At 45.0% G+C, this 60,948-nt stretch overlaps 2 protein-coding genes and 3 long non-coding RNA genes across 11 annotated transcripts; all 5 read left to right on the forward strand.

Moving 5' to 3' along the window:
* The first annotated feature begins 15,609 nt into the window (after nt 1–15,609).
* On the forward strand, nt 15,610–26,770 carry LOC127305176 (uncharacterized). Of its 6 annotated transcripts, none has more exons than XR_011746177.1 (9): nt 15,610–16,259; nt 16,531–16,793; nt 18,701–18,980; nt 19,113–19,259; nt 19,798–20,103; nt 20,214–20,400; nt 26,094–26,217; nt 26,315–26,496; nt 26,585–26,770. It is a non-coding gene; the product is annotated as an uncharacterized lncRNA (long non-coding RNA). The 6 variants fall into 6 exon arrangements; XR_007853719.2 differs by having other exon boundaries at nt 18,791–19,032; XR_007853721.2 differs by having other exon boundaries at nt 18,791–18,980; nt 19,113–19,320.
* Nucleotides 26,771–33,970: 7,200 nt separating this feature from the next.
* On the forward strand, nt 33,971–36,745 carry LOC127305178 (uncharacterized). Of its 2 annotated transcripts, XR_007853725.1 has the most exons (3): nt 33,971–34,516; nt 34,766–34,897; nt 35,153–36,745. It is a non-coding gene; the product is annotated as an uncharacterized lncRNA (long non-coding RNA). The 2 variants fall into 2 exon arrangements; XR_007853726.1 differs by having other exon boundaries at nt 34,766–36,745.
* Nucleotides 36,746–39,295: 2,550 nt separating this feature from the next.
* On the forward strand, nt 39,296–55,535 carry LOC127305179 (DEAD-box ATP-dependent RNA helicase 52A-like). Its single transcript, XM_051335560.2, has 2 exons — nt 39,296–40,027; nt 54,975–55,535. The coding sequence occupies exons 1-2, from the start codon at nt 39,524–39,526 to the stop codon at nt 55,110–55,112; spliced, it is 642 nt and encodes a 213-aa protein (XP_051191520.1). The 5' UTR covers nt 39,296–39,523; the 3' UTR covers nt 55,113–55,535.
* Nucleotides 55,536–56,331: 796 nt separating this feature from the next.
* LOC139831875 (uncharacterized) lies at nt 56,332–57,520 on the forward strand. Its single transcript, XR_011746178.1, has 3 exons — nt 56,332–56,595; nt 56,689–56,829; nt 56,925–57,520. It is a non-coding gene; the product is annotated as an uncharacterized lncRNA (long non-coding RNA).
* A 101-nt stretch (nt 57,521–57,621) lies between these two features.
* Nucleotides 57,622–58,955, forward strand: LOC127305180 (uncharacterized). The gene is made up of 4 exons (XM_071822515.1): nt 57,622–57,641; nt 58,032–58,206; nt 58,321–58,519; nt 58,593–58,955. Exons 1-4 carry the CDS (start codon nt 57,622–57,624, stop codon nt 58,760–58,762), a joined length of 564 nt encoding a protein of 187 aa, XP_071678616.1. The 3' UTR covers nt 58,763–58,955.
* Nucleotides 58,956–60,948: the final 1,993 nt, after the last annotated feature.

Below are 60,948 nucleotides of genomic sequence, written 5' to 3' on the forward strand. Positions count from 1 at the left end.
CTCGGTACTGGGGTTTTCGCAACGGAGGCTTTAAGTAGGCGGAAGGGCAACGCGGGGCTGCTTCTGGCGTGTAGTTGACGTGGGAGTTAGAAATCTTTGTGGTGTAATTTTCTTCAGTTCCCCGGCAACGGCGCCAGAAAATATGCTTGATGGCGTGTAACTCACACATTCGTTGGGAACCCCAAGAGGAAGGTATGATGCGCACAGTAGCAAGTTTTCCCTCAGAAAGAAACCAAGGTTTATCGAACCAGGAGGAGCCAAGAAGCACGTTGAAGGTTGATGGCGGCGGGATGTAGTGCGGCGCAACACCAGAGATTCCGGCGCCAACGTGGAACCTGCACAACACAACCAAAGTACTTTGCCCCAACGAAACAATGAGGTTGTCAATCTCACCGGCTTGCTGTAACAAAGGATTAGATGTATAGTGTCGATGATGACTGTTTGCAGAAAACAGTAAAACAGTATTGCAGTAGATTGTATTTCAGTATAGAGAATTGGACCGGGGTCCACAGTTCACTAGAGGTGTCTCTCCCATAAGATAAACAGCATGTTGGGTGAACAAATTACAGTTGGGCAATTGACAAATAGAGAGGGCATGACCATGCACATACATATTATGATGAGTATTGTGAGATTTAATTGGGCATTACGACAAAGTACATAGACCGCCATCCAGCATGCATCTATGCCTAAAAAGTCCACCTTCAGGTTATCATCCGAACCCCCTCCAGTATTAAGTTGCTAACAACAGACAATTGCATTAAGTATTGCGCGTAATGTAATCAGTGACTACATCCTTGAACATAGCACCAATGTTTTATCCCTAGTGGCAACAACACATCCATAACCTTAGAGGTTCTTGTCACCCCTCCAGATTCACTGAGACATGAACCCACTATCGAGCATAAATACTCCCTCTTGGAGTTACTAGCATCAACTTGGCCAGAGCATCTACTAATAACGGAGAGCATGCAAGATCATAAACAACACATAGACATAGCTTTGATAATCAACATAACAAGTATTCTCTATTCATCGGATCCCAACAAACGCAACATATAGAATTACAGATAGATGATCTTGATCATGTTAGGCAGCTCACAAGACCCGACAATGAAGCACAATGGGGAGAAGACAACCATCTAGCTACAGCTATGGACCCATAGTCCAGGGGTAGACTACTCACACATCACTCCGGAGGCGACCATGGCGGCGTAGAGTCCTCCGGGAGATGAATCCCCTCTTCGGCAGGGTGCCGAAGGCGATCTCCTGAATCCCCCGAGATGGGATTGGCGGCGGCGGCGTCTCAGTAAGGTTTTCCGTATCGTGGCTCTCGGTACTGGGGGTTTCCCGACGGAGGCTTTAAGTAGGCGGAAGGGCAAGTCAGGAGGGGGCACGAGGGCCCCACACCACAGGTCGGCGCGGCCAAGGCCTTGGCCGCGCAGCCCTAGGGTTTGGGCGCCTCGTGGCCCCACTTCGTCTCCTCTTCGGTCTTCTGGAAGCTTCGTGGCAAAATAGGACCCTGGGCGTTGATTTCGTCCAATTCCGAGAATATTTCGTTACTAGGATTTCTGAAACCAAAAACAATGAAAACAAGAATCGGCACTTCGGCATCTTGTTAATAGGTTAGATCCAGAAAATGCACGAATATGACATAAAGTGTGCATAAAACATGTAGATAACATCAATAATGTGGCATGGAACATAAGAAATTATCGATACGTTGGAGACGTATCAGCATCCCCAAGCTTAGTTCTGCTCGTCCCGAGCAGGTAAAACGATAACAAAGATAATTTCTGGAGTGACATGCCATCATAACCTTGATCATACTATTTGTAAAGCATATGTAGCGAATGCAGCGATCAAAACAATGGTAATGACATGAGTAAACAAGTGAATCATATAGCAAAGACTTTTCATGAATAGTACTTCAAGACAAGCATCAATAAGTCTTGCATAAGAGTTAACTCATAAAGCAATAACTCAAAGTAAAGGCATTGAAGCAACACAAAGGAAGATTAAGTTTCAGTGGTTGCTTTCAACTTGTAACATGTATATCTCATGGATATTGTCAACATAGAGTAATATAATAAGTGCAATATGCAAGTATGTAGGAATCAATGCACAGTTCACACAAGTGTTTGCTTCTTGAGGTGGAGAGAAATAGGTGAACTGACTCAACAATGAAAGTAAAAGAATGGTCCTCCATAGAGGAAAAGCATCGATTGCTATATTTGTGCTAGAGCTTTTATTTTGAAAACATGAAACAATTTTGTCAACGGTAGTAATAAAGCATATGTATCATGTAAATTATATCTTACAAGTTGCAAGCCTCATGCATAGTATACTAATAGTGCCCGCACCTTGTCCTAATTAGCTTGGACTACCGGATCATCACAATGCACATGTTTTAACCAAGTGTCACAAAGGGGTACCTCTATGCCGCCTGTACAAAGGTCTAAGGAGAAAGCTCGCATTGGATTTCTCGCTATTGATTATTCTCAACTTAGACATCCATACCGGGACAACATAGACAACAGATAATGGACTCCTCTTTTATGCATAAGCATGTAACAACAATTAATTTTCTCATTTGAGATTGAGGATATTGTCCAAAACTGAAACTTCCACCATGGATCATGGTTTTAGTTAGCGGCCCAATGTTCTTCTCTAACAATATGCATGCTTAACCATAAGGTGGTAGATCTCTCTTACTTCAGACAAGACGAACATGCATAGCAACTCACATGAAATTCAACAAAGAATAGTTGATGGCGTCCCCAGAAACATGGTTATCGCACAACAAGCAACTTAATAAGAGATAAAGTGCATAAGTACATATTCAATACCACAATAGTTTTTAAGCTATTTGTCCCATGAGCTATATATTGCAAAGGCAAATGATGGAATTTTAAAGGTAGCACTCAAGCAATTTACTTTGGAATGGCGGAGAAATACCATGTAGTAGGTAGGTATGGTGGACACAAATGGCATAGTGGTTGGCTCAAGGATTTTGGATGCGTGAGAAATATTCCCTCTCGATACAAGGTTTAGGCTAGCAAGGTTATTTGAAACAAACACAAGGATGAACGGCGCAGCAAAACTCACATAAAAGACATATTGTAAACATTATAAGAATCTACACCGTCTTCCTTGTTGTTCAAACTCAATACTAGAAATTATCTAGACCTTAGAGAGACCAAATATGCAAACCAAATTTTAGCATGCTCTATGTATTTCTTCATTAATGGGTGCAAAGTATATGATGCAAGAGCTTAAACATGAGCACAACAATTGCCAAGTATCACATTACCCAAGACATTTTAGCAATTACTACATGTATCATTTTCCAATTCCAACCATATAACAATTTAACGAAGAAGAAACTTCGCCATGAATACTATGAGTAGAGCCTAAGGACATACTTGTCCATATGCTACAGCGGAGAGTGTCTCTCTCCCATAAAGTGAATGCTAGGATCCATTTTATTCAAACAAAAACAAAAACAAAAACAAACCGACGCTCCAAGCAAAGCACATAAGATGTGATGGAATAAAAATATAGTTTCAGGGGAGGAACCTGATAATGTTGTCGATGAAGAAGGGGATGCCTTGGGCATCCCCAAGCTTAGACGCTTGAGTCTTCTTAATATATGCAGGGGTGAACCACCGGGGCATCCCCAAGCTTAGAGCTTTCACTCTCCTTGATCATGTTGCATCATACTCCTCTCTTGATCCTTGAAAACTTCCTCCACACCAAACTCGAAACAACTCATTAGAGGGTTAGTGCACAATAAAAATTAACATGTTCAGAGGTGACATAATCATTCTTAACACTTCTGGACATTGCATAAAGCTACTGGACATTAATGGATCAAAGAAATTCATCCAACATAGCAAAAGAGGCAATGCGAAATAAAAGACAGAATCTGTCAAAACAGAACAGTTTGTATTGACGAATTTTAAAATGGCACCAGACTTACTCAAATGAAAATGCCCAAATTGGATGAAAGTTGCGTACATATCTGAGGATCACGCACGTAAATTGGCATATTTTTCTGAGCTACCTACAGAGAGGCAGGTCGGAATTCGTGACAGCAAAGAAATCTGAAACTGCGCAGTAATCCAAATCTAGTATGAACTTTACTATCAAAGACTTTACTTGGCACAACAAAACACAAAACTAAGATAAGGAGAGGTTGCTATAGTAGTAAACAACTTCCAAGACACAAAATAAAAACAAAGTACTGTAGGTAAAAACATGGGTTGTCTCCCATAAGCGCTTTTCTTTAACGCCTTTCAGCTAGGCGCAGAAAGTGTGTATCAAGTATTATCGAAGGGTGGTACTTCCACAGCGGGGTGTGGATTTTTCTCAACCAAGCATAGTATATTGGATACATAAGTTTTAGCGTCTCCCTTTTCATTAGTCTTGGGCTTGCTACTCTCATCAAATAAATTTTCGGGAACAAGCCAAGCATAGTTGCTTTCTAGTGTATCATTCATAGCTAGGAGTTTACATGGTATTGGTGCTTTGATCTCCCCTCCATCATCAATATTATTAGTGTATCTTATTCTATCCATGTCCATCTTTTCAAGGAGACTAACAAAATTAGTATGAGAACCAAGCATATTAAATTTAGCAAAGACCTTTCTAGCTTCTCTTGCTAGACCACCAAATTCTCTAAGAAGGGTTTCTAAAACAAAATCTTTCTTTTCCCCCTCTTCCATATCACCAAGTGTAAGGAACATGTGTTGGATTATAGGATTGAGATTTACAAATTTAGTTTCCAACAGGCGAACTAAATGCGCAGCAGCAATTTCATAAGTAGGTGCAAGTTCTACCAAGTGTCTATCTTCAAATTCTTCAATGGTACTAACATGATTGAAAAATTCTTCTATATTATTTCTCCCAACTATAGACCCACGTCCTACCGGTATGTCTTTTGTGGTAAAATTAAAAGGAAACATGATGAATCAAGTAAAGTAAATGCAAATAACTAATTTTTTTGTGTTTTTGATATAGCAAACAAGATAGCAAATAAAGTAAAACTAGCAACTAATTTTTTTGTATTTTGATTTAGTGCAGCAAACAAAGTAGTAAATAAAACTAAGCAAGACAAAAACAAAGTAAAGAGATTGGGAAGTGGAGACTCCCCTTGCAGCGTGTCTTGATCTCCCCGGCAACGGCGCCAGAAAATATGCTTCTGGCGTGTAGTTGACGTGGGAGTTAGAAATCTTTGTGGTGTAATTTTCTTCAGTTCCCCGGCAACGGCGCCAGAAAATATGCTTGATGGCGTGTAACTCACACGTTCGTTGGGAACCCCAAGAGGAAGGTATGATGCGCACAGTAGCAAGTTTTCCCTCAGAAAGAAACCAAGGTTTATCGAACCAGGAGGAGCCAAGAAGCACGTTGAAGGTTGATGGCGGCGGGATGTAGTGCGGCGCAACACCAGAGATTCCGGCGCCAACGTGGAACCTGCACAACACAACCAAAGTACTTTGCCCCAACGAAACAGTGAGGTTGTCAATCTCACCGGCTTGCTGTAACAAAGGATTAGATGTATAGTGTGGATGATGATTGTTTGCAAACAAGTAAAACAGTATTGCGATGAGATTGCATTTCAGTATAGAGAATTGGACCGGGGTCCACAGTTCACTAGAGGTGTCTCTCCCATAAGATAAACAGCATGTTGGGTGAACAAATTACAGTTGGGCAATTGACAAATAGAGAGGGCATGACCATGCACATACATATTATGATGAGTATTGTGAGATTTAATTGGGCATTACGACAAAGTACATAGACCGCCATCCAGCATGCATCTATGCCTAAAAAGTCCACCTTCAGGTTATCATCCGAACCCCCTCCAGTATTAAGTTGCTAACAACAGACAATTGCATTAAGTATTGCGCGTAATGTAATCAGTGACTACATCCTTGAACATAGCACCAATGTTTTATCCCTAGTGGCAACAGCACATCCATAACCTTAGAGGTTCTTGTCACCCCTCCCGATTCACTGAGACATGAACCCACTATCGAGCATAAATACTCCCTCTTGGAGTTACTAGCTTCAACTTGGCCAGAGCATCTACTAATAACGGAGAGCATGCAAGATCATAAACAACACATAGATATAGCTTTGATAATCAATATAACAAGTATTCTCTATTCATCGGATCCCAACAAACGCAACATATAGAATTACAGATAGATGATCTTGATCATGTTAGGCAGCTCACAAGACCCGACAATGAAGCACAATGGGGAGAAGACAACCATCTAGCTACAGCTATGGACCCATAGTCCAGGGGTAGACTACTCACACATCACTCCGGAGGCGACCATGGCGGCGTAGAGTCCTCCGGGAGATGAATCCCCTCTCCGGCAGGGTGCCGGAGGCGATCTCCTGAATCCCCCGAGATGGGATTGGCGGTGGCGGCGTCTCAGTAAGGTTTTCCGTATCGTGGCTCTCGGTACTGGGGGTTTCGCGACAAAGGCTTTAAGTAGGCGGAAGGGCAAGTCAGGAGGGGGCACGAGGGCCCCACACCACAGGTCGGCGCGGCCAAGGCCTGGGCCGCGCCGCCCTAGGGTTTGGGTGCCTCGTGGCCCCACTTCGTCTCCTCTTCGGTCTTCTGGAAGCTTCGTGGCAAAATAGGACTCTGGGCGTTGATTTTGTCCAATTCCGAGAATATTTCGTTACTAGGATTTCTGAAACCAAAAACAATGAGAAACAAAGAATCGGCACTTCGGCATCTTGTTAATAGGTTAGTTCCAGAAAATGCACGAATATGACATAAAGTGTGCATAAAACATGTAGATAACATCAATAATGTGGCATGGAACATAAGAAATTATCGATACATTGGAGACGTATCAGGGGCCTCGTGGCCCCACTTCCTTTCCCCCTCGGTCTTCTGGAAGCTTCGTGCAAAAATAGGACCCTGGGCGTTGATTTCGTCCAATTCCGAGAATATTTCCTTTGTAGGATTTCTGAAACCAAAAACAGTAGAAAACAGCAACTGGCTCTTCGGCATCTTGTTAATAGGTTAGTGCCGGAAAATGCATAAATACGACATATAATGTGTATAAAACATGTAGATATCATCAATAATGTGGCATGGAACATAAGAAATTATCGATACGTCGGAGACGTATCAGCATCCCCAAGCTTAGTTCCTGCTCGTCCCGAGCAGGTAAACGATAACAAAGATAATTTCTGGAGTGACATGCCATCATAACCTTGATCATACTATTGTAAGCATATGTAATGAATGCAGCGATAAAAACAATGGTAATGACATGAGTAAACAAATGAATCATAAAGCAAAGACTTTTCATGAATAGTACTTCAAGACAAGCATCAATAAGTCTTGCATAAGAGTTAACTAATAAAGCAATAAATCAAAGTAAAGGTATTGAAGCAACACAAAGGAAGATTAAGTTTCAACGGTTGCTTTCAACTTATAACATGTATATCTCATGGATATTGTCAATGTAAAGTAATATAACAAGTGCAATATGCAAGTATGTAGGAATCAATGCACAGTTCACACAAGTGTTTGCTTCTTGAGGTGGAGAGAGATAGGTGAACTGACTCAACATAAAAGTAAAAGAAAGGCCCTTCGCAGAGGGAAGCATTGATTGCTATATTTGTGCTAGAGCTTTGGTTTTGAAAACATGAAACAATTTTGTCAACGGTAGTAATAAAGCATATGTATCATGTAAATTATATCTTACAAGTTGCAAGCCTCATGCATAGTGTACTAATAGTGCCCGCACCTTGTCCTAATTAGCTTGGGTTAACACTGATCATCATTGCATAACATATGTTTCAACCAAGTGTCACAAAGGGGTACCTCTATGCCGCCTGTACAAGGGTCTAAGGAGAAAGTTCGCATTGGATTTCTCGCTTTTGATCATTCTTCAACTTAGACACCCATACCGGGACAACACAGACAACAGATAATGGACTCCTCTTTTAATGCTTAAGCATTCAACAACAGTTAATATTCTCATAAGAGATTGAGGTTTTATGTCCAAACTGAAACTTCCACCATGATTCATGGCTTTAGTTAGCGGCCCAATGTTCTTCTCTAACAGTATGCATACTCAAACCATTTGATTGTGAAAACCGCCCTTACTTCAGACAAGACGAACATGCATAGCAACTCACATGATATTCAACAAAGAGTTGATGGCGTCCCCAGGAACATGGTTATCGCACAACAAACAACTTAATAAGAGATAAAGTGCATAAGTACATATTCAATACCACAATAGTTTTTAAGGCTATTTTGTCCCATGAGCTATATATTGCAAAGGCGAATGATGGAAATTTAAAGGTAGCACTCAAGCAATTTACTTTGGAATGGCGGAGAAATACCATGTAGTAGGTAGGTATGGTGGACACAAATGGCATAGTGGTTGGCTCAAGGATTTTGGATGCATGAGAAGTATTCCCTCTCGATACAAGGTTTAGGCTAGCAAGGTTATTTGAAACAAACACAAGGATGAACCGGTGCAGCAAAACTCACATAAAAGACATATTGTAAACATTATAAGACTCTACACCGTCTTCCTTGTTGTTCAAACTCTTTACTAGAAATTATCTAGACTTTAGAGAGACCAAATATGCAAACCAAATTTTAGCAAGCTCTATGTATTTCTTCATTAATGGGTGCAAAGTATATGATGCAAGAGCTTAAACATGAGCACAACAATTGCCAAGTATCAAATTATTCAAGACATTTTAGAATTACTACATGTAGCATTTCCCGATTCCAACCATATAACAATTTAACGAAGAAGATTCAACCTTCACCATGAATACTATGAGTAAAGCCTAAGGACATATTTGTCCATATGCAACAGCGGAGCGTGTCTCTCTCCCACACAATGCTAGGATCCATTTTATTCAAACAAAAACAAAAACAAAAACAAACAGACGCTCCAAGCAAAGCACATAAGATGTGACTGAATAAAAATATAGTTTCAGGGGAGGAACCTGATGATGTTGTCGATGAAGAAGGGGATGCCTTGGGCATCCCCAAGCTTAGACGCTTGAGTCTTATTAAAATATGCAGGGGTGAACCACCGGGGCATCCCCAAGCTTAGAGCTTTCACTCCTCTTGATCATAGTATATCATACTCCTCTCTTGACCCTTGAAAACTTCCTTCACACCAAACTTCAAGCAAACTCATTAGAGGGATAGTGCACAATCAAAAATTCACATGTTCAGAGGTGACACAATCATTCTTAACACTTCTGGACATTGCACAAAGCTACTGGACATTAATGGATCAAAGAAATTCATCCAACATAGCAAAAGAGGCAATGCGAAATAAAAAGCAGAATCTGTCAAAAACAGAACAGTCCGTAAAGACGAACCTGGAAGGGGCACTTAACTTGCTCAAACGGAAAAACTCAAAACTAATGAAAGTTGCGTACATATCTGAGGATCACGCATGTAAATTTGCAGATTTTTTTGGTTTTTTTACAGAGACTTCTGCGCGAATTCGTGACAGACAGCAATGCTGTTTCTATGCAGCAATCCAAATCTAGCATCAACTTTACCATAGAGACTTTACTTGGCACAAAAACATGATAAGGAGAGGTTGCTACAGTAGTAAACAACTTCCAAGACTCAAATATAAAACAAAGTACTTTAGTAAAAACATGGGTTGTCTCCCATAAGCGCTTTTCTTTAACGCCTTTCAGCTAGGCGCAGAAAGTGTGAATCAAGTATTATCAAGAGATGAAGCATCGAAATTACCTTGGGCTTTACCCTTACCTTTCTTGTTCTTTTTCTTACTCTTTGATTTAGGGAATATATGTCTACCCCTAGGTGTAGAGGTGAATTTTAGGGTGCCTTCTCCCATATCTATGACTGCTCCCAATAGTTTCAGCAGGGATCTTCCGAGTGTGATTTGTCCTGTTCCTGCACATTCAATGACAAGATAATCAATGGATATTGTTCTCCAAGAATGGTTGTATGCACACCCGCTGCTATTCCTTTAGGAATTATAACAGAGTTATCAATAAGAGTTATTCCTTCTCCCCCTTCAACGAATCCCCAAAGTTGCAAAGATTCATGAATACTCTTAGGCATTAAGCAAAATTCAGACATAATATCACAATTGGCATGAAGAGTTTGGTCACCGATAACAATTTTAATAGTAGGATCCCATAATGAAGGTTCAGAGTTCACTAAAACTTGATCAAGACGGTTACAAACATATCTATAATTTTCATTCAAGCGAGATGCACTTGTCTCAAGAGTGTTTAATCTATTATAAATGCTAATAAGGGCTGAATCAAAGTTATTAGCTGAATCATGTGATGCAACCAATTTTTTTATGGCATTAAAAGCTTGATCCCCATTGCAATGAAGGAAATCTCCTCCCACTACAGCATCCAAGGCATATCTATAGCGAATCATAAGACCAAAATAAAAATTACTAAGGAGCAAACTTAGCGTCATTGGAGGTTCAGCTTTACGATAAGAAGTAAAAAATTCTCGACCAAGCATCTTTAAAACTCTCCTCATCCCCTTGTTTAAAAGTAAAAACTAATTCCTCAGGTGAAGAAGTAACAGGTGCAGAGCTAGACATGATAACAAAAGTAGACTAAATGCAAGTAACTAATTTTGTGTGTGTTTTTGATATAAAGAGCAAGACAGTAAATAAAGTAAAACTAGCAACTAATTTTTTTGTGTTTTGTTTAAGTGCAGCAAACAAATAGTAATAAAATAAAGCAAGACAAAAACAAAGTAAAGAGATTGGATTGTGGAGACTCCCCTTGCAGCGTGTCTTGATCTCCCCGGCAACGGCGCCAGAAAAAATGCTTGATGGCGTGTACATCACACGTCCGTTGGGAACCCCAAGAGGAAGGTATGATGCATACAGTAGCAAGTTTTCCCTCAGAAAGAAACCAAGGTTTATCGAACCAGGAGGAGCCAAGAAGCACGTTGAAGGTTGATGGCGGCGGATGTAGTGCGGCGCAACACCAGGGATTTCGGCGCCAACGTGGAACCTGCACAACACAACCAAAGTACTTTGCCCCAACGAAACAGTGAGGTTGTCAATCTCACCGGCTTGCTGTAACAAAGGATTAGATGTATAGTGTGGATGATGATTGTTTGCAGAAAATAGTAAAACAAGTATTGCAGTAGATTGTATTCGATGTAAAAGAATGGACCGGGGTCCACAGTTCACTAGAGGTGTCTCTCCCATAAGATAAATAGCATGTTGGGTGAACAAATTACAGTCGGGCAATTGACAAATAGAGAGGGCATGACAATGCACATACATGATATGATAAGTATTGTGAGATTTAATTGGGCATTACGACAAAGTACATAGACCGCTATCCAGCATGCATCTATGCCTAAAAAGTCCACCTTCAGGTTATCATCCGAACCCCTTCCGGTATTAAGTTGCAAACAACAGACAATTGCATTAAGTATGGTGCGTAATGTAATCAATAACTACATCCTCAGACATAGCATCAATGTTTTATCCCTAGTGGCAACGGACATCCACAACCTTAGAACTTTCTCACATCGTCCTGCATTTAATGGAGGCATGAACCCACTATCGAGCATAAATACTCCCTCTTGGAGTTAAGAGCAAAAACTTGGCCAGAGCCTCTACTAATAACGGAGAGCATGCAAGATCATAAACAACACATAGGTAATAGATTGATAATCACCATAACATAGTATTCTCTATCCATCGGATCCCGATAAACACAACATATAGAATTACAGATAGATGATCTTGATCATGTTAGGCAGCTCACAAGATCCAACAATGAAGCACATAAGGAGAAGACGACCATCTAGCTACTGCTATGGACCCATGGTCCAGGGGTGAACTACTCACTCATCACTCCGGAGGCGATCATGGTGGTGAAGAGTCCTCCGGGAGATGATTACCCTCTCCGGCAGGGTGCCGGAGGCGATCTCCTGAATCCCCCGAGATGGGATTGGCGGCGGCGGCGTCTCTGGAAGGTTTTCCGTATCGTGGCTCTCGATACTGGGGTTTTCGCAACGGAGGCCTTAAGTAGGCGGAAGGGCAACGCGGGGGGCCACACGAGGGCCCCACACACCAGGGCCGCGCGGCCAAGACCTAGGCCGCGCCGCCCTGTTGTGGCGGCGCCTCGTGGCCCCACTTCCTTTCCCCCTCGGTCTTCTGGAAGCTTTGTGCAAAAATAGGACCCTGGGCGTTGATTTCGTCCAATTCCGAGAATATTTCCTTTGTAGGATTTCTGAAACAAAAAACAGTAGAAAACAACAACTGGCTCTTCGGCATCTTGTTAATAGGTTAGTGCCGGAAAATGCATAAATACGACATATAATGTGTATAAAACATGTAGATATCATCAATAATGTGGAATGGAACATAAGAAATTATCGATACGTCGGAGACGTATCACTGCGTGACGGTTCAGACTTAACACACTCATTGCACCTGGCAGTCCTCCACCTCGGAGGCCGCCGAAGAGTTTTCTGGTTTGTCCTTCTTTGCTCCTACATGCTTTTTGGGACGCTTCAGCTCCCTGGCAGACGACGGTGGGGGAGGAGTGCCCTCCCTACTAGCATAGATCTTCCCCGCCTTCTCATCAGCGAAATCCAACTGTTTCTTCGCCGCACTCTCCTGCTCCATCACTATCACTCCCGGCTCTTTCCACTAGAGCATCAGAACCTCGCCGACAACCTTGGTTCCTTCCCCGCCTCCTTCGCCGGGCTTTCTAAGCGTGCCACAACTGATGTTCTCTTGCGAATCCCAAAGGACCCGTCTCCACGCCCTCGCCCGCCTTGAGGGCTACGACCTCCTCTACGGCCGGCACGTCGAGCACCACGACCGGACATATTTACTTTTTCTCTCAGCCCATCGCTCCCCACTGGGCGATGATACGTCTCCAACGTATCTATAATTTCTGATGTTCCATGCTAGTTTTATGACAATACCTACATGTTTTATATGCACTTTATATCATATTATGGCATTTATTGGACTAACCTATTAACAAGATGCCACAGTGTCAGTTTCTGTTTATTATGTCTGTTTATTGCAGAAAAGGCCCAAAAACCAAAGTGCTCGGAAAAATCAAGAAAAATCACATAAATTCTATTCCGCCAGAAGACTCACGGAGCCAGAAGGGCCAGGCCAGAGGAGGCCCAGGGCCTCCTCCCCATCAGCCGGCGCAGCCAGGAGGGGGGCCGCCCCACCCTATGGTGTGGGCCCCTCGGGACTCCACCGACATCGCCCTTTCGCCTATAAATTCCCTCGCGACGGAAAACCCTCAAAAAATCTATCATACTCCAGAAAGACTCCAGGGGCGCCGCCGCCATCGCGAAACTCCGTTTCGGGGGACAGAAGTCTGTGTTCCGGCACGCCGCCGGGACGGGGAATTTCCCCCGGAGCCATCTCCATAGACACCACCGCCATCTTCATCGCCGTTGCTGTCTCCCATGATGAGGAAGGAGTAGTTCTCTCCCGAGGCTGAGAGCTCTATCGGTAGCTATGTGGTTAATCTCTCTCTCATGTACCTCAATACAATGATCTCATGAGCTGCCTTACATGATTGAGATCCATATGATGAGCTTTGTAATCTAGATGTCGTTATGCTATTCAAGTGGATTTTACTTATGTGATCTCCGGAGACTCCTTGTCCCACGTGTGTAAAGGTGACAGTGTGTGCATCGTGTGGGTCTCTTAGGCTATATTTCACAGAATACTTGTTCACTGGGTTATGATTTGAGTTGGATGTCTCTATGAAATTGTGGTGTGTTAGTACCTCCTATGAATGCTCAAAGTGACAGCGTGGGGTGTTTATTAGTACTTGGGAATACATCTTTAAGGTTTGCTTTTGCAGCCCTACACGGTGAATTAGTGTTCGTTATCCAGCCAGAGAGTAATTCAGAATAGCATAGTGAAGTGCTTATATTTATATTCAATTATGATTGCAATGTTGAGAGTGTCCACTAGTGAAAGTATGATCCCTAGGCCTTGTTTCTAAGCATTCAAACACCGTTTCCAACAAGTTCTGCTACATGTTTGCTTGCTGCCATTTTTATTTCAGATTGCAATTACTACTTACAATCATCCATATTACTTGTATTTCACTATCTCTTCGCCGAACTAGTGCACCTATACATCTGACAAGTATATTAGGTGTGTTGGGGACACAAGAGACTTCTTGTATCTTAATTGCAGGGTTGCTTGAGAGGAATATCTTTGACCTCTACCTTCCTGAGTTTGATAAACCTTGGGTGATCCACTTAAGGGAAACTTGCTGCTGTTCTACAAACCTCTGCTCTTGGAGGCCCAACACTGTCTACGAGAATAGAAGCACACGTAGACATCAGGCGACCAGAGGATCTCCCATATAGCTGCGATCTATTCCAGGGTGTATCGGCTAAGAGCCACTTCCCAAAAACCACCTTCTCCGGTGTATGTTCACCGGTACCACATTCTTCCAGCACATGCCCAAGCAGGCCACACACCCCGCAGAAACACGATATCTTCTCGTATTTCACTTTCATGATAACCGGAGCTCCTCCTTCCGGCTTAAGAGAAACAAAGCGCGTTAGTCATCGCCTTACATCGAGCCAAACCCGCACTCCCACATAATCTCCAGAGTCTTGCCCAGGTCCATTCATATCAACCTGCACCACATCGCCAATATTCCTAGCCAGGCCCGTGATCAGCTTCTTCTGACGGTACAGCTCCGGGATATCGTGGATGCGAACCCACACATGGATCCTGTTAAGCTCCACTGCCGCTGCACTACAACTTCCATCAAACTTCCCAATCAGCAAGCCGTAATCCCGGAAGATCCAAGGACCTTGCTCCGTGATCCGCTTCCAGTCTCCAAGGCAGTTTGCCTGAACCAGGAATCTATTTTCCTCCACGTCCCTGAAATTCACCTCTTGTGCCGGCGCCCATGCAAACTGTAGCGTCTGCTTCAGAGATGCAGCACTGAACGGCTTCAACGTCAACACACGTATCACCGACATCCACTTCTTCTCCTCCTTCAAGATCTCCACCTCGCTCTTTGCGACGAACAGACCCTCGATGTCCTCCCCTCGCAGGTTGAGACTACGTAGCAGTTCATCCAGCGATGGTTCCCTGCTAGCGTCGTGCACTGTCTAGCTCGGTCCTCCTCCATCTTTTTCCACCGCCATGATCCGATCTCCAAACCTTGCCCAAAAGCGCAGACCACTACCAAGGCCGAGAAGCCGAACCAGGTCGGCCCCTTGGTCAGCCCGAGTAGGGAACGCGTAGGGAAGGAGGTAGATCGGGTGATGGCTAGAAACTGACTCCCCTCTCGCCGGAGATCGTGAGATCACCGGAGTGGTAGGAGCAAACCCTAATCGCCTGAGAGCGCGTTAGGTATCATCAGAGTATGAAGATTAACTGCCATGTAGTACGTGCTCTTCTTTACTATTAAATGGGAGTTGGTCGTTTGACACTCAACGCACTTTGATGGTCGTCATTGAAAGCATCTTGTCCGTCCAATCGTCCCCCCTGAGCCCGCACGCACCCAGTTCGTCCGATCGGCCTTGCACATCGCGCTGTGACGGAACGCTCTCACCTATCCCCTCTCTGTCATTTCTCCCTTGCCCCATCTACGGTATTTTTCTCTCGCCTTAGGGTTCCCGTCGATGTCGCCGATTCTCCCCCTGAGTCCATCCTTTCTCTCAAATGATCCAGGCGAGCGAGTCCGAAGACGGCGGCGGCACGCGAGATCTCCTGCGACGAGTGCGGCCCGGTGCTCGGGGTTCACTATGGAGGCGGTGCTGGGTGCGCGGTCTTTCCTACTCCATCCACCATCGCCCTAGCCCCTCCTCCTCTGCCGGAACCCAACCGCCCTTCAATCCTCCTCCCATTGAAGACTGCCGGAACAACCATCCTGACGCCGCCCCTGCCGGCTCGTTCGCGTTCTAGATGGGGCTCGACCATCACATTTCCCACGCGCATGGGAAGGGCTCCAAAACGAGATCTTGCAGCCCATGCCCGAGCATCAGCATCGCTCTGTCTCCGGCGCAAAAGGGGAAATAGGAGCCACGAGGACCTGGCCATGAAGAGGCGGGGGAGGCCCTGCAGGTACAAGCCAGACGGGTTGCGCCCCTCGCCATCGCTGTCTCAGCCCTCCACCGCCCTCGTCGTGGTGCCAGCCCCTGGCCCCGAGAAGCGGCGGGGAAGGCTACCCAGGTCTGGCAAGATGCGGCAGTTGGCCTCCCTCGCTCGGTAAGGCCCCGCTCTTCTCTTATGCTCTGTTCCGTGCTGACGATGAATGAATGTGTTGTTCATCTGGCTCTGCTCTGCCTTGCATTAGTTAATTTTGTTAGTTAATCGACATGGAAAATTTGTCTTATTTAGATTACCCGCAGAAATCTCTACTTCCCGAATGATGTAACTTGGGAATCATTGCGTCCATTCATTCATTTATTTTCAAAATGAAAATAAAACACAGATTCATTCCTTTCAAGTTGCTTAATGTCGTTGTGGTTCTGCTCAGGCTCGTCGTTTGGTGCCCCGCCGCGGAGATGGAGCACAAGAAGGTCAAGACCTAATGCGTTGATATGTTCAAAAAGCAAAAAAAAAGGGGAGGGGGAAGCCGTGGAGAGATTGACGGATCTGAGCGCCATCCCTTGCCGTGGGTCGCGAACCTCAATGCTTCCCGAGGTCGACGCCATCTCACTCCATCTTCGACGCAACGGGCTGCAGCGGCGCAAACTGACCATCAGGTGCGGCGTCCTCCACAGCTTCCGCCTTAATGAGGTAGTTCCCATGCTTCTCGACAATCCCCTTCTTCCCCTCTCATGGACCTCTGCCACCCTCTCCTGATATGCGTTACCATGCTTTTCTACTTTGACCACGACACGCAAACCGGGTAGGAAGGATTACAAGGAACGGGAGAGCCATCGCCTCGACTCTGTCCTGGATAGACTCGACTGGGGTTGCTACAGAAAACAACAAAGTTGGGTAAACTGAGTAGAATTACAGGTAGATTGTGTGAAATGGGAATCGAGTCAGGTGGCGTGCTTGCCCGCAAAAACAACAGTGACATTGAAGAAGAGGTCCAAGGAGAGGATCCTTAGAGCATCTCCAGCTGTCTCCCCGACGAGGCCCCCAGGACGGCGATTTGTCATCCGGATGGACGAAAACGGTCCAGTCGCGCCCCCGGTTCCTCGTTTTCGTCCGGATTAGGCCTTTCATCCGTCCGGAGAGCCCAGGCCATCCCCGGCCCCCCGGGGAGCGCTCGGGGACTCCGGATGAGAGAAAATCGCGGGAACCGTTTGGTGGCCCCGACCTGTCGGCGACAATGGCATGGGTTTCTACGGCAATACCCTCGTCTTCCCGATCTACGGCACTACCCTCGTCTTCCCGATCTACGGCAATACCATCGTCGAACGAAAGCTTTGAACTCTCAAGTGGTGCAACATAGACAAATTATATATAATTCGAACAAACATAAAAATACATATAAAAACTTTAAAACAAACTTTAACTATTTCTTCTTCCTAGATGGCCCCGCCTCATCGTCGTGGCGGCGACGCTTCCGGCTCGTCACCTCCTCGTCGGAGGAAGTTGAGTCCTCCTCGTCGTCATCCTCATCAGCCTCTTCGTCCTCCTCCTCCTCCTCCTGCTTCTCCTCCTCTTCCTCGGTCTCTTCCTCGGCCTGCTCCTCGGTCTGCTCCTCGGCCTCTTCGTCCTCCTCCTCGTCGTCATCCCATTCGTCCTCGCTGGCCGGCGGGGGGGGGGGGGGGGGGAATCGTCGCTGCTGGACGATGCAGCTGGATCCCACCAATGGCGCCATCCAGGCGCCTTCCCCTCGCTGTCGGTGTCCGATGGCCAAGAGCGATCGCTCATGGTTGACAGAAGATGGTGAGGAGAGAATAGATGAATGGCGTCGGCCGTTGGAAACCGTATATGTAGGTCTCTCGACGAAGAGAGCGGCGGTTGCTCTTCCGCGGAGTTCATGCTCCATTACGGCGGTTCTCGCGTCGAGGCTACTTCGACCGTTCCCGACGAGTCGTTTGGGCTCTCCAGACCACTTTGCGGACCATTATTACGGCGGTTCAAAGCGACGAGGGCACTCCGACGGTTGCCCTTCCCGGCGACACCGTCGCTATGCACGCGGTGGGTGAAGGCGACCATGGGCTCGCCACTGGGAAAATGGGCCTCCCAGGCCAAAAAATACATCCATCCGGCGCTAAATAGCGCCGGATTTCGGCCTGGGGAGCCCCAACGGCTGGGGATGCTCTTAGCACACTCTGGATCCAGAGTCTCTCGGGTGGATGAAGAGGTAAGCTTGTTATTGTCATGTACTCCTATTTAGAATCGCTCAATGCTGAAATATTTCTTTCCCCTAACCTGTTGTAAAAAAATTGGGTTGTGCCATATGGATGCTGACCCACTATGGCTAGAGTAGTATACGAGACTGCTCTTTCTTCATGAGGTCTTCAAAATGTTGCTCTTCATATTATTGTAGTTTTTACTGATTTTTTTATGGAACTATGTGTAGACTCCAGACTGCCATCACTGTATTCTGCCGTTTAGAGAAATCAATCTGTTGCTGAACGCAGAACAGAAAATGTGGTGGATCTAGAAATTAGTTCTACATTTGACTTCATTTAGTGATGCAGCAATTTGATGGAAACTGAATATCTTTTTGTCTGGTGCAGGATGTTGTTGTGCCGAAAGAAAACATGGCAATTGCAAGGCATGGAAGCCGGGCTATGTTTCAATAATTTGAACCATAATTGTATGGGCAGGCACATACGGGAAGTGCTCGGTTTGGATTACTTTTGTTTCCATGCTGGAGTCAGCAGGAGGGGAATTGGAGGTTCTTGGTCCTCTGCAAAATCAGTCCGCCAGCTTGCCCCAAGAGAAGAGTTGGATCAAAACAACATCAATCTGATCAAGCACACATGGCTAGAGTAGCATACGAGGAAGAATTTGACTGTAAGTGGCGATGGTTTTCACATATGATCTGTTGTGCTTCCACACACTACAGGTGGAATTATGACCTACAAATTTCCACTTGATTTATTGTCCAAGAGGGCTATTGGTGCTAAAAGTATCATACTCATGCAGGTCATGGATCATGTTGGTATAGAAGCACATGTTTGCTCTTCTGTCGCATATAGACATTGGAACATATACATTCATGTGCTAGAGCTTGTTTGGTCAGGAGATGCCAGCCCAAAAGTTAGAAAATCATGCAACAAATTTATTTTAAAGGTAAAAATAATCATTGGAGTAATAATAATCTACAAAAGGCAGCACATTTTTAGTTTCTGAGGTAGGTGGTGCATGAGAAATGGAATCATGTGGTGATTTGTCATTTGGTTTCTTTTTCTGTTTTTATTTCAGTACACCTAATGACATAAGTTATAAAAGGTTGCATTTATTTCAGCATTGATGCGTCTCCACTAGACATATTGTGCGCAATTAGCTGGGATGTTTTTTTTTCTGTCCATTATCATTTTTTCACAGTGAAAATATACAATACAGTCGTAGGACAAATACGCGCGCTAACCAAATACAGATAGCTCAACAAAATTATAATCAAATGGTGCTTGCCTGCTTATGCTAATCATCCAACACAAAGCCTGCTAAAATGTTCCTTCTCTGTAGAGGCTAGAATTTAAATATCAAATCCACATGCTTAATTTGAATGGTATGTATTCATTAAAATACTCACAACTTCTCTATAATATATATTTGCATGCATTTATATCTTAGTCAGTGTGCATGATGATGTTTAATTTCTTTGCAGGACCAGCCAGCTATTTACGGATGTGTCTACCATTAGCCAGTGCTCATATATAAGCGATGTGTTTGTTTGTATTCCCGGGTACACACCGGCGTAGACCGCCTTCCTGCACTAGGAACTCTCCATATTGCCCGCTTGGCTGCACTAGGGACTTGCCGCCGTCGACACCTGTCTGCCGAGACTTACTACCGACCACGACGCAAGCCGCTAATGACGCCTGTCTTGCAGCTGACCCCGACGCACCCTACCTAGACCAGGAGGTTGTCGCCACCGCATTGTTTTTCTCCACCGGGAGGTCATCTCTCGAAGGTAGAAAGGACCATATGCGAACGTGGCTGCCCATACCAATCATCTCCCATGGGGCCTCTCTCTCTCTCTCTCTCTCTCTCTCTCATCGAATCCATTTTCTCATATTGCAGGTTAATTCTGTTCCGGTTTAGGAAATCTGCAGCAATCAAACCATTTACCGCGTGGTCTGATTTTTTGTGCAATTGATTTTTTTCACTAGATGCAGACGAGTTGAAACATGGTATCTGAAGTTTTGCCCTATTCGTACCACATTATTTTGCACTGTCGACGTTCTGTACTCTGAACTTCATAGAAAAGGTAAGCATCTACAAGATGGTTTACCCTGCTAAGGCATTTTTTCTACATATTACACTAAAGCATTCAAGATCTTTAGTCATGTATGTTGGTCACAATTGTGGTGCTTATGCGAAGAACAACTTTGGAAATATGCGCGTTCTGATTTTTTGTCAGCACTTGTTCATGAGTTATTAGTAAATAGTAAAACTCACCTAGCTAGGGCCTCTCTCAGCGATTTAGAGTCCTGAACCGTCAGATCTGTTCATCCGACACTCCAAATCAGCTTCCTAATCCCGCGGCATCGCTAATCTTGTTTCGTTCGTCGAATCTCGCTAGATGGGCCAGCCCATCATTTCTGGGCTGCTACTCCGCAGGTCGAGTTAAGCTACTTCTGGGCCGGGAATCATTACATGGGCCGTGGCTGCTTGACTGGTCATTCTGTTCTTTTGTTCCTCAACGTAGCATCCGGTAAAAAGGAATAAATCCTTTGCTCTCTCCTGACTCCTGACTTCACCGTCGTTCCCCGTCCCTCACGCCTCATCAACGCTATACCTCCGCAATCGATTCGCTCCGACGGAGAAACCGGCAAGGCCACGCTAGCAACGTTGTACGTCTGCTGGTTGCCGTTCTCGCTACGTTTTCCGTGGCTTTAGATTTGTGCCGTTCTTCTCCGAGCCCGGCACGGTGTGGATTGCGCGCAGGCAGCGGATTGGGATCTCATGGAGGGGATTCCTGTACTCATCGCTTCGTCTAGGGATGGCGACGGGCCCGCGGCGAGCAGTCACGCGTCTACGAGTCCGCGTCTCTTCGAGCTCATCAACCGCCATAGGCTTGGGCAACTTCTGCCAGGTATCCTCCTCTGCAACGCCCCATCCTCCCCTCGAACCGTGCCCCCACTCAATACGATCGTACATTCTTCCTTCTGGATGGACAACAACATGAGGACCACCTTGTAATCTTCAAAGTACAAAAGTCAGGATCCTCATGGATGGAAGGGCAACGAATTTACTGTATAACTTCTCTCTCCCGAATTACTCCTCTCTTATTTCTTGCAAACATTGTCGCAAAAAAATATTGTGAACTTAGCTTCAAAACTAAGCTCTCTTACTGATCTTGTGCGGTTAGAATTGTGTTTAATTGCAAAAAAAGGTTGCAACAAATTTAATGTTATGATTATGTCAAAGTAACCGTAGGAGAGCTCTTCCAAATGGAATGTGTACGTCAGTGGTCGCCCAAGATTCAAGCGCATTTGTCATGGTAATACTTAGTGTTTAAGGCTTCTTCTAACAAATTCCTTAAATTCTCAGGCTTGCTCATTTCCATGTAGCCATACTATTTTGCTACGGTTACAGATACTGCACCTACTGTCCGGTACTACGTATATGATATATGACAAAGTTCAAACTTCCAAGGTATGGTCCTAGAGTTTAATTTCGGGTAAACTTATATCATCTTGATAGCCCCGCTTCCACTTACCCATGGACGTAGTCGTTTTCTTTCATCCATCAACGATAATTGTTGTGCTTTCTACAGGCTAATATGTTTTGTTCTTGCAGTTGGAGAATTCGAAAAAACAAAATAAAGTTTGGCGACGCTGCCATGGATTTTGTGTGAAGAGTTTGGGCTGATATTTTAGTATTCTTATTTCTGCTGAGAAGAAATGGAAATGTTTGTTCTTATCAGAAGGGACACTCGCGCATTTGGAGCCCTTATCTGGTCCGGTGCAAAGAAAATTAATCATGGTAATTAATGGGCCTCAACTTTTTTTTTCTTGGTGCAGGGTATCTACATCTGCAGGAGGTCCCTGTTAGGAACAGTTATACTACACAATATCGAATGTTTGTTCATTTGTACTAATAGAATGAATCTCCACTTGTGGAAAAGATAGCCAAATAATTATTAGTTCATGTTCAACTGAAGAGAAAACGCGTCGAAGGTACACTGTCAAACATGAAATCCCAACAGATACCAAAACATACATATATTTCTGTCTCTTACTTAGTGATATGTGATATACATAGCAGATGGTAGAATAATTGAAGAAGAAAAGCAATCTTATTGAAAATGGAAATTATTCGACTATCTTTAACAGTCACATGTGTGGCCACACTATTTTATAATGGTCCCAGATAGTCGACAATGTTTGAGTTATTTCTTTCTAATGTTCCTTATATTTTCTAATTTTAACGGCCTTCTACATAAGGAAGTCATAGTTAATGCTTTTACAGAAAACATGTGCCGAGTCATCTGTTGAACAGAGCCAACTAAATTTTCAGTGAAGCCTTTGTAGTTACCCACACCTCAATACTCATTTATGTAAAATTAACATATTCTACATAAGCGAATATCAAATTTGGATCTTATATATGCTAAAAAAATAAAGTTGTTTTTAACCAAAAGTTGTGTGTTTACTGTATGAAATCAGTTTCATAGTTGCACCTTTTTCCATTAGGAAAAACAATTTCGTTTGTTTTACCCATGCATAATTTGCATCTTGTCGAACAAATGTTTTTTTGCTTAACATATGGCTACAAGCTAGAGTTGGTTCAACATAAAATTAAACATGGTGTCCTTTTTTATTTTTGGATCTCAAATAGTAATACATTGCACATGATTGCTCACATACATTATATTTGTTCACTCTCTAATTGTTAATATTTATTACTGGAGTGTACATGGTTCTCCTATAGCATTTTGTTTTGTGGTCTTTTGGACACAGTAGTTGATGGTTTTGCCCCAGACACACACGTTAACATGGTGGAGAAGATGCACACATACACACGAATAGTTTCAGCACACGCACATAGTGCTTTTTCTGTATTCCACTCCACAACTCAACTCGGCTGGTTACAGTGGCTTATATAGCCAAACACACACGGCTAATGCGCAGCCACTAACCCACTAACTACATGCTCCACTAATGACTCCACTAACTAGCCACACGTTTAGCACTTGCAGACCGATCCTCACGGCTCACGCAACGGCCACACAGCTCGGCTATCTTGATCCATGCATGTAGCCTGCCACTAACTAAACACATAACTCTTGACTAAGTAAACTAGCAATGCATCATGCACTCATCTCCTGACTTGCCGATCCACTCACGCGCACACACTAACTCTTTGTGCTGTTGTTCCGGCCGCTACGCCATGTTGACATGCATACAGCTAGCTCTAACATCATAAACTACTAACTAACAAGATTAGTTCCAACAATCACCTCCCTAATCTTGTTGTCCTTATTTCTCTCTTGAAGCCCATGGACGTCGATGTCAACGGTGCACCTCGCAGATGGCCGCCAATGCCATCTTGCACGCCGATTGTTGGTCGCCGCTGGCCTCGCCGAGAGACGCACCTCCTAAGCCCTCACCACGAGCGTGCCGCCATGACACACTCGATGCCGCAAGTTCGCCGCCGGTGCCGCACCTCGCCGGTGGCTCGCCTCCATGTTCGCCACCGGCCGGTGCCGCAACTCGCCGGTGACTTCCTCCATGTTGCCGCCGATGACGCACCTTGTCGACGACTCGGACATGGACGATGAACTTCTCGCGGTAATGGCCTCCGCACCTTGGCCATCACCTCCTTGCCGCCGATGACGCAACTTACCGGGCAGCATACCTTCCTCCATCGCTCGTGACGCAGCTTGACGATGATGGAGACTCCGACCTCGATCGCACGAGGCTCTGATACCAAAATGATGGTTTTGCCCCAGACACACACGTTAACATGGTGGAGAAGATGCACACATACACACGAATAGTTTCAGCACACGCACATAGTGCTTTTTCTGTATTCCACTCCACAACTCAACTCGGCTGGTTACAGTGGCTTATATAGCCAAACACACACGGCTAATGCGCAGCCACTAACCCACTAACTACATGCTCCACTAATGACTCCACTAACTAGCCACACGTTTAGCACTTGCAGACCGATCCTCACGGCTCACGCAACGGCCACACAGCTCGGCTATCTTGATCCATGCATGTAGCCTGCCACTAACTAAACACATAACTCTTGACTAAGTAAACTAGCAATGCATCATGCACTCATCTCCTGACTTGCCGATCCACTCACGCGCACACACTAACTCTTTGTGCTGTTGTTCCGGCCGCTACGCCATGTTGACATGCATACAGCTAGCTCTAACATCATAAACTACTAACTAACAAGATTAGTTCCAACAGTAGTTGTCTACAAATTTCAGCATTTCTTGTGGTTTGTGTATACTACCACTGTAGTAAACTGTTATTAGCTTGATTCTTGTTTTCATAAATGGGTTCAGTACCAACACAACGGACTGAAACTGATGCTTGAGAGGATATCTACATGCGATTTATGTGGTTTCTATGATGAGGATGTATATCATCCTATCATTTGGTGGCCACATCCATGCTGCTGACTTGAGGATGGCTATGCTTAAGAGACGAAATTACCGCTATACTGGGTTGTGCAGGATTCCGGTACGGACTTGGCTCTTTAATTCTGTATCAACTCCCTGTTGAGGTATTTCATTACTTGTTATATGTGGCAGAGTTGGCATGTGCGCAACAATTTGTTTTTGTCAAAGAGGCTGAAGGCATTGCTTCAATTCATCCTCAAGTATGGCGTTGGGCTAATGCAAATCTGACCACAATAGAATGTTATGGAAGGGTAGAAGTTATTACGGAAACTAACTCAATCATAAATTGTTGCTGTTCTACCAATACAAGAAAGTTTTTTCTGGTCAAAACCGAAATCTTGGGTTTGTGAAAATTCATTTTGAAAACAGTTCTATTCTGAGACAGCCGAAGCTAGAGTTGGAATAGTGTCGATTGATCATTGATGGTGATTTTTACTGCCTCGCATATTCTTACAAAGTGTAGAGATGGTGAAGAATATGAGGCCCTTGCAGACTGGGAGGCTGCCAGCTTTGTCGTGCAGCATATCAAGCCAATGACCATCGAGATTGATTGCTACGACCTTCTCAAACTTGGTAAAATCTCGGTATGAGTTTCATGCTTCTGAGTACATTGTATATCAGTTATGTAGTTTCTCCATTGTGGTTTCAACATGATGTTTGGGCTGATTACAAAATGAAGTTATTAATTCTATAGGCCAGTTAATATTCTGCTACCAAAGACCCAAGCATATGTATGTTCTCCATTGGAGATATTATCTCGCACCATATCATCTCACACTAATATAATTTTTGATATGTTCTTTCGAAACTATATTTGTTGGGTTTGGAGTATATGCCATGTTTAATTTTATGCACTTCTGAAAATCTCCATACAATAGTGAAAATAACTAAATTCCGAAAAAAGTTGGGCACTATGCTGCAAAAAAAAACGTATTGAATTCCTATCTCTGGTAGCCACAATTTTGCATTGAGCATACAAGCTATTAGGTTTCGAGGCCTGATTAAAGTTATAGAAGGGTCCGTACGCACTAAATAGTGGTGATGGCGGATGCTCTTGATGTTTACTAAAAACTAGGGTGGAGTCGTATTCATTTTTGTAATCATCTCTTATCATTCTTCTCATGAATTTAAAACGGAAAGCGAACCATGTGAGCATACCGGTTGTATCATGGTATTTTAATTTGAGTTCTTATTAATAATAAATTTTTTAACCGCCAAACTTTGTCAAGTATTTCTACTGTTATTTTTATATAGGATGGACGGGCGCGGCAACGCGCGCTTCTATGATCTAGTTTGTGTAATGACTGGATCAGTGGAGCCATCAGTTTTGCTTATAGCTACATTGCCGTGGGCGTTTTTGTTCTGGTCCACTTATTTCGTGAAGCTTCCGGTAAGAAAGCTCCTTGAATACAAGTGGAATTCAATGATTTCCTCGAGGTATTGCACTCATCTTCAGTTCACTTTATCCTTTGCGTCTTTTGTTTATGGTAGTTTTCTTAAGATATTTTATTCTGCCCATTGTTTGTGCTTCTAGAAAAATACATGAGCATTTCAATAACTTATCATGGTCAAGGCGCTGCACCCTAGATTTGGGAGGAGACCCGGCGTGGCAGGGATTACATTGACTGCCACACCGCCAATGTTGTTCCCTGTAATCCTAAACCTCCCTCCCAGCAATGTTGACATGGAGTTCTTCCTGGTCCCGGTGTCCTTCAGGTAACAACAAAAGGGATCTCTTGTTCAGCTTGAACTTATGCTCATCCTATTTATTCAAGTTTTTATCCCTTTGTATTTGCCGTCGCAGACAGTCTGGTTTAGGACGGATTGATGGATGTCTACATCAAATGTAGGAAAGATGGAAAGAACTTCAGTACACCAATATGCAATTTCTGGTGTATATTCTTTAAAAATCTGCATTTTTGATTGACCTGAACCTACTTGTGTTTCTTGTGGAATTACGGTCATCTAAAATGAAGCTTATATTTTGTTCTCCAGTCGTTATTACAACAAAATGTCTGAAATGTGTAGACAGATTATAGTTTCTGTCAAAATTGCATGCGAAGTAATATCGAATAAGTTGATTGATATGGTAAGGTTAGCAACAATAATTAATTCACCCAAAGGACCAACCAGATCGTGCATAGAGCGGCAATTTAAGTTTCCTTTTCTTTCGGCAATTTAAGTTTCCTTTTTCTTTTCTTTTTCTTTTGGAGGAAGCAAGTTCGACCAGGTTTGTGATGCAACAACTGTAGTCATGCGCTACCAATCATATGTGCGGACGACCATGCCCAATTAAGGTAGTAAGGGCATCTCCAGCGGCGCGACGCAAATGGTTGTTGAGCGACCGTTTTCGTCCGCCGTGATCGGAAATGCGTTCAAGCGGGGCGACGCAAAGTGACCGGGCCGTCCGCGGAGATGTAAACCTGGCCCAAATATGCGCCTGGGATGCCTCTCTGGCAGACGCTCGACGGACGCGGAAAGTGTCCGCTCACGTCTGGCGGACGTTTTGTCTGGCCCGCCTGGCAGCGACCCTGCGTCGATGCGTCTTCTCCGCCAGTACTGGCACCGAGGCGTCGCTTCGGCAGTCTGCGGCCGCGTAAATGGCGATGCCTCGCATGCCGCGCGGCCGTCGCCTACCTCTGCGCACGTAGTAATGGCGATGCCACGCGTGGCGCGGCCGTCGCCTGCCTCCGACCTATATAAACAGGGGCGCGAGCATCTCATCTCCACCTCAAATCCTAGCCGCCGCTGCCGTAGCGCTGCTTCTGCTCAGCCTCCAGCAGATCCACCATGAGCAGCGCCGATCGCGGCCAGGCTGCCGCGCCTCCACCTCCACCTTCACCTCCCACTCCACCTCCCCCGGCCTCGAGCTCCGACGAGGAGTTCGACTCCGAAGACAGCACCGACCTCCTCCACCCGGTCAGGGACGCGGCGGCCCTGGCTGAAGCGGAGAAGGAAGCAGAGGAGGAGCGGGCGGCCCATGCGGCGGTCGACGCCGAGCTGAAGCAGCGCAGGCTAGCGGCCGCCGCTGCAGCAGAGGACTCCGACTCGGAGATATCTTGGTCCTCCGATGACCCTGATGCGCCTATGCCGGAGGAGAAGGCGGCGGAGCAGAGGGCCATCATCGAGTCTTTCGAGACGCTGAAGGACGACGCCGCCAACGCGAGGCTGGAGCAGTGCCTGCAAGAAGACGCGGCGGCGCACCGAGCCATAGCGGCCGCGCGGGAGGCGGCGGAGAAGCAGGCGACGGAGCGACGCAACGACGGTGCCGGCCCGTCAGGAAGTGATGCGTGCAGTTAACACACGTCCGTTGGGAACCCCAAGAGGAAGGTGTGATGCGTACAGTAGCAAGTTTTCCCTCAGTAAGAAACCAAGGTTTATCGAACCAGTAGGAGCCCAGAAGCACGTTGAAGGTTGATGGCAGCGAAGAAGTGCGGCGCAACACCAGGGATTCCGGCGCCAACGTGGAACTTGCACAACACAATCAAAGTACTTTGCCTCAACGTAACAGTGAGGTTGTCAATCTCACCGACTTGCTGTAAACAAAGGATTAACCGTATAGTGTGGAAGATGGTGTTTGTTTGCGAAGAACAGTAAAGAACAATTGCAGTAGATTGTATTTGAGATGTAAAGGATGGACCGGGGTCCACAGTTCACTAGTGGTGTCTCTCCCATAAGATAAATAGCATGTTGGGTGAACGAATTACAGTTGGGCAATTGACAAATAAAGAAGGCATAACAATGCACATATATATATCATGATGAGTACTATGAGATTTAATCAGGGCATTACGACAAAGTACATAGACCGCTATCCAGCATGCATCTATGCCTAAATAGTCCACTTTCAGGTTATCATCCGAACCCATTCCGGTATTAAGTTGCAAGCAACAGACAATTGCATTAAGTATGGTGCGTAATGTAATCAACACAAATATCCTTAGACAAAGCATTGATGTTTTATCCCTAGTGGCAACAACACATCCACAACCTTAGAACTTTCTACATCCTTTGTCCCAGATTCAATGGAGGCATGAACCCACTATCGAGCATAAATACTCCCTCTTGGAGTTACAAGTATCAACTTGGCCAGAGCCTCTACTAGCAACGGAGAGCATGCAAGAACATAAACAAAATATATGATAGATTGATAATCAACTTGACATAGTATTCAATATTCATCGGATCCCAACAAACACAATATGTAGCATTACAAATAGATGATCTTGATCATGATAGACAGCTCACAAGATCTAACATGATAGCACAATGAGGAGAAGACAACCATCTAGCTACTGCTATGGACCCATAGTCCAGGGGTGAACTACTCACACATCGATCCGGAGGCGAGCATGGCGATGAAGAGACCTCCGGGAGATGATTCCCCTCTCCGGTAGGGTGCCGGAGGCGATCTCCTGAATCCCCCGAGATGGGATTGGCGGCGGCGGCGTCTCTGGAAGGTTTTCCGTATCGTGGCTCTCGGTACAGAGGGTTTCGCAACGAAGGCTTTAAGTAGGCGGAAGGGCGGAGTCGGAGGAGTCACGGGGGCCCCACACGCTAGGGCCGCGTGGGCCCAAGCCTGGCCGCGCCGCCCTAGTGTGGCGTCGCCTCGTGGCCCCACTTCGTATCTCCCTCGGTCTTCTGGAAGCTTCGTGGAAAAATAAGCCCCTGGGCGTTGATTTCGTCCAATTCCGAGAATATTTCCTTACTAGGATATCTGAAACCAAAAACAACAGAAAACAGCAACTGGCTCTTCGGCATCTCGTCAATAGGTTAGTGCCGGAAAATGCATAATAATGATATATAATGTGTATAAAATATGTGAGTATCATCATAAAAGTAGCATGGAACATAAGAAATTATAGATACGTTTGAGACGTATCAAGCATCCCCAAGCTTAGTTCCTACTCGCCCTCGAGTAGGTAAACGATAACAAAGATAATTTCTGAAGTGACATGCTATCATAATCTTGATCAATACTATTGTAAAGCATATGAGATGAATGCAGCGATTCGAAGCAATGATGAAGATAATGAGTAAACAACTGAATCATATAGCAAAGACTTTTCATGAATAATACTTTCAAGACAAGCATCAATAAGACTTGCATAACAGTTAACTCATAAGCAATAAATTCTTAGTATAAAGCTTTGAAACAACACAAAGGAAGATATAAGTTTCAGCGGTTGCTTTCAACTTCAACATGTATATCTCATGGATAATTGTCAACATAAAGTGCAATAGGTAGACATGTAGGAATCAATGCACACAGTTTACACAAGTGTTTGCTTCTAAGATAGAAAGAAGTAGGTAAACTGACTCAACAATAAAGTAGAATAATGGCCCTTCGCAGAGGGAAGCATGGATTACTATTTTTGTGCTAGAGCTTTTCATTTTGAAAACATAGAAACAATTTTGTCAACGGTAGTAATAAATCAGATGTGTTATGTATAAGATATCCTATAAGTTGCAAGCCTCATGCATAGTATACTAATAGTGCTCGCACCTTGTCCTAATTAGCTTGGATTAACACGGATTATCATTGCATAACATATGTTTCAACCAAGTGTCACAAAGGGGTACCTCTATGCACTTTGTACAGAGGTCTAAGGAGAAAGTTCGCATTGGATTTCTCGCTTTTGATTATTCTCAACTTAGACATCCATACCGGGACAACATAGACAACAGATAATGGACTCCTCTTTAATGCATAAGCATTTAACAACAGATAATATTCTCATAAGAGATTGAGGATTTGTGTCCAAACTGAAACTTCCACCATGATTCATGGCTTTAGTTAGCGGCCCAATGTTCTTCTCTAACAATATGCATACTCAAAACATTTGATCATGAAAATCGCCCTTACTTCAGACAAGACGAACATGCATAGCAACTCACATGATATTCAACAAAGGTAAAAGTTGATGGCGTCCCCAGAAACATGGTTACCGCTCAACAAGCAACTTATTAAGTAATAAGACACATAAGTACATATTCTTCACCACGATAGTTTTTAAGGCTATTTTCCCATGAGCTATGTATTGTAAAGGCAAAGTATAGAAGTTTAAAGGTAGCACTCAAGTAATGTACTTTGGAATGGCAGATAAATACCATGTGGTAGGTAGATATGGTGGACACAAATGGCATAGTTTTTGGCTCAAGGATTTGGATGCACGAGAAGAATTCCTCTCAATACAAGGCTAGGCTAGCAAGGTTGTTTGAGGCAAACTCAAGTATAAAATGGTGCAGCAAGACTCACATATGAACATATTGTAAGTATTATAAGACTTTACATCGTCTCCTTGTTGTTCAAACACCTCAACCAGAAAATATCTAGACTTAGAGAGACCAATCATGCAAACCAAATTTTAACAAGCTCTATGTAATTCTTCATTAATAGGTGCAAAGTACATGATGCAAGAGCTTAAACATGATCTATGTGAGCACAACAATTGCCAAGTATCAAATTATTCAAGACATTATACCATTTACCACATGCGGCATTTTCCGTTTCCAACCATATATCAATGAACGAAGTAGTTCAACCTTCGCAATGAACATTAAGAATAAAGCTAAGAACACATGTATTCATATGTAACAGCGGAGCGTGTCTCTCTCCCACACAAAGAATGCTAGGATCCGATTTTATTCAAACAAAACAAAAATAAAAAACAAACAAACGCTCCAAGTAAAGCGCATAAGATGTGACTGAATAAAAATATAGTTTCACTAGAGGTGACCTGATAAATTGTCGATGAAGAAGGGGATGCCTTGGGCATCCCCAAGCTTAGATGCTTGAGTCTTCTTAAAATATGCAGGGATGAACCACGGGGGCATTCCCAAGTTTAGACTTTTCACTCTTCTTGATCATATTGTATCATCCTCCTCTCTTGACCCTTGAAACACTAGTAGGAAAAGCCTCATCAGTGGCGCACCAAAAAATGATTCTGTGGCGCATGGGCGGTGCGCCACAGAATTCTCGCCACAAAAATAAGGTTTCTGTGGCGCACTAGCCCATGCGCCACAGAAAGTCTTATTTCTGTGGCGCACCAGGGGTGGTGCGCCACATAAACTTATTTCTGTGGCGCACGGACGGTGGTGCGCCACAGAATTTTTTTTTGAAATTCAAAAAAAAATGGCGGCCAGATCTAGATCCGCCGATTTTTTTAATTTTTTTTGATATTTCGCTGGAAGAAGGTAGCCGGAGGTGGGTGCCGGAGGTGGGTGCCGGAGGTGGGTGGGTGGGTAAAGGAGGAGGATGGCCGGAGGAGGAGGTGGTAGTGGTAGTGGTGGTGGTGGTGGTGGTGGTGGAGGTGGTGGAGGAGGTGGTGGTGGAGGAAGAGGAGGTGGTGGAGGTGGTGGTGGTGGTGGTGGTGGTGGAGGTGGAGGAGGTGGTGGTGGTCACCGGAGGAGGAGGAGAAGGTGGTGGAGGAAGAGGAGGTGGTGGTGGTGGTCACCGGAGGAGGAGGAGAAGGTGGTCATCGTCGGAGTAGGTCGCCGGAGTAGGAGGAGGTCGGCCGGAGGAAGAGGTCGCCGGAGTAGGAGGCCGGCCGGAGGAGGTGGTGGTGGTGGTGGTGGAGGAGGCCGACCGGAGGAGGAGGTGGTGGTGGTGGTGGAGGAGGAGGAGGAGGAGGAGGAGAAGTAGAGGAGAAGTCCAAGGATGAGAAGTGAGGAGAAGTGAGGAGAAGTGGAGGAGTAGTGAGGAGAAGTGGAGGAGAAGTGAGGAGAAGTGGAGGAGAAGTGGAGGAGGGCGACAGAAAATTAAATTTTTTGACGTTAATTCTGTGGCGCATGGGCACTTGGTGCGCCACAGAATGTTTTTTTCTTTTTTCATATTTTGCAGCAAAAAAACTTTAACTGCCCGTAACTTTTTACTCTTTTCGAATTTGGGGATTCTAAAAATCTTGGAGTTACAAGTATCAACTTGGCCAGAGCCTCTACTAGCAACGGAGAGCATGCAAGAACATAAACAACATATATGATAGATTGATAATCAACTTGACATAGTATTCAATATTCATCGGATCCCAACAAACACAACATGTAGCATTACAAATAGATGATCTTGATCATGATAGGCAGCTCACAAGATCTAACATGATAGCACAATGAGGAGAAGACAACCATCTAGCTACTGCTATGGACCCATAGTCCAGGGGTGAACTACTCACACATCGATCCGGAGACGAGCATGGCGATGAAGAGACCTCCGGGAGATGATTCCCCTCTCCGGCAGGGTGCCGGAGGCGATCTCCCGAATCCCCCGAGATGGGATTGGCGGCGGCGGCGTCTCTGGAAGGTTTTCCGTATCGTGGCTCTCGGTACAGAGGGTTTCGCAATGAAGGCTTTAAGTAGGCGGAAGGGCGGAGTCGGAGGAGTCACGAGGGCCCCACACGCTAGGGCCGCGTGGGCCCAAGCCTGGCCGCGCCGCCCTAGTGTGGCGTCGCCTCGTGGCCCCACTTCGTATCTCCCTCGGTCTTCTGGAAGCTTCGTGGAAAAATAAGCCCCTGGGCGTTGATTTCGTCCAATTCCGAGAATATTTCCTTACTAGGATTTCTGAAACCAAAAACAAACAGAAAACAAGAATCGCCTCTTCGGCATCTCGTCAATAGGTTAGTGCCGGAAAATGCATAATAATGACATATAATGTGTATAAAACATGTGAGTATCATCATAAAAGTAGCATGGAACATAAGAAATTATAGATACGTTTGAGACGTATCAGGAAGCAAGTAGTCTAGGACGATAGATCTACTTTGTATAGTTTTTATGCATTCATATGTACTACTTTGAAAGTTTTTAACTATGTTGCAATTCAAAAAATGGGTCGCCTCGGTGGGAGCACACCCAGACGCAAACGGACGCGCGGATAAAATATGTCCGCGGGGTGACGCAAACGGACGCTCGCGACCACTTTTGGGCGTCCGAAATGCGTCGCCCCGCTGGAGATGCCCTAAGGAGCACTCGTGAAAAAAGGGCGGCTGGGAAACACGCCCATCCAATTATAGTATGTGCTCGAGTTGTGCTTGTTACTTGCGTCGAGTCTAGATGTGCTTGCTCCTAGGCGAATGCGTATTATACACTATATAAAAGTTGAACAGATTAGCGCGCTCTAAACGTTTCAGCTACTGTAGATGTACAATTTATCCATTCTTCTGTCCAGGCATTGCCTGACACGTAGCTCTTTTTTTTTCTCCATCACGGCAAGTTATTTTCCATCATTTTTTCTGGGGCAGCCAGGCAACCGGCTACCGGTTGGCAACCTCCCATCCTTCCTATTATTATCCATTACCTTCCGGTTAATTCGGTCTAGGCGGCGGATGGTCAAAGCGGTTCCCTCACGCATCTCTCATCCTCTCCCACGTTCTTCTCTAGGCCGGCGCATTCTTCTCCCTCTCCGGCCATTGTGCCCCCTACGGAGGCGGCCGGCAGCGTGGCGGAGGAGCTCAGAGCTTCCCCTCCTTCACGATGCAGATGGTGGCGAGGCCCTAAATCTACTGTCTTCGAAAACACCATGGGATGGCCCTGAGGATCATGTGCCACATGCTGGAGGGCTTCGCCGAGCTGTTCGTTGGCCACCATGGACACGGCCTGATGCGCCGCGCTGTGTTTTGACTAGAGGCGGCGCGGGGTGCCGGTGCGGGGCTTAAGTTGCAGGATTCGATGTTGGACGGGAGCACTGCCCAGTCGTTGAGGGATGCCGTGCGTAGCTGGATGTTGATGTGCCTCCTCTCCGGTGAGACTTCTTTTTCTTCCCTCTTATTAACTCCATTTCTAATCTATTCGTGGGCCTAGGTTCTTCTTTCTCCTCCATCTTATTGATTTTTATTTTATTTACATCTTTTTGTTCCCCTACGTGCTGGCCTAGGTTGTTGTGTTCTCAGCATCCATTCTAAGAGAGCAATTTATATTTGATTTCTGCATTCTTGAAACGATTTCTACCACCATTCAGATGAACTAATACTAATAATAATATATTTTGCAGGAAAACCAATAGGATAGCTACCTGGAGGCTTTCAATGAAGATCATTGTGTGTGTCGCTTGAATCCAGGAGTACAGGGATCAGGCTACCCAACAAAATATGTTGAAGTTGGACTTCATTTTTATTACCGAGAGGTACTTTCTTTCTAAATATTCAGACACTTCACTTAGCTATTATCACTTATAAACACAATGCCTACAATTAACTCAGAGTAAACACCTATGTTGTTTCACGACAAACACCCCTGCATATTGGCTTATTGCACTTATATTTGAACTGACTGATTTTCCGAAATGTAACCAACCAATGCTAGATTTCCATCTGTCGTACTATTGCTTGCTAACATAATTATTTGTTCTCCAAGAATTGTGACTTAACTGATGTTTCAGGGCAACACAATGAAAGACTGTATGCCATCCAATAAAATATACAGGTTCAGATAACAACTACAGGAAGTTGGATCTACAATTTTGAGTCTTTTATTGTCGCTGCAGCGCGGAACGAATCCAAGACAATAGATCATAAATATAGGATCAAGATTGCTCAACTTACTACAAAGGTCATACAAGCCATTCTAGAGCCTGAAGACTTTCCTATGTTCATGTATAACGCGAAATCATTTGATATTCTACGGTCACGCACATGGACAACAACGTTCTATCGGGCTTTCAGTGAATACAAGCCTGTAAGTTTCATATTAATTTGTCTGCTTTTTATGTCCACTCAATTCTCTCTTTTTTTCTACCAATTTCAGATGTTGCTTGACTCATGATAATTATTAGTGGATATCACTCCGTCAAATACGAATCAACAGCCAAAGAGGCATGTTCACTTAAAGATGTTAGGTATGGCTTTTGCAATATGTAGCAATACTTCAGCGGCCCATTATGAAACTGCATGCATACTTCTATTTTACATCTTTGTTAAGCGGTAAACGCAAGCACCTTCCCTCGATATATTGCAAGCTATTAGTGATGTTGTACATAAAGGGCTATAGAGTATGATTTGGATTGCTGTTGCAAATTTCTACCTCAAAAGATACTTTGTTAGTCCTAGCTTTGCTTTCGCCTTGCAATTTTGCATCTCCTAGAATAATATGTTTGTCCTCATCTCAGGACCTTAAAACCAATACAAAAATTATCAGGTTATGTCGGCATATGATTCTCACTTCAGTTTTCCAGTTTATGAATTTCTGTAATTTTGATTATTCTTTGTTGCTCAACTTTTGAAGAGCATAACGATTGCAACTATTTTAATAGTTGTTGGTGTTCTACGTCTATTGCTGCACAGCTGCAGAGCATGTCTTCTGTCATTTTCAATGTAACTTAAAGAAGAGATCAAGGATAAAGGTTTTGTACACCTGGTTATTGTACATACTGCACCGCTATTCTTCTTAACTTAAACTGTGGCTGGACCCTATTCACTGAAACAACTATATTGATACATTTCTCCATTTACCTTTCTAAGAATGTTTTTCTTTTATTATATTGCAGGAAACTTGCTATGAGCATCCTTCAGTATTAGTTTCCCCACAAGATCAAATGTGCAATGAATCACATCAACGGGGGGAAATATTAGATGATATTAGTCTTAACGTGGTACTATACTACCACTCCTTATGTATTAAATTTACAAACTTCGACATTTTGTTCCATTGGTTGACAGGAATGTGTCCAGTTGAGGGGCAGCTCAGGCTGGGTTTCAGCCTATTGGTGGTCCTGCTATTGGTGATCTTTTTGCCTAAATTGATTGGTATGCAACTACCGATTTTGCATCTCCTTCAAAGAACTCTGCTATCTGGAGAGATCGTTCAGCCGTAGACATAGCCGCCTTCGTTTAGATAAAGGAACAACATAGCCAGTACTCTATGCTCTGTACCTTTCTGGTTAGTGTTCTCAAAGTATCTATGTGTTATTGTATATAGTTGCAAACAATGAATATATTCTTTTATTTCATCTTCTGTATCTCCATGCTTTTTATAATACTTGCCTAAAGCTGATGAACTTTTCATAATCTATTCCTACATAAGCTTATTGATTGATATTTCTACATGTTATCGAATGGTCTGCTATTCTTAATATGTGTACCTCATGGGCCAAGCTGTAAGCGAGTTGCCATATGGATCCGTGTATATACAATTTTTTCTACTCATCCCTGGAAATAGTAAGACAGCTTTGCTGGAGTGATTTTGTGGTTAATAAGGTTAATTCACAAGGTTCAACGAGCATTGCTTATTTCCTAGGAAATGCCCCATTGCTTTATTTTGCGGGAATTGAAACTTACCCTTGCCAGCTGAAAGTGTTATTAAGAAGCAACCATGACAGTAGAACAAAGAACAATGCACATCATGGTCACAACCATGAAATTAACAGGTAAACGCATATCAATAGTAGTCTCATAAATTGTTGATAAAGCTTTTTTACAAGGTGAAAATTTGAAGTACACATGACCATATTCGATAATCCAAGCATACCCTAATAATATCTAGCCATACTAGAAACATTAGCACCTATCTCACATAAGCGTAGCATTCGATCAAATTTACGGACAGTGTGCAGGGAAGTGATATCAACATGGCTGAACTCCACTTCCCATAGTTAGCAAACATAAATTGTGTATCATGGTCTTTTCAGTTTCCTTAGCGATGATTTCTATTTTAATCTTTGCATTGCGTTTTGCAGCAGTAAACATGAACAATATGTAGTCATAGTTACACATATTAGTCAGAATAACTACATAGGGCAAAGCAACATACCAGTTATACTGAATTCAATCCGCGCTTGCTCCAGTAATACTCCTCGCAGTTGGATCCAGCCATCCCTCATTCGCGCAGCTTCCAAGCGCCTCGTGCCGCCACCTAGGCCAGTGCATCCTGCTCCACCCGGAGCCGACCCGGCTGCCTCCCCTGCGACTCCCGCTCCCCTAACTGCATCACCCTCCTCATCTCCGTACAGTGGAGAAGCTCGATCCGCGCGACGGCCAATGCAGACCAGCTGCAGCGCGATGTAGCCGACCTCGATGCAGCTCACGGCGTCGGCCGGGAGCTGGGGGCTGGTCAGCTCCTCCTGCGAAGAAGGGGACTACGAGCTCCTCGGTGGCGATGTTCCGGCGCGGTGGCCTCGACGCGGACATGGAACTGATGCTTGCCGACTTGGTCATCCACTGGCTGATCCGTGGCGCAGGGGACAACAAGCTCAAGCAGGTGGTACTGCTGGAGCTGGCGGCCGGGCGCGCGCACGAGCATGGAGCTATGCCAATGGACAGCGGGTGAGGAGAAGGCCCGCAAGCGTGCTGACGCGGCGCTGCAGGGGGAGATGGAAGGATGGGCCAAGAAACGCTGGCGAGCTGCCTGAGGCTGGGTTGGACGCGGAGTGGGGAGGCGGGGCTGCACCGGAGTGGGGAGGCCGGGGGGCAGTCGTCAAATTTGGGGAAGAAGAGGAATCGGAGGAACGAGACGGTGGACTGGTTATCCACATGTCTCCCATACTGTTGCCTGTTTGCCACTTGCCAGGCTCCCGTACTGACTACTCAAACCAATTCTTAGCAATACGCTCAGGCCAATCATACTGAGAAGTTTATGAAGCCTAAAGCGAAGGCAGTCATCAACATACAAATATCCTGATCACAATAGTCAGATTACACATGCTTCAAAACGAGAGACATTTTGTCACTTAATATCTCATGCAATAATAATCCAAACGTGAACAACTCACATCAGCATTATAAAAAAATTAGCACTGAACTGTAAATAATAGTGCTTGCCAGTTATAAATGCCAACAGATCAATAGCACGGGCGCGGCGTGCCGCCGCGCTATTGCCTCCTAGTATACACATTATAGGGCTGCAACATTATACCATGACAAGACAGTGATGACTCCGATTAAAATTAGCTACAATGATGAAGGGCAAAGGCAATAAAGTGTAAACATTTTTAGAAAACAGAAATTAAGCGGACGTCTATAAGCCGTAGCAACGCACGGACATTCCACTAGTAGTGCTAGTATTCCTAAAACCGAAACAAATACATCACCCGATGGCTTCTGTGTTTAACGGGACACGGCCCAAAACTGCTCACTCCCTTAGCGATGACTATTAAGCTGCGCAATGAGCGATAAACGCACGCTCTCCAACTTGTATTTTGCTGAACAGGTACGTACGTGCTTTCTAAAATCAGGGAGTTTACACCGAGCCCAAAACGTTCAGCCCAATCAACATTGAGCCCAATCCACAGAGTGTTGTAATGTCCCTAAAAATATTCCATATTACATTGACTTTTTTTTTTCCACGACGGCGGCATGCCTAAAAATTACTTTTACCAAAATGCTATTTTATTTTATTTTTCTAAAATATAACCGTGGTTTTATTAAGCTACACCTGAATATTTATTATTTCAATTAAATGAGATGAGAGAAATACTTTCCGGTCCATTTCAAAATCGTAAAAAGTGTTTGTGAGATAAAAGGAAGGACAGTATATTTTTTAAGAGCGAGGAGAGAAAACTAAGCAGCTCAGCCAGTGCCTTCCTCTTCTCCACGTTCAGGTTCAGCCCAGCCTTCCTTGTGGACCAAGGCCCACCACCAGTGGCTAACCCTAGTTCTCCACCATTTCGCCCCCCCGTCGCCTCTCTCTCTGTGCTCCTCCTCCCCCCGCTCGCATCGACCTCCCCGCCATCCCGTCTCCTGCCTCGCTTGAACGCGCGCCCGCGCCCGCGCCAGCACTTCCTTCTTGGCGTGGCTACGCGCGCGTGCGTCGCGGTGATATGTCCTCCCCCAATCCACGTGCCGGCGGCGACCCCTTCTCCAGACAGCAGAATCCTAATGCCCCGCCTCGCTCCGGGCGTTCCCCGCCCACATCGCCGGAGAGGGGTGCGGCCACCGTGGCCGTGGGCGAGCTGTTTTCAGACCTATCCATCCGCCGCCCTCAGCCGGCCGGGAACGATGACGATGACGACTTTATCGTCGCGGAGATGATCGGCCTCGGAGCCCCCGCGCCCATCGAGGACTTTGAGGATGTTGGGCTGGCGCCCGCGGTGCTCGAGAATGTGGGGTACGAGTTCCCTACGCTGCTCCAAAGTTTCTCCATCCCGGTGGTGATGGCTGGGAGGGATCTCTTGGTGGTGTCGTCCGCCATGTCTACAGGCAAGTCGGCTTCGATCTGCCTCCCTGTGGTCAGCCGGCTCCTTCAGACCGGGCCAGGACAGCGTATCGGCATCCCCATGCCACGCACTGTCATACTCGCGTCCACCATTGAACGCGCAACCGCGGTAAGAATATTGCAAGTTTTAAGTTTTTCTCTTTTCACACTAAAGATTCAACTTGGTAGCATCAGTAATTGTCTAATGCACTTTCGTTTGTTTAGCACGCACTCTCATTTCTTGCCTGTTTCCTAGCGTTTGATGAAATATTTGAAAACCAACCAGGAAATGCACCAAACCAGAGTAAGAATAGAGTTGTTTTTCCTAGGCAACTGATGCCCTTCTCCAAATTTTCATTCAACTAGCTCACAAAACATGAGAGTCTAGTCTCTCACTGTCTAACAAAACTGTGATGTTCACACAATGTTATATTCGAAAGTGCGGTCCAGGGATACGATCGGGAGGAATTTCTAACAATCTTGCATACATCATCATCCTCTGTTTAACTTGGCGCTTTGTTGAGCTCGGCCATCAAAACGTACATGAGTATATGGCAACTGTGTAGCTAATGTAAGAAAACACCAGTTTTATTATGCTGGATGAATTTGAACTTGAAGTTACATCAAGATCTAGCAAATGCAGTGCAACAAACTCGAATCTATAATACCTAAATAGGAGCAACCCACTAAGTTGAATTCTCTCAACATGCAAGCATGCCACCTCATCGGCCCCACAATATCACACAACTTGAGTCCACGTCTACACATGCATGCAGCTTATTAGAAAGGAGCCGTTCCTAGAATTAATCAATGAGGCATGCCATCAGGCTTCCCTTTCCTCTCCCAACTCCCTGCATTGGAAACGAGCCATCCCCATAATTAGTTAGTGAGGCATGCCATCAGGGCGGCCGCATCTCCGTTCCCCTCTGCCCCTACTTCCATGCATAAATATTCGGCTTCCCATTGCAATGTTTTGCCCTCCATCTGTATGGTGAAATCTCAAGCAGTCCCCGTTGATATCACATCCTCCTCCCAGTCAACGCCCAGTCTACTCGAGCTTATGCGCCGCTGTCTGTGCAGCTATCGTACCTAATTTCTACGAGATGACAGACTCTCCAATTCAGGTACACGATAGTTCTCAAAGCATTTCCAAACAAAACATTCCTCAAAGATGAGGCATTTGCAGATTCCTCGAATATGAATATATTGAAAGTAACATCTGTAGCAAGTACGGTGATAAATACACATGTCTTCGAACTATATTTAAGCACTCAAACAAACGATAAACTAGGAGTAAACTATATTTAAGCACTGAATCTCATTGCCCTGGCCTTGTGCCACTCCTTCCTTGGGTGCTCCCATGTGCATGGCAACTGATTGTATCAAGCTAAAAGGCCTCTTGTATTTTTTTAGATGAACACGGGTCTGAAACCCTCCGGTTCCATTCATAAAATGAAACCAGAGTACAACAATCAACAACAACAACAACAACAACCAAGCCTTTCAGTCCCAAACAAGTTGGGGTAGGCTAGAGTTGAAACCCATAAGATCTCGAAGCCAAGTCATGGTTCCGGAACGTGGATAGCTAACTTCCACGCACCCCTGTCCATGGCTAAATCTTTGTCGATATTCCAAACCTTCAGGTCTCTCTTAACGGACTCCTCCCATGTCAAGTTTGGTCTACCACGACCCCTCTTAACATTCTCAGCACGCTTTATCCGTCCGCTATGCACTGGCGCTTCCGGAGGCCTCCGTTGGATATGTCCAGACCATCTGAGACGACGGTGCTACCCCAACTCTCTCCCGTATATCGTCATTCCGTACCCGATCCTTTCTTGTGTGGCCACATATCCATCTCAACATGCGCATCTGCTACATTTAACTGTTGGATCTGTCGTCTCTTCGTTGGCCAACACTCCGCGCCATACAACATCGCAGGACGGATAGCTGTCCTATAAAACCCGCCTTTTAGCTTTTGTGGCACTCTTGTCACAGAGTACGCCAGAAGCTTGGTGCCACTTCATCCAACCAGCCTTGATTCGGTGGCCCACATCTTCATCGATATCGCCATCCTTCTGCAACATGGACCCCAAATATCGAAAAGTGTCTCCCTCCGGTACCACCTGCCCATCAAGGCTAACCTCTCCCTCCTCGTGCCTAGTAGAACTGAAACTGTACCTCATGTATTCAGTTTTAGTTCTACTAAACCTAAAACCTTTCGATTCTAGAGTTCGCCTCCACAACTCTAACTTTCTATTAACCCCCGTTCGGCTATCATCGATTAGCACCACATCATCCGCAAAGAGCATACACCATGGGATATCTCCTTGTATATCCCTTGTGACCCCATCCATCACCAAATCAAAAAGATAAGGGCTCAAAGCTGACCCTTGGTGTAGCCCTATTCTAATTGGAAAGTCATAAGTGTCGCCATCACTTGTTCGAACACTTGTCACAACATTATCATACATATCCTTGATGAGGGTAATGTACTTTATTGGGACTGTGTTTCTCCAAGGCCCACCACATGACATTCCGAGGTATCTTATCATAGGTCTTCTCCAAATCAATGAACACCATATGAAGGTCCTTCTTTTGCTCCCTGTATCTCTCCATCAGTTGTCGTACCAAGATGGCTTCCATGGTAGACCTCCCAGGCATGAAACCAAATTGGTTTTTGGTCACGCTTGTCAACCTTCTTAAGCGGTGCTCAATGACTCTCTTCCATAGCTTCATAGTATGGCTCATCAGCTTGATTCCACGGTAATTAGTACAACTTTGAACGTCCCCCTTGTTCTTGAAGATTGGTACTAAAATACTCCGCCTCCATTCTTTGGGTATCTTGTTTGACCGAAAAATGAGGTTGAAAAGCTTAGTTAGCCATACTATCGCTATGTCTCCAAGGCCTCTCCACGCCTCGATGGGGATACCATCAGGACCCATCGCCTTGCCTCCTTTCATCCTCCTTAACGCCTCCTTAACCTCAGACTCCTGGATATGTCGCACAAAGCACATGCTGGTATCATCAAAGGAGTCGTCTAGCTCAATGGTAGAGCTCTCAACCTCTCCATTGTAAAGGTTGTCAAAGTACTCCCGCCATCTACGCTTGATCGCCTCATCCTTCACAAGAAGCTGATCCTCTCCGTCCTTGATGCATTTGACTTCGTTGACATCCCTCGTCTTCCTCTCCCTAAACTTGGCCATCTTATAGATGTCCCTTTCGCCTTCCTTCGTGTTTAAACGTTGGTAGAGGTCCTCATACGCCCGACCCCTTGCTTTACTCACCGCCCGCTTTGCAGCCTTCTAAAGCTGGAACCAGCAAACGACAGAATTAGAAGTCCCGCGCAGGGGGAAACAAACTGAAAGTTTGATTTCTCAAAAACAGAAAGAGAAGGTTCACTCCACCACCGCTTGTGCTTCAGGTGCCACCATCACAGACAGCCTTGTCTTCTTCATGGGAGAAGGTTCAGGTGATCCAGGCAGATCCATAGGCGACAGGAGGCTGAGGAATGTCATCTTCTTATGCTGGGGAGCAGGAGACCTGTTGGCAGGGCTTGCCTGGTCGAATGTTGCATTTGAGCAGAGCATCAGGCAGAGAGTGCATGTCTAATGTTGGAGAGGGAGGATCCACCACAGCTGTAGGATCTTTCACTTCCATTTTATCCGATGTGGAGAACCCAGCAGAGATGCAACTATCTGACAGAATTCCTTACTTTTTCTAGCATAGGCCCCTGAAACAGAATAGTCCATTGCTTGAGAGTTTTCAGGATCATCCACCAGATCTGTTTAACATCAGATCAAGGATGATTGTTAAAGATAATAGAATTCCTAAATTTCCCTATGCACCATAAAATGCATGCACAAATAGAATTAAGAGCAGAGTTCCTGCTTTGAGAGAGAGCCAGAACCTTCTAACTGATTCAGAATCATAACCTAAAGATGTGCTAAAAAAATTAGAGACAACATCCCAAATTTGGTTAGCAACAATACAATCATGAAAGAGATGCATTTCAATTCATCTTCAGTACAAACACAATCCTCAGGTTTGTTTAAATTCCTTCTTTTCTTAGATTATCTCATGTCATCAATTTATTATGAGACATTAACCAAAGGAAAGTTTGAACCTTTGGAGGGATTTGAAGTTTCCAGACTGCTGGAATGAAAACTGGTGTTACACCTCTGAAGTTAATTATATTGTAGAGAGTGTAGAGTAAACCCCTCTGTTGTCATGTTGCCAAACTAAGGAGTCCCCTACTGCAGTGAAATTAATACTAAGGAGGATCTGTTCTAGCTTATATCAAGATTCCAGTATGGCAGGACAAAAAATTCTCCTAAATGTGAGCCTAATAGTGTCAGTATCTATCACCTCGGCTAAGGTAGCACATTACTGATGGCGAATAGAGCAGAGTGGCTAGAACTGAACAGACAAAGAGGAAGAGCCAAACCATGTGTCTTCCCAAAGTCTGATTTTTCTACCATCTCCAACCGACCAACGATAACCAAACTTAATAGCTTCTCAAGCCCACATAACACCTTTCCAAAATTTGGATGTGTTTGTGGGTTTGGTAGCAAAAATATTTGGGGAATGTTTGATATATTTTTTATCTACTATTTCTTTTCAAATTTTTCCTGAGTCAGCATTGTATTTTTTAACCCATGATCCTAAAAGGCAGAGATTGACATCTCTAATATTTGGTATGCCGAGTCCACCAAAATCTTTTTTCATACAAACTAAGTGCCAATTTGGTATATGAAGTTCTCTATTGCCTTCAAAGTCATGCCAGAGGCAGTTAGCCATCTGCGAGTTGATTAAATCTAAGCCCCATTTGGGGAACTTTAAAAAAGACAAAAGGTAATCTGGAATACTCCGTACTAGCTAGGCAAGCTTTGATTAAAACTAATCTTGCTGCATATGAGAGGAATTTGCCTCTCCAACTAGCTATTCTCTTAAGTATTTTTTCAGCTAGTGGTTGGATATCCTCTCTTTTTAATTTATCATAGTGAAGAGGGATACCCAGATATTTTATAGGGAAACTACCTACCACACATTCAAATATGGGAATATAGAGGTAAATGCCTCTAATCTATCTGATAAAGGGATCAGTTCACTCCTAGAAAAGTTAATCTTCATGCCTGATACTTTTTCAAAATAAACACATTGCCCATTTCATGTTGTTTGCTTTTTTCCAAATCATCATCAACAAAGAGGATGGTGTCATCTGCGTATTGAAGGCAGATGACTCCATCAGGAACCAGGTCAGAGCAAACCCACCAATGAGACCACCAATGAGTCAATTGCTGGCAGCTTTATAAAGCATTTTAGTTAAAACAACTACAACTAAATTAAAGAGGAGTGGGGAGACGGGATCTCCCTTCCTAAGGCCCTTCCCGGTGAGGAAAAAGCCACCTTCAACATTGTTAAGCTTAACACAAACGGAACCACCCCTTATTATTTTCTTAATCGTTCTTATCCAAACGGGGCAAAAGCCTCTTTGTGCAAAAAGTTCTTACAGGAAATCTAGGTTTACCTTGTCAAAGGCTTTTTCATAGTCTAGCCTAAGCACAATGCCAGGTTCTTGACTAGAATGGACCGAGTGCAACACTTTGTGGACAGTAACCACACTTTCTAAGATGTACCTTTCCTTAATAAAAGCAGTTTGATTGCTAGAAGTAAGAAAGTGCATCAAGCAGAGCTAACATATTGGTTAGGATTTTAGTGAAAATTGTTAGCGAGCTTATTTCCTAGTTGTTAGGGGGTTTCCTGCATATTGCACACATGTACATGTACTATATATTGTGGCCTTTGGCTCCCGTGGAATACAAGTTGCTATTCCTCTAACATGGTATCATAGCCTAGGTTAGGGCTACATTTTAGAACGCGCAACTCGTCCCTCTAAAATCCTTTGTCTGGCAAGTCGTCGTCGTCTTCTCCGGCTGCTGGACTCCGGCCCGACACCCTTCTTCTCCGGCTGCCACCTTGGCTGGCCGCCGCTTGTTCTCCGCCCGCTGCTGCCCCTGCAACTCCGCGGATGCCGCTTCTTCTCCGCCTGTCCCGCCCGTGCAACGTCCAGCCGCCGCCCCTGTCCCTATCCGCTGCGTGGTTTGCTGGTCCTTCGGCCGCACAGTCCGTCCTCCGGCCGCACAGTCCGTCCTCCGGCGGCCGCCCGTCGCCGTTCCTGGCTGGCCCTGCTACCCCGATCCTGCCGTTGCCGCACCTCGTCCGGCTGCTGCCGCCGCATCTCGCCGGCCCTGCCCCCTTCTTGGCTGGCCGCCGTCTGATATGGCCGCTCTCTCCTGTTTCGGCCGCGCCTGGCTAAATTGCACGGATACGGATCCACATCTCGACGATACAAATACGGAAATACGACATGTTGAAAATGCGCAGATACGAGGATATGTTTTACTATTTTTCTGAAAACGGGAAATAAATATATGTAACATCAGGGAGCTCCAGAATAGAAGATTTACGAAAACAAAGAGAATGGAGAATGAGCTATTGAGCTATATGCCTGTAATCACACTACAAGCATGAGCTACATCATGAGAGGACCAAGGAGGAAGGAGACTGCTCCCTGCTAGTCTGCTACTGCCGCTGGAAAAGTGGAGAGGAGGAATCGAGCTGCTTCTGGGTGCTAGGCTGCTGGCCTGCTTCGGTGCTTCTTGCTTCCCGTGGGCAAGGCAGCGACCTCGAGTTGCTGCTCCTAGATCCTGCCGGTGAGGAGATGACGGTGAGGCGGAGAGGTGGCCGGATCTCCACCGGCGAGAGGTGGCTGGATGTAGATCGAGTGAGGATCTGAAGAAGCGGCTGTGTCAGTGCTCGGGGGAGAAGACGGCTTTTTTTTTGGAGAAAGTTACGGCCATTTCAATTATCAAAGGAGACTCGTACAAGACGCTGGAACTCACGCGAAGCAACCAGACACCACATGTCCCAGCACAACGACGCAAATTACACACCCGTCCATGGGATATTTTGAGTCGAACGCACCGTCGCCCGTGTCCAACCTCCTGCAGCGCCGGGGCGCACGTCAGAGAAAAAAACGGAGCACCTCCTGGCCATGAACCCGCAGCTCCCCATCGCGCGACCAATGATATTCAAAACAAAATAAAAACAAGTGTAAAAGTCTTCTAAAGCTGGAACCAGCAAACGATAAAATTAGAAGTTCCGCGCAGGGGGAAGCAAACTGAAAGTAAGATTTGTCAAAAACAGAAAGAGAAGGTTCACTCCACCACCGCTTGTGCTTCAGGTGCGACCATCACAAATAGCCTTGTCTTCTTCATGGGAGAAGGTTGCAGATCCATAGGCGACAGGGGGCTGAGGAACGTCATCTTCTTTTCTTGTGCGGGTTAGCAATTCCCGCATCATCATCATTAATAGTTTTGGCCTTTGGGGCATCACCATTAATGACAACTTTCTTCTTTTCTTGTGTGGGGTTGGCCTTCTTCTTGTTTGCCTTCTTTGCCTTGGCATTAAAGCCAATGCTCTCCTTCCCATTGTTTGACCTTTGCTTACTCAAAAGATCATCCAAAGATAACTTACTTTGGGGAGAGGAGGCTTTAACAAGTTCATCCTTCAACCTAGCATTTTCCTCAACAATATTTGCATGATCACAAGTAGAGGTAGAAGAGCTAGGCACATCATATTTAGCAAGCCTAATTTGAAGTTACTCATTAGACTTGGAGAGGAGAGAGTGTTCACTCTTCAAGGCTTTGTGACCCTTGTCTAGTTCATCTAGATCCTTCACAAGTTTGTCATGATCAACACCAGATCTGGCCTTTTCCTTTTTAAGCACTTTTTCCTTAGCCCTAGCAAGATCTCTTTCTTTGGTAAGCTTAGCAATTTCATCTTGAGGCTTTTCAAGAGTTTCTAGTTTCTCTTCAAGAGAAGCTATAGTTTCTTGTCCTTCCTCAAGAGCATTTTTTAGAGCGGCTATTTCAAGAGAATCCCCTCTCTCTATTTGATATTTTTTTATCAAGGATATCATCTAGTTGAGCTAGACGAACCATGAAAGCTCCAACATGCCTTTTAGTGTCACCTTTCAAGTTAAGAATGAACTCTTGTTTCATTTTTAAGCTAGCATGATCAACCCCTAGATCATTTGACATGTTAGGCAAGAAGGGTTAGGGGATTATACCTCGGAAGATTTAGCCATGAAGCAGTTTTCTTCCTTCATGTGAATATCCTCATTGGGGGATTCAATTGGTGATGAAGAGTTGGTGGAGAGGGAAGCAAGAGCAACCAACCCATTGGAAGTTTTATCTTCTTCTTCATCAGCATCATCCCCGGATGTGTATTCTTCTTGAGTTGATAGCACAATAGATGTGTCCAAAGAGGACCTTGCCATGAAGCAATGTGCATTCTTAATGTGAGGGTTCTCATTGGGGGATTCAAAGAGGGATGAAGAGGGAATATTGGTGGTGGCAATGGCGGCCACTTCCTTTGAAGTCTCTTCTTCATCACTATCACTGTCATTGTCATTGGAGGAATACTCTTCTTTGGTCATTAGCACAATCCTTGATGGCCTCTTGTTCTTCTTATTCTTGTTGTAGAATTTCTTGTTGGGGGCCTTTGAATCTTTGCTCTTGTCCTTGGGAATGAGCCTTCCACCACGAGTTTCTCTATTCTCATAGGGGCATTCGGCGATGAAATGGTACTTGTCACCACAATTGAAGCAAGATCTTGATCTTGGGCCTGAGCTCTTGAACCCACTTGTGTTGTTTCTCTTGATGTTTTCTTCCTTTGCTTTGGATGGATCAACCCAAAAGGTTTTTGCGTGGAATGCCATGTGGTCATGGTAGTGGTATTCCAAATCTTCCGGATAGGGCATGCTCCAAGTGGTCCTATATGGTTCTTGAGTGTTCACTTCTTCCACGGCATTGACCGTTATAGCATGATTGCGAGAATCTTGAGAGTTTTGTTCGGCCATCTTGAGAGCTTGCATCTCATGCACCACTTGTTGGGAGGTAAGTGTAGGATATCTTTATCTTCCGAGGAGACTCTTGACATCAATGGGTTCATAAGGCATCATGCAATCAATATACTTGTCTTCGATCCAAAAGTCATCATTATTTTGGGCACCCACATTCCGAAAGGCATCGGCAATGGTGATAAGTCTTCTATACATCTCTTTATGATCTTCATCTCGCAACCTCATGAACCCTTCGGCTTGGTTCCGAAGAGCACTATACTTGTTTCTCTTCATGCTTTCACTTCCCATGAAGATTATGGACAAACCCTCCCAAGCTTCCTTGGCGGTGGCGAATTTCCGAACATAAGCCAAATCCTTTGTCCCCGCACTTGTTTGAATCATGTTCAAGGCAATGGAGTTGAGTTGGTTATCAACCTCTTATCTTCTAGTCAACTTGTCGGGGTTGTAAGGCTTGAAACCTTCCATAATGATTCTCCAAAGTTCATTGGAGGCACTGCAAACATGAGAGCGAAACTCAAATTACCATGTACTAAAATCTTGAACATTAAACTTGGGTGGATCACCCCTATTGTTTATATGAGGATGGGGAACCGGGATATCGGGAGAGCAGAAAGGTGGAGGAACGGCATTGTAGCTCTCACCGACACTCCCTCTAGGAGAAGCAATGGGAGTTTTGATTTTGTCTAAGTGAGGAGGGTAAGCCCGAAGCATCACCTTCTTCTAACGCACCCTTGTCCTTTTCCTCTACGACGGGGATGACGGGGGGAACGGTGTCATAAGCCCGGAAAGCATTATCTTTATACTTTCCATTTGAGCTTCCATGGAGGACCTCAAAGATGTTTCCATCAACTTGAGATCTTCCATAGAGACCGGCTTCGCGACCCCTTCTGACACCTCATCGTCCGGCATAGTCTTAGGCGGTTAAGCCCGAAATAAGAGCCGATGCTCTGATACCAATTGAAAGGATCGTATGCCGCACCTAGAGGGGGGGTGTGTGAATAGGTGCTAACCAATTTTTAGTTCTTTTGCAATTCAGGCTTGACACAAAGGTAAATTCTCTAGATATGCAACTATGTGAATTTGCCTATATGACAAGATCAACTACTAAGCAAGATATAGCTAGACAAGATATAATAGAGCTAATAAGGATAGAGGTAACCGAGAGTGGAGCACGCGGAGACACAGAGATGATTCCCGTAGTTCCTTCCTTTCGAGGGGAAGTACGTCTACGTTTGGAGGAGTGTGGTCGCCACGAAGGCCAGACCAACGCCACAAAGGCCTCACTCAGGTCTCCTATGAGCAACGCCACAAAGGCCTAGCCCACTTCCACTAAGGGATTTACTCGAGGCGGAATCGGGCCTTTACAAGGTTCTTGGGGCACACATCCACAACCGAATTGGAGGCTCCCAATATCTGTAATAACATAAGAACAACAAGAGCAAATGAACCACAAACAACTAGGGTTTCCAAAGAGGAACACTAGCAAGGGGGGCCCTCAAGCGAATGAGGGGGGAATGCAAATCGCTTTGGTGAAGATGTAGATCGGGGTCTTCTCCTTCGATTCTCCAAAGCTCAAGAGGTTTGGGTGGTTGAGGGAGGAGATCTGATGGTTTTGGTGTTCTTGGTGGCTCAGCAATGGTGGAACAAGTCTTGAGTGTTTGAGCAACTGTCCAAGGTAGGAGAAGGGATCCTTAAATACTCCTCCAACAAATTTGTCCATTGGTCTTTATCTTAGCCTGATGTTAAGAATGCTTTTTTTAATGGTGAGTTGCGTGAGGAGGTTTAAATGCAACAACCACCTAGGTATTCCGTCACAGATGGCCTAGTCTGCCGTCTTTGTCACTCTCTCTATGGCTTTAAGCAAGCCCCTTGTGCATGGTTTAAGCGCTTTGCTGCTGCTGGTTTCTCTCTCCTAGTACACATGATCCGACGCTATTTGTTCACTACTCTCCCCGTGGTCGCACTCTTCTTCTGTATGTTGATGACATGATCATCAGTAGTGACGATCCTGAGTATATTGCCATTGTCAAGGCACGTCTCAGTTAGTAGTTCCTTATGTCGAATCTTGGCCTACCTCGCGCTATTTTCTACAGTTTTTTCAGATTCTAGGAAAAAAACCTTTGTCTATGCCTGAACCCTTGCCTATCTTCCTTTTTTAAAATGGTCTTTGTAATAATTGGAGGCAACATCAATCATGTCACCAACATCTGGGCGGCCATCAGGGCCATCTAGGGAGTGAGGGCATCTCCAACCGGGCGACCCAAACGGACGCGCTGGGCCGTCCGTTTTGGGCCGTTTGGGTGGCCGAACGGACACCCGGACAGCGCCCCGCATCCGCGTGTCCGTTTGGGTCGCACGCTGCGCCCAACACGCGGACGCACCGCATATGTAATTAAAATAACAAAAATAAAAATAAAAAAGGAAAACAGCCAAAAAAACATTAAACTAGTGGTTAATTAAACTTAGCCCTATTTTGGGCAATTTTTACACAAAAGAAAGCCCTATATGGGCTTTAAACTAAAAAAAAAAGAAACCCTACACAGGGTTTGCGAGCACGGTGGCCGCCGGCAGTACTACCCCCAGTAGTACTCGTCATCGTCGGCGTCGATGACGACGACGCCCCCCGGCGGCGACGCGCTGTTCCGGCTCGACACGCCGGAGGGCACCGGGGACTCCGGCCGGGGCTCCCATCGCGCCCTTTCCCGAGGCGGACTGCGGGTTCGGCGGGCTCGCCGGCCTGCGCAGCCGTGCCTCGCGCGCGGACCGCTGCCGGAGCTGCTCCTCCGCCGGGCGCGTGGCCCGGCGCTCCTCCTCCGCCAGCGCGCGGCCCGGCGCTCCTCCTCCCGGAGCGCCGCCCGACGCGTAGCCTCCTCCCGACGGCGCGCCAGCTCCAGAAGGCCCACGCCTCCGCCTCGGGCGTCCTCCTGGGCCTTCCTGGCCGCCTCCTCCAGCGCGGAGGTGCGCGGCGCCTCGGCGAGGTGCGGCCATTTGGCCAGCTCGTCGAGGTCCTGCTGCTCGCGGGACGCCGCGAGCGCCGCCTGCAGCTCCGGGTCGTTCTCCTCCTCCTGGGGCTGCGGCGGGGCTGGGGCGCGGGCTCGTTGATGTAGAGGCCGCCGGGCGGCGGCCAGCCCGCCTAGCGGTGTGGCTGGCTGCGCGCGAGGCCGCGCCGTCGCGGATGTGAAGCATGTGCGCCGGCGCGCATCGTGCTCCACCTCGAACCACAAGTCCCGCTGGGACTTGCGTCGCCGCACGCGGGGTCCTGCCGAGGTCCGCCGGCAGCTGAGCGCGGCGCCTCCGGATCTCGGCGTAGCGGGCGCGGCCGGAGCCCGGGATGGGCGGCACCGGAACCCGATCTGGGCTCAGGTGCCAGCCGTGGGGGAGGTGCACGTCCCCCCACGGCATTGGGACGCCGGCGTCCCAGAACATCTGCGCCACCGCTACGGTGATGTAGATCCGGTCGCGTCTGGGAGGCGCCGGCGGCCCCATTGCGAACGCCGGCGGCGCGACTTGCCGGCTGCTGCCGGCCTCGTGGTCGTTGGCGGACGGCTCGAACTCGCGCTGGGGCCATGGCGGCGCGGAAGCTTGAGCTCGCGCGTGCGGCCGGAGTGGAAAGTGGGGACCGGATAGGGACAGGTCCCCTTCCCCGATCCACATTTAATAGGACCGGGGCACCGACAGGTGGGCCAGCCAGGCGGACAGGGCGGACACGCGAGGACGCCGCGTGCCATCCGCGGCCACGCAAACCCGGCCCAGATTTGGGCCGGGTTTGCGTCGTTCCGGACGCCGCGGCCGTCCGCTTTTGCGGTGCGTCCCCGCGTTGGGCCGGGTTTTTGTCCGTTTCGACCCATCCGGACGCGCGGGCGCGGGATGGGTCGCCCGGTTGGAGATGCCCTGAATGAAGGTTTTCCTCCTTTGATTGACCACTGCATGGAAATACGCTATATTTTTATCTCCTAAAATGTCCCATCTCTAGACCTTTGTCTAGCTTTGGTCTCTTCTTTTAGCCAGAATTTTTTTATTTCTAAATTAATATCTTTCATTCTACGTTGCTCCAATCTGAGAGTTCAGATGTTTCAGCTTTGATGTCCAACAGATCATACTGTGTCATCAGACTACTTTTGAGTTTCCTAAGTTCAGATTCTATATTAGCACTCTTCTATTCTTTTTCCTCTAGTGGCAATACAAATTAGAAACAATACTGAGAAAGGTGTAGGAATACATTTTTCACTGGTCACTGTAAATACTTGTGATGAAAGAAATATTACATGGGACAAAGAGTAATTTTTTTACTTAGAACCATTTTATTGCCAACAAATTCTGGCCTAGCCAACCACCAAGTAAATTGCCACATCAAAAACTAGGGGGGAAATATCCGTAGATCTAAAATTATATGGAGCAGCAGATTAATAGTAGAAACTAAAAGCGAGCGCACACAAAGTGCAATAGTAGTAAGATTAAATGTGCATGCAGGAGGAAAGTGCAGATGAGTATAACGACTATACTATTTGCTGATTCATGGCCCATCTTCCTGATTCACTTGGTCGCAAAGCTGTTCGCCAAGGTGCTCTCGCTCTGCATCGCCCCTAAGCTCAATGAGTTGGTCAGCCCGAGCCAAAATGCCTTCATCACCGGAAGGAGCCTCCACGACAACTTCATCCTTTTCAAGCAGTCTGCCTGCCTCCTGCATCAGCTCAGGGTGCCCAGAGTGCTACTGAAGCTTGATTTGGCCCGCGCCTATGACTCACTGTCATGGCCATTCTTTATCGAAGATATGCGCCAGTATGGATTCAGCGACCGGTTCCTTGATTGGCTTACCATCTTACTGTCCTCAGCAAGCACGAAGGTCCTCATCAACGGCGAACTAGGGCCGCCCTTATGGCACAAGCGTGGACTCCGACAGGATGACCCCTTACCACCACAGCTGTTTGTACTTGCTGTCAACATCCTCGGCAAGTTAATCAAGCGCGCGATTGACCTAGGCATCCTCGAGCAACTGCACCCCAGGTGGCCAATACATGCAGTTTCCCTTTACGCAGATGATGTGGTACTTTACTGCCACCCAACCACGAGTGACGTGGTCGCCATCAACGAGATCCTGCACTTGTTCGGTAGAGCTTCAGCCTTCAGGTCTCCATGTCAATTACGCCAAGAGCTCTGCATCTCTCCTGCGATGCAACGATGAAGACGCCGCACCAGTCGCCCAGCACCTGGAGTGCCCCCTTGTCGAGCTCCCCATCACATACCTGGGTATTCCCCTTAATAAATTTCAAAAGTAAAACGAATCTGAAGGTGGGTTTGCAGCATGCATCCACAAGACTAATTTCAAGTTCATAATCCAATTTGCAAGACTGGTATTAGACTATTACTACTAGCCCTGACCGCTGAAAACAGAGCGACAGTGACCCACGAATAAGTAAAAAAATAATGAACAAGATTATTTTTTTGAAACAATTGCCTGAGAAGAATTCCCGGATGTCGGCACTGTGGTTAAGATGCCATAGCAATGATCACCTGTGCGTCCGCCCCTGATTGCTCCGCTGGTGGCTCTGCCGCTTCCTTTGCCTTGTTACGGTTGAATCCCGTAGCAAGAGAAGGGCTTGCAAACAACCTCAGGGCTTGCTAATGGAGAAGGCCATAAGAGATTCTTAGCAATTGATCCTCTAGAGACGTAGTTGCGGCAATTGTCCAATGGAGGTGGAAGTGGATTAGCAGCCATGGAGATATATTAGGTTTGCAGCGGTTATGAATAGATTCAGCGACATGCTCTTCATATACTAAATAGCAATCTGCACGAGTGCGACACAAATCCATGTAAGCTAACATGGCCGTTGGTAAAGTGTGTTTGACTAGTGATAGCATTGTCGGCATTGCTAAGCACAACATGACTGTTGGAAGTAGAAAGTTTTACGTGTGAGGGCTCTTGAGAGTCTATATCTGTTGGGGAAAATTCCAGATGTAGTGACTAACACTATTTACTAGACAGTTCATTTACAAATCTCATTTCCTACTACTAACTAATGCTTCGGTGGAATGTTTACTGTGTTACTTATGAATCTGTCTCCATACAAGCATATGAGGTGAATAAATTTTGATCGATGTACATCATTGTTACCTCTGTGGAGACTTCATTACTAATGACATGTGTTTTAGATTTACGAGGAGGCTAAGAAGTGCTCGTACAACACCCACCTTTCTGTTGTGATGCTGATTGCAGACTCTTCATTAATTTCCCAGGTTTGCAATGTCTCCTTTTACTACACAACATTTAGATTCATTCCACACACATGATGATTATTTAACCCGTTAAGTAGCTCAGCGCAAAAATGAGGTTCTTTTAGCAACACTAGGAGGGGATGAGTCCAGTTACATGAGGGTAGGCATTTGTCAGGCCAAGCCTGAATCCATTTGTCAACTGTTTCTTTTCCTTCCAGTTTGGTGCGATGAGTCCAAAGCTTCACAGATTAAATACACTGCTTTGCAACTATATTTGGGGGCATATAAATCCCATAAAAAACGTTGTGCTTCCAAGCCACCTATGTAGTCAACATAATTAGCTGTGATCACCCTGTGCCATGCTGGGCGTTTGTGCACAGGGGCCTCACATGGTCACTCCTTGCAGCTGTTGAAAATCTCATCTAACTGGGTGAATCCAGAAAGATCAATCACCAACCCCTTAAGATCGCATTTAGTGTGATCACAGTCCAAAGCAAAGTGATTAGGAGTCTCCTCTCTCTCTCTCTCTCTCTCTCTCTCTCTCTCTCTCTCTCTCTCTCTCTCTCTCTCTCTCTCTCTCTCTCTCTCTTGGCATCCAAATGGGCAGTGATCATCTGTCAGGACGTTCTGCCTTTGCAGCACTACCCTTACTTTGATGTGTCCTTTGATTAAAAGCCAGGCGATTTTAAAATTTTTCTTTGGGGCAGCACTCGCACAAGATAATGATTCCTCCCCAAGCTGACATTTTGAACATACCTTTGATTAGAGTTCAGACTGAATCCTCTCTAATCAGGCACCCCAACTTTGAGCCGATAACGGTGAAGAAACTGTTGCAAAGTTAGCAGTTTATCCGTATGTATCACTTCGGTGCAGAGGCCGGGGTATTTCCCCTTTTCAAAAAAAAAAAAGCTAGCAGTTCATCACTGTCACCACGTCAGATGTCTTGTATGCAACACCCGCATGCCATCTTGATAACAATCAGTGACACTTACATTAGGTCGAATAGCATGGGATAATAAAGCTGTGAAAAGGTAAAAGAAAGATCCTTTAGTTGTCCATTTGTCTTTCTAAAAAGAAGCTGTTTTACCATCTCCCAGTTGTACCACCCGTAGACATGACTTTATGTGTATTAGTAGAGAAGATTGAGATAACTACTGTAACTTTCAAAGTTTTAGTCTTTGTTAAATGTGCTTGATGCAGAACTGAAAGGTAGTGGTCTGTAATATGGCATTTGATGAGTTTTTATTTCACAACTAAGTAATATATCCCTTTCTGTTTTGCATCTGGCGTACCTTCAATTCTTGCTTCATGATTTTGGGCACGTGCTCTTCATAAGGGTGTGGACATTCTTGTTGCCACACCAGGACGTCTTGTTGACATGGTTGAAAGATCAAAACTCTCCTTTGAGGCAATCCAATACTTTATAGTGGATGACATTGAGAGGGTGCTGGATATGGGTTTTGAGCTTATGATAAAAAAAATAGTTGGATTGGGTATGCCGCAAAAGTCAGTGAGACAAACTATGCTTTTCACTGGAAAGCTCAGACCAGAATTACAGGTAAAGAAATTTGTATGGGTTTACAACCAATGTATCTGATGATGTACACCGCTTAGCTACATACAAATTTATTTAGATTGATCACAATTCCAGAGGGTGGCTTCAGACCTCTTGTCAGATCACATAGTTATCACTATTGGACGAGTGATGCCTGCTGAACATATTCAACAGAAAGTTGTGCTTGTGTTAGATTGGAAGAAAAACACCAATTTGCTACATCTGTTAGCTAAGGAGGTACTATTTGCTACCATCTTAGATGTATTTTTTTATCAGTTTACTATTTTATTTATTTCTTTAAGATTTCTCATACTAGCTTGCTTATTTTCTAGGTGCAGCGACCTCTAACAGTTATTTTTGTGAAGACATCTTTGGAGGCTGACTCCTTGAGCTGCTGGCTATGCAATGAAGGGTTCCCTGCCACATGTTTTCATGGTGACAGAACACAACAGGTAAGCTCATTCAACTGTACTCTTCCGTAATTGCCTAACATGTTATAGCAATGTCATGACACAGCTACATCTATACATTTTTTTGTTTAAACATGTTTATCTGAAATATCTACTATGCTAGTCTCATAGTTTAGCCTCACTGCTGTAGCTCCCAGGCCGTTAATAGCTAGAAGCCTGTAACTGAAGGTTTTGCATGGAATAAATGCTTCGATTTTTTTTTTTATCTTCTCCTGTGCTCTTTTATCTCGATTTAGCTCAATAAGTGCATCACTAGTTTATCTTCATGAGTGCTTTATGATTTTATTACTATATATACCTGCTCCATAGCATGTCCTGTTGACCACAAATAGATTGTGGTCACATGACACTTCTTTGTTCTTGTTATTACAGTAATCAGATTACTTGAGGTCGGTAGACATTTGAGTGTCTTATTTATATTTTTGACATGATAGAATACATATTCATATTTACATATATATGCATGCTACTTTGAAGGAGAGGGACAGTGCATTGAAATCCTTCAAGTCTGGCCTGTCTCCTATTTTGGTAGCCAGTGACGCGGCGTCATGGTGCCTAGATGTCCAAAACATCGGTCACGTGATCAACTATGATTTACCCAAGAGAATAGAAGGCTATATCCAAAGGATTAGAAGAACTAAAAAGCATGGGTTAGCCACGTCCTTCTTCACTGAATCTGATCAACCTTTAGCGGATCACTTGGCAAAGCTGATGAATAGAATGAAGCAAGATGTTCCGGACTGGCTGGTGTGGAGTATGCTCATAAGTTGCAACCTAGGTGAGCAAATTATATCAACTTCATAAAAGAGTTTGACCATGCTTTCTCAATCACACATGCTGAATGATTTTCTGGACATTCGTTTTGTTCTGCGGCTATCTTTTTTATGTTAATTTTTGTCGTACCAATATTAAATAGTTGTACGAAGCAAAATGCTAAATCTAACCATTTGGCCTTTGATCAATTGATAGGAAGTCGGATCCTTATTTTGATTATCTCGTGGACAAGTTTATAAACGCAATCGCTGCTGATGTGAAAGCAAACTCATCATGTGATGACATCGATTATAAGACAGTTCATAAACGTCAAACCAGTGAGTATGCAAGGAGTGCACTGCTGCACTATAACTGCGAAGGAGAGAAAAAGGTCAGACTCATCTCAATATCAATTTTCATTATTTTGATATGTATACTTCATCTGAATATATGTTTTTTTTGTTATAAATTCATTCTTGACATATTTTCATTTGGAAAATATTAGGTCAAGTATGAACTAGTTGAAGCAATTACTAGCTACGGAATCATGGACTCAGACGGCTTGTACGTGCATGTAAATTTCACTGCAATGAACACCGAAAATTCAGAGGTGGACTTCTTTTTCGCAGAGTTGCGTTGGGTTAGTGATAAGGAGGCTTCTGTACCCACATGTGTAGTTACGTTGGAAGAGAAACAAAGAGTTGGTTAGTTTCTAAATCAATCTTCGGTTCGATTTACTTGTTTGCAATTCTAAATTATCACACTGTTATCTTCTAGGTGGGTTTGATGGCACAGATTGTAGCAATTACAAGGATGAGATGGACTTCCGTGTTGACATTCAACACTGCTATGCTTGTGGAGCAGATCTGATGCACCCTAAGGATGGAAAACTGTATGAAATTGGCCATATATCAATGAGCAAGAGTTATGGTTACGATCTTAGGTAGTTTAGGTGGTTTAGCAGTATACATCTTTGTTATCTTAGTGGTGTATCGTTGACATTGCTAAAAGCAAATTCACAGACATTCTTTTTTTCTCTTACAACTCATATATATGACTGGTTCGCGGAAATGCAAATCTGATCTTAGGTGCATATGCTCTCTTTATCTAAAAATAAATTTTGAATTGTTAAAAAGTTCAGAGATTTTTTTTGTCATGTATATGTACACATTCTATGCATGCATGCAAAGTTCCGCTGAAAATCAAATTTTTTTGTGCCCTGTGTGAAAATGCCAAAAAATGTCTTATTTTAGCACCAAATTTTGTCATTTTTACAGAGGCTACACAAAAGGTTGAATTTTGCTGAAATAACTTCATTGGTACTTAGGATGTGGAGATACACATGCGACATTTTATTTTCGATTTTTCTGATATTTTTAAATATGGACCCGGCTAGGAGCACTCGCCCCTAAAAGGAAAGACCCCATGTCTAAAAAAAAGGAAAATTCATGACCGATCCGCACGTTTGGGACCTGGCAATGCAAGGTGCATTGAACTGTATGTGATTAATATAGCAACTAGTTAATACATGTGATTTACGTTTTCTATACGAGCCAGATACAGAAAGGAATATTTTACTGGGTTCCATGCACTATCAGTACTTACTCACCCGGCATTATATTTGTCCTAGCAAATTGATGGATGGCACACATGAGTCAATGCCAATATCGTGTGTACGGGGCACAGACACGCTGTGGACATAACCCATATGCTAAGCACAACAGTTTAAGGTTAGCAACATTCCCAAAAATTATGATTTGTACTATTCTAAATTGAACATATTGTGTTAACGATGCACATAGTCAAAAACTGTGGTTTTGTCCTAATCCAAATTGAACATTTTGTACTAAATGGTGCAGATAGTGAAAATGTGACACTATTATTTTTTTCTTAGAATTAAATTAGGAGCGGTGTCAACACCCACCATATGATTTTATTATTTTTTCAGTCTTTAAACACTATTATTTTCGATGGAGTGCATTATTTTCTACCAATTACTTCATTGGCATCAAAATTTGGATTTTAAAGATTAACCTTTACCTCGTAGATATTAAGAACATAACAAAATGTTCAAATATAAAAAATCCTGATTTTATACAAATCAAAATTGGATTTTTTTATTAATGATCTTTGTGTTATAGTAATAATTTTGAAACACTATTATTTTAAAGTATGGATAGATCCATCCGCAGCAGTCACAATTTATCAATTGTGTAGATAGGCAAAATGATTAATTTTGAAACACAAAGTTTTTAACAGAAATTTTCTATCAATGGTGGAGGTACTAGAAAAATTAAACATAAAAATGTGAAGTTAATAAATATATGTTTCATCAAATAGCTGCTTCTACTTTAGAGCTTACTGAATTCATGCATATTTTGAGTAATCCTCTGTCGGATCTATTCCATATGATTAATATATTTAGTTCATCAATTTATTGATGAATTATGGATAATTTCAGGAACTGAAAAAATGCACATACAATACATTTTTTTTACCACTGAAGCATTTGGATTGGGGTTCCCTTTACCATATCGAATTGAGATCTAAGAAAATGCATATACTTTTTTTTACCGCTGAAGCATTTGGATTGGAAGAAAATAACAGGTTCCCTTTACCAGATCGGATTGAGATCAAAGAAAATGACAGGTTCCCTTTACCAGATACACAGTAAGTACTACTGAGACAAAATCGAAAGAAATTGAAGGAGATTGCGGGGGCTGTAAAGATTGAAAGCCCCGACTCGGAAAACTGTCAATCTTTACGGGCCGGAACCGCCGCCGCTGCCAAGCGCCGCCTCGACTCGGAAAACTGTCAATCTTTACGGGCCGGAACCGCCGCCGCTGCCAAGCGCCGCCTCGACTCGGAAAACTGCGCCCCGCCGGAGCCGCCACCCGGGTTAGCTCGGCCATTTCAGAAATCCTCCTCCTCCTTCGCCCGAGCTAGCGCGTACCGCCGAGTAGCCACCGTGGTGAGCATCAACGCCGGCCAGGAGGCGCGGTGGAGCTCGAGGGCGCGCGTGCCGGTGAGTATCTGGACGTGGCTACTCACCGTTGATGGCCGCCGGCCTCCGCCACCAGAGCTAGCTCGGCCAAATCCCTCCTCCCGCAGCGCCGCACTGCCCTTGCGGCAT

Source organism: Lolium perenne, chromosome 6 (assembly GCF_019359855.2).
Source record: "Lolium perenne isolate Kyuss_39 chromosome 6, Kyuss_2.0, whole genome shotgun sequence".
NCBI lineage: Eukaryota > Viridiplantae > Streptophyta > Magnoliopsida > Poales > Poaceae > Lolium > Lolium perenne.

What these genes read in the sequence shown, in the direction of transcription:
- LOC127305180 (XM_071822515.1), top strand. Translation starts at nt 57,622, where the DNA reads ATGTCCAAAACATCGGTCAC. An exon ending in ACTGCGAAGGAGAGAAAAAG is followed by an intron (nt 58,207 to 58,320) that starts GTCAGACTCATC and finishes GGAAAATATTAG; the next exon opens with GTCAAGTATGAACTAGTTGA. An exon ending in GGAAGAGAAACAAAGAGTTG is followed by an intron (nt 58,520 to 58,592) that starts GTTAGTTTCTAA and finishes GTTATCTTCTAG; the next exon opens with GTGGGTTTGATGGCACAGAT.
- LOC127305179 (XM_051335560.2), top strand. Translation starts at nt 39,524, where the DNA reads ATGTCCTCCCCCAATCCACGTGCCGGCGGCGACCCCTTCTCCAGACAG. An exon ending in CCATTGAACGCGCAACCGCG is followed by an intron (nt 40,028 to 54,974) that starts GTAAGAATATTG and finishes CATGTGTTTTAG; the next exon opens with ATTTACGAGGAGGCTAAGAA.